Source organism: Plutella xylostella, chromosome 18 (assembly GCF_932276165.1).
Source record: "Plutella xylostella chromosome 18, ilPluXylo3.1, whole genome shotgun sequence".
Taxonomy (NCBI): domain Eukaryota; kingdom Metazoa; phylum Arthropoda; class Insecta; order Lepidoptera; family Plutellidae; genus Plutella; species Plutella xylostella.
This window is the reverse complement of record NC_063998.1, coordinates 7,600,432-7,672,520: the sequence shown is the minus strand read 5'-3', so window position 1 is coordinate 7,672,520 and position 72,089 is coordinate 7,600,432. Positions and strand designations below refer to the sequence as shown.

The following is a 72,089-nucleotide window of genomic DNA, read 5'->3' as shown; positions in this document are numbered from 1 at the left end:
ATTATATTCTGTAAGCGTGTCTACAACTCTACAGTGTTGTTGTATATTGCTATACAGGGTGTTGCAAAAAGGGTATACTAAGCCGAAACCTACATGTGCAGCATGGTATATCTAGGCCCAAAACTCAAATCAGAATTTCAAAATTCGCGAAAACAAATTCGGGCTTAGATATACCATGCTGTACATGTAGGTTTCGGCTTAGTATACACTTTTTGCAACACCCTGTATAGTTCTTTTAAGCTCGTCCAGTCTAGCTTCCATGTTAATTAGACCGGACGGTGCGGGTGTTCCAATAACGGAACCAACCACCTGACTATGAGTCCATCAGTGACTGTGGGTACGACTTTTAGTCACTACTATACCTTGTTTCAACTAAGATGATTCCTGTGACGTTATGGAAACGTTTTTAACCGACTTCAAAAAACATTACCGTCCTCCTTCGGCAGTCGGGTAAAAAAGGAGGAGGTTTTCAATTCGTCGGGATCTTTTTTTTAGGTTTTACGGTTTTACAGATACGCTATAATGAATTTCTTTACATTTTGTCTATCGACTTAGTGTATGGGGTCGTAAAGATTTCTCTATCGACTTGGTGTATCCAATAATATTTAATTAATTGACACAGATTTCGCAATAATATTTTCCCGTAATTCGGAAAATTTTGACCAGTCACAGGAATCATCCTAGCTGAATCGAGGTATACCATCCTGCAGCCTCCTCGCCGGGCAGCCGGCGTGTAGTTAGCCCGGACCGGAGCCCCTACATCGCCGCGTCGTGTGTGAGCGTCGTGACGGACAGGAGGCTCCCACGCCGAGCCAGGGGGTCACTCTATATGACGATAAACTAAGTTTTGGGGCGCTGCTGCGCGAGCCACGACTCTATCTCGTTGTATTAAACGTGCCGATTGCACGACAGCTCTCGTTCGTTCGTTTTTCGTCAGTATAGAGTAACCCTCCTGTGCCGTACACGTCACTATTACTGCATAGAGGAAGAATCGAAAGCTTTCTAATGTGCTGGAAAAGTGTAAAAAAGTATACATTTGGATTGTGGGATGTTTATTGGATTCCTATTAGAATTATGGCTCAATCATCTGACCTCTTGAAAACAAAACACAATCATGTTGGGATAGGTTCATCCGTTTTGAAACAAGGGAGTGACAGTTTTGTTATGGTTCTTAACCTACCGCGACGAAGGCAGGGCGGCAAGCTAACGAGGCAAAGTGATGCAAGAGTGGAGCGTCCCATTGCTCACGCGCAGCCCGCCCCGCCGCCCGCCCCGCGCCCCGCGCCCCGCGCCCCGCGCCCCGCGCCCCGCCCGCCCCGCGCTGAGCATAGACAAATGCCGCTGGTGACGCCTGAGGATGATGTTATGTAAAAAGAAGTAAGTGTTTAAAAATATTTAAGAAGCCCAAGATGGCCTTAGCCTAGCAAAGGGGCAGAATACAGCGCTGTTTTACAGTGGGCCCTAGGGTAAGTAATATGACTCTATTTATTTTACAGATCATGAAAGCTCTTTGTGAAGTACCGGTTTTAACTAACTTAACTACGTTGCCACCCAGCTACTCACAAATATACACCAATACTCAAAAATACGTGTATTTATTGAGTATTGGTGTTTAAAGGTTGTGGCATTTAAATTAATTTTACTCGTAAATGGTATCTCTATATTATATTTTCACCGCTGTTTTTGTCTTATACAAATTCATCAAAAGCTGTCTTAAAAAAATGTTACAGTCCCGAATGATGCCTTCGAGGCCAATCTAGAGCACGACGTTCGAAAGTGATTTGATTGACAGACAGACATGGCAATAAGCGGTAAACAATATTATACCTTTTATTACCTATATTCCGCAACAATGAATATTTAATATAGCGCAAAGGTCAGAAAGTTTCGACTTTGTTTTGATGGCATTGTGCGATATCGTTTTGTGCTCTAAAGTCTTGCGTCATTTTGGTGTCATCGCATCGGCAGTATGGAGATCCTGACTATTCAGAGTCATATACATATAATAATCTAATTAAAATGCACAATTGAGCTTAATGACCGACTACCTGGATATCCAGCGTGCTGTGGCGTTTCTTGAGAGAACCCTAATATCCTTAAGTGAACTTTTTCTTAGGACCATTCAAAATAGTATATGTTTTTGTTGCATATTATACAGTTGGATTTACTTCAGAATCTAAGGCCGAATAATCTTGATTTAACTAACGCCAATACATATAAATTTATGGCTTGAATAGAGATTTCACACTTAATCTAGATTCAAGATTTTGATGCAAGTCGCCCTAAAGTTAATGGGAAAATTACCGCAGTTTACATAATATACTGCATCAGTGACACACAAAAGTTAGCGAGCATCCTTGTGTTCCTATCAACGACATTACAAGCTACATCTAAATACCCTCTTTAGCATTCCGTACCACCAGTGACATACGAGGCAAACTGCCCATAAGTACTGTCGATAACACAACACGATAACAAAACCCGCATCTCCCAGCGGGCATACCACCACGGTCGTTTGCGACATCACCAAATGCCAAAATAAGGTTAAAGGTATCACAACCTTCCACCCACCACCGACCTTATTCGTTAGCGTTAAAGTTTATATTACAAAAGCAAGGGTGAAGGGTTAAAGCGAGTACAATAATTGTTGGATGTTCGTAGCTCGTGGCATTCCCGCGAATGATTTATTTATGCAGAGATGATGATGTTTCGCGATTAACTGTGCAGGTAAGATGTGTTGATTTGTGTACTATCATCATTGTAAGGCGGGCCTGGGTGGTGGTCTAGGTGATTGCGGTTGTTCTACTGATTCCTTATACGGGTTTCCGCTGTGGAGGCTTATAGAGTTGTGTGATTTTGGTAGAGTTATTTTTATACTAACTCATATACTCAGATACTGAAGACTAAGGACCTGTTACACAATGTCTGGATAGTGGCTACCTGTGAGCTAAAAGACTGTCACTGTCTACAACAAATTACAGTGAGTGACAGCATGTATTTTATCCCAAGTTAACAATTATCCAGACATTATGAAACAGGCCCCAAGCTTATTTACCACTACAATCAGTGCGTAAAACCCTTAACACAACCAGTGTAAAATATAGTACTCAAACGTAAATAACAACAAATCATTCAACTTAGCCCAGCTATCGTAAGACTAGAGTGAAAAAAAATACAAAAATAAATGTAGGTAAGCGAGAATGGTTCGTGCTGGGACTGTGGGTCACTGAGCCACGCTCCTACGGGAAAGGGCATCTTCTACACCCATATGTAGCCGTGCTATGTTTGCTGACCGTATAATTTAACTGTGGGGTTACCACCACCGAATATTTGCGTTGCTCGCCTGTAAACGTCTAATCCATACAGTCAGATTTGACTATCGAGTGTCGCTGCTTGGATCATTATGGTTCGATGGTAGTAACCACACTGGTAGAGGTTTTCGAAGCTGTTAAAAAGTTTGACATTCGTCACAAATTGAAGGCTGTGTCTGCCGTTGAAGTTGGCAAGTTCTTAGGTAGGCACCAAGAAAATGCCAAAGAAAAATTTGGAAGCCTTCTGGACGACTGGATAGACCATAGATTACTGTCTGTCCTCGGCCTTCCTCATCCAACCACTACCGGCCACCTGTCTAAGGTCGTCGATCCACTCAGGTTTCTGGAAAGAATATGTATAATAAACCTATATTTATTACACATAATTATGTACATATCTAAAACCTTTCGTCTCAAAAATTTACCCTCTTATAACATCGAAACCACCAACAAGTACCTACCTATACCTACCTGTATAGGTGCTATCAGCACAGCCAATAAATATCGACGAGAAATGCTTTCCCATACAACACTTCTCGAGAAATAAACTTAATTATAGCAGCAACCGCGAGCAAACCAACGCAGTGATAATTTCAACAGATTTACACTTATTAAGACGCGAAACCACGACAAGTGTCACCTCTAACCAAACTACAAAAACGTTCGACGAAACTTAGCCCCTAACACGAACACGTAAGGACCAGAATCTCATATTTTTCTGGCCGGACTGTCCACGCACTGGTCGCTCGTTCATTGAGGCCTTCCCATGACATTATCGGTTCACTCGAATCGTGACAACCCTAAATACCACCAACACCTGAACCTAACTTACGCCGTCTCCCTACAACATAAAGTTGTAAGTCGATTGTCAGTTCAATGCGAGTAGGGTTGTTCCACGCCGGATTAATGAAACGGGCACCGATGCCCCTAAAGATGGACCTAGCATTTTATTTCCAGCGAGGAAGACACGACCAGGGAAATATAGACCCGAGGAGGCCAGCCGTATTTCACGTGGGTCGGCGAGGTCATTCCGCGGACGTTATTAAACTGTTAGTCGGGATTCGTGAGACGTGACTTATGCAAACTTTGACGGATAGGCGCTCGTGTGTGCCGGTTCTTATGTGAATGTGGGCGCCTGGTACCGCACGAGTTGCTATTGGGTAAAGTGGTATGTTTGGACGAAGATTGCTGCTTCGCTTTTCGGTATGGAGGTGTGAGAATATGTGAAATGGTATGATTGTTGAGAAGATTCTATGGTCCACTGTTATAATAGAACTACCTACTTATGAAAAGGTTTAAGAATTTAGTTTCTTGGTTTCTTTACTGATATTAAGCAATATGATATTGTAAGTATAACAACAAATATGACTTTTCTCATCCAACGGTCTAGGATAAGCCATGCGTAAAGGTTATAACGGCAAATAAATTGTAAGAGTGGTCTCAGACCTATCCAATCAAACCTATTATTCACAGCCAACAATTGCCTGAGTTTTCACATAAACACTCAATACCTTTACATCATTGTGGCGCTTCCTGCACCAAGAGAAAGAGGGACAAAAAGTTGCACGAAACCATCAGAAGACGAAGTACCCGGCACTTGGCAATTAATACAGTTTTTGTGGTACAACTAGGAAGCTTCTATAACAGTAACCGCGCAAAATGTGGGAATATTTCGCGCGGTACAATGCGAAAATGCGCGCGTTTTTTCGATCCAAAGAACGCGCGTCGATCGTAATTATCTGCGCGGGTTTATATGAACTGATATGAGCGGGGCCGCTGCCACCGTTCACTGCTAACTCAGGGTTACTGTAACTAAACTAAAGTTAAATACATAAAGTAAAGTTAATTTTAATGAAATGTGATTATTATATATTATACTTTTGGATTTATGTTTATAATGTGTTTTTGATACTACCCAATAGAATATTTTTATACTTAATTAAACTATTTGAAAAGTTCCTCCAATTTATTTAGGCGTAAGTAAAGTTCAAGGATGGCTACGAGCTTTGCTGGTATAATATTTAGAAGAAAGCAAAGGCTTACAGTTTTCCAACAAAAAACATAAAAAAAAACATCTAAGAACCGCTAAAACCTTAGTTAACTCTCACCACCTCACACGGTGCAATTGGCCTCGCCATAAGTTTTTCACGAGGAAAAGCCCACACAATGCTCGCTTGCCACGCACCCAGCCGGGTAGGCAGTGGGAAACCGACCCACCCATTACCATGCACTGGACAGTTATTGTGCACCGATCACACCATTATACTCCTTCCTCATTCCCTGCTAATGAAGATCAAGTTATGATATCTACATGTTGAGAATTATCGTATGGGACTCTAGTTTGAAAGGGCTTTTAATTGTTCGAAGTACGCAGTTCTGTCTGGTAAGTTTTACCGTTATACGTTGTAAGTGTGCAACTTTTTTATTATTTCCGACTAGAACATTTGCAATTCTTACAGATTGCCCGATAAATTTATAAAAAAATGGCCGAAGAGAAAATAATGCAGGAGGTCAGTAATTTAAATATGTATGAATCAAAAGGTTACGACTGTTTGAACTCATCATTACATTAGGACCTTGCAATCACATCCGTCAAATCTGAATACTCGTACCTATCGAATAGAGGTCAAATCAAAAGTACAGTCCGTTCACAACCATTCCATCCATTCCATTGGCCCGTACGGATAATTGCACTTTTGGGTTGGAAATGAGAGTCGATCTTGTATACTGAATATTAAGAGTCATAACCCAATACTGTCTCTTGCCTTTTAAAACACTGGTTATGATTGAAGGTTCTGATTCTTGCTGTGAGTCCTTGACTCCTCGTCAATGCTGTATCACTGTCACATTCAATAAACATTGTGAACACTACAGTTGGAATTTCAATTTGCATGCCATTATTGATAAACATCTGATACGAAGAAGACCTTGCAAGTTGCAAACTGAAGATGTGCAGGTACTCTCTGACGTCATAATGTGCTCAGCTACATAATGTCGCAAAAGAAATATAGTAGGTACCTAATATAGTAAAGGGGGTGACTTGGAGGGTCATTCTGAACCCCTTTTAATCTATGACTTTTGCAAATACCCTTTTTCAACACCCTGTATAAAACTTTTCGACTTTTCTTGCAGTCTTTGTACCTAGCTTTTATTCACGGCCATAGGCTTTAGCCATCAAACAACACTTATTCACAAAAACCTTATTAGCAAGCAGTATACCTTGCACCTCTACTCCCATTAATTATGTTAAAATTGTCTCTTCCATCCAAAGGTTGTCTGATAGAGATTGCTTTAAGCAATAAGACCGCCTTTTTGTACTATTTTATAAATACGCTGTGAAATGATAATGTTTTCTTTACGAGTAATGGTGCAAAATAAATGCTTATTCCCGATCGTAATGTAATTAACTAGTTTCTTCTGGCTAGCTCTTCCCGTCGCCTGGTCCCCTGGTACACGGCGTGAGTAACGGTCGCACGCAACGTGAGTCCCACGGCCTCACGGAGCCTGGGCTGACACTGTTCGTACTAGGACACCAGCACATGGGAAGTTCGGGACTAACTGTGCTACCACAAAAAACTTTAAACACTGTTTAACTAGTGTTTTAAACGAAATTTGACAGACTTTGTAGGCGTTTGACAGCGCCTAACATCTGTTAAATACTGTCTAAGTTTTTGTGGTAAGGCCCTAATAGTCTAAGGTCGAAACTTTTGTAATATGTGACATGCTACCTAATACGTTTTTCAAATTACTATTACTAGGTAGTATAAAGGAAAGTCGCTTTTCGCGTCTATGTGTGACGATGTATATATCTCTGCTTAGACACAACGGATTAAATGCCGTTTTTTATTTAATATGTAGAGAAAAAGGTTTATATGTAGGTACTTATTGATTCCCACGGGTAAAATTTTTAAGTCGTAGGTACTTAGGTACTTACCGATGTTTGCGAAATCTCGAAATAGCTAGTACCTACAGATATTTCAGCATCTACCAATAATCCTATCGAGATAAATAGGTAGCCTCTCAATGTATAACATCAATATCGGCCCAGCTCAACAAAGGAATACGTTTTACATTAGCACTTAACGCCTTAGGCTCATTAGATATTCACGCCAATATCTCACTCCATTTACCCACGCTGTCAAGTCCAATCTTAATAAGCGAAGGGGTTCATAAATAAATCCGATTATTAACACTATTCGTGTCGACAACCAACAAATCAATTGGTGTTAAACGTGTTTATTAATGTCAATTTGCGCTTGGTCGTGCGCCCGCGCACCAATTATTGGCTATTTTTCGCCCGAACACAAACACAGGGACAGGTGTGAATTGTGAAGCGAGATCGACGGACTTTCGATTTGTTGACCAATGTGTGCACAAACTTCCTCAAATTCACAGTGCACTTTAAATGCACTGTGAATTTGAGGAAGCTGTGAAGTAGTTTTTATTTTAAATTTTGTCTTATATTTATACTTAACTGTATTTATTTGAAAAAAAACACAATTAGGTACTTACTTTATTTTATTTCACAGAATCGCACAGCAAAAGAAGTTCTTTCTCTTTTGGCTTTCACTACCACCATGCGACTCCCTGACAAGTAAATTCCAATATACCTATAGATAGATAGATTATACTTTATTTGCACGCAAGAGACACAATCATAGATCTAGGTACAAAAGGCGGTCTTATCACTAAAAGCGGTTTCTGCCAGGCAACCTTTGGGTGGAGGAGGAGGAGATCAGATTATCATCATCAGCCTATAGTAGTCCACTGTCCCGAATAATCGGGAATTGTACCGATTTCGACTCACAGAATAATCAAGATAATTATTCTGAGTGTAGACGAGCCTTAATATTAATATCGGCGAGTGGAGGGTAGACGATAATATCCACGTAAGCGAGCAGCGCGGGAGCGCTTTGCACCTTTTGTGTGAGCAGCCGCGGTGAGTCAGAGTGAGGGAGTGATCAGTATCGTGGGTGCGTGAGGACCCGGCGGAGCGGAGCCGAGGCGCCCAGGCTCGGGGAGCCGAGGCGGGCGTGATGGCCCGGTTCAGACAACAGCCAGTTACTGCAAGTGCGCAGCTAAGTGACCTTTCTACTTACCTTTTATCTCCCGTTTATGATTGATAAGTTATACACTTGATTTCTTTATGTACCAATTGTGTTTATAATGAGTAAGGAAACTAAGGAGGTAATGTAAGGTTTAAAGGAGGTACGAGTACATACCGTACCCGTACCGTGTGATAATAGATAGATAAGACATTCAGTGCGCCAGGGGAAACAATCCCATGTGATCAGTGTAAGAAGCTAGGGAAACAATCCCATGTGATCAGTGTAAGAATCTAGGGAAACAATCCCATGTGATCAGTCCCAGGGAACAACCCTGCTAGCGAGGCACGGGGTGGCTATAGGGGAGGTTGGAGGCCACTGGGGTGAAACCCCTAAGAACATCAGGATTATCCTTGACATTCAGACGATCAGGTTATTAGACTGATCGGTCATCACGTGTGCGTGATATTAAGTAACTAATATGTTTATGATATATCCCATATTCAGTTCGTCACCGTGATTAGTATGTTTGTACTAATCACGGTTATTAACAGTTCAGATATTCGCGTTTAGGCCCGGGTCTCCTATTACGCGCCGTAGATCGCGTCCAGCGTCTCGCCGTAGGCCGCGTCACGATGCTCACTACATCTACGCGAAAACGTCTGCGTGTGAGGGAGACCGCATCAGTACATTTCTATAGTGAGCATCGTGACGCGGCCTACGGCGTGACGCTGGACGCGAACTACGGCGTAAATAGGAGACCCGGGCCTTACTCATAATATATATAAATAGTTTAATGATTCGCGACATCCACTGCTGGTCGTAGGCCTCCAAAGCACGCCACCGAATGCGATCAATCCTCATCCAATTATTACCACCTTTCGCAAGTCACCATCCCATCTAGCCGGTGGGCGTCATACACTACATTAGCCCAGTCGTGATCTCCAAATACATACTCACATAAAGCAAGCAATGAAAAAGTTCCATGCCGTTCATTGCCGTTCCATGTCACTGGATCTTTTTCATTGCTCGTGACCCATGATAACCAAGTTCCCCTGCTAAGACCTGACCCATCATCTGTCACGTCCAGTTGAGCCGTCCGGCGGTGGCGGCGGGTCGCGGGTCGCGTGCTATTTGTTAAAGTCATTAGGTGAGGAGATGCGCCGTTGATATTTAGTCGCCGCCGGTGAGGCAACACTTGCGGATGACACGACCGGCCTGCCTCGGGGGCTGGTTGCACCGAGGTGCTAAACGTGGTTAAAGTAAAAGCTTAGGTTTGTTGCTTGGCACTGACGATGTTTAGTTAAGAGCTATGATGTGATTTTGCATGTAGCACTAAGTATTTTGCGTGGAAAAAAATGTTTAATAGATCACACGCTGTCCGTCCATATACGGTGCTGCAAAACAGGTACGTTCGCATTTTCCGATTTACTATAACATCCAACTATGTCAACCTATTCTGTATAATATCTGTTTTTTTATAATACTACTACTTTTCTGTATTTCGAGAAAGTGCGGACGAACTTTGGATTATTATATTTGGAATTTTGTGTCTGAAATAAACGTATATTCCTTGTATCCGAAAACTTTAAAAAATCCTCTCAGTAATGGTTTTGGTTTAATCCGAGTTCAACTAACCCCACATGGTGCAAGCGGGCTGCGCAGGCGCATCGCGGGCGGCGGGTTCGTGTGGTCGTGCCCGCAGCTAGATTAAACTATTGCACCTCACAGCGCCGACATTTCGGTCTCCATGGCAACCGAAAACACACGACTTTCTGCCTTTCTGCTCATTTAACTCACCGTGACCATTCACCTGCCTTTTAATCCTAACTCCATAAAGTCCAAATTCGGGGCGAAATTGAGTAGCCGTGTGACGTCGTGAGTTTGTGAAATAGGTTGGTTGAAACATTTGGTTGTACGAATGGGAGCTGTCGAATGTTGGCACGAAATTCTGGTAGCAAATCAGTGCTAAGTTGCGTGTCATTGCATGTGGCGGAGAGGCCACTTCAGCCTTATCGTCATCGATTAACTATTAATGATTCGCGAGTTAGGTACCTATCTATTGCCTACGTTGGATCGTCGTTTTGACAGGCATAAGAATAGCAGCTTTGGATTTGGGGATGGTCGTACTAATACTGATACTGCAGTGCTCATACATGGATTCACACGCAGTAACATTCAACTTCAGGACGTGGGCCTCCTCTAAGACAGGTTGGTGATATCTCCCTACACAAATGTGCAAAAATATGTATCACTAATTCCTTTATGTAAATATTTGCTCCAGTTGGCATTCGAACCAGGGACCTTCGTCACAAAAGTCAGAGTTACTAACTGTTGAGCCAGACAAACCAGTATCCAAACTAAAGTACAGGATGTTCCAATGAAACAAATAGCGCGACAGAATACTCCCGATAAAACCGGACCTCTCTCCAGTCAGCGATGAATTAATAGAGCTGCCGTCGCTATCTCTATCGCCGACACGCATTAGCCGCTAACAGTCACGATCTGGACACCCTGTATTACTTAGCAGTGGAATTGGAATAATAATAAATGTTGGAGCAGCTGTGTTTTCGAGCTTAGATGATTTGGTTTCATGTAATTTCGGTGTAAGTTTTTCAAAATTGGTTTTTTCAGTCTAACTTCACGCAGTATAAATTATAGGTACATAGCCTAGAGAGTGTGATAAAAAGGATTCCTTTTGATTTTTTGTTACTTCACTATCGTATAAACGTCACCACATCACGTATCACCAGCGATTGATATTGTTTGACGACATTATACATACGGCGCTGTGATTGGTAGTTTATCGACGTTGATAACGAATCGTGTAGCGGCCGCAGTCCCTGGCCGAATCTATCAGGTGATCAAAATCAGTGGTTGCACTTTACACCTCTCCTCACATCACGACCTGGCGCCTTATTTTCTTGTTACTATTTCTTTATCGCCAACAATTATCATATAATTATTATATACTACATTCACGAACAATTAAAAAAAATCAGTAGCAGTAGAACCAAATTACTCCAAATGGAAAAGTTAATATAAATAAAAAACAATGCTGTATGTATACAATACACAGACAGAAAAATATTGAATGTAACGAAGATTAAAATCAAAAAAAAAACGTGTTCATATTCAAAGCGATAGTGATAAATGTAAACGTGTGATGATAAAACCCGTGGGTCACGATAGCCGAAAGATTTCTCTAATGTGTTGAATTAATTCCTGCTAATGCACACTGGACTTAGATCACTTAGTTCAAGCTTTTGAGATAGATAAAGCTTTGCGGTAGCTTTCTAATGCTTAAGAGACATACATTATGGATAAGAGAATGTCTAGGTACTGAAACATTACAGTTTTAAAAGTGTGAAACATGGAGACATAATTATCATAACAAATACATAAGCATGATCATTCATTCATTATTAGGTACTAAGTGTACAAAAGGTGTTAAGAGGCTTTATAGACGTCATCTGTTTCATCCACACTCTAAAACGGTTTACTTAAACCTTCAGAACATCAAAACTATAATATATCATCGTATCCAAAGAAAATCCCTCTTAGCCTAACCTCTCTTAACCCTTTAGCCGGCCAATAAAATAAAACTGTCTAATCCAACCTATTAAATGATCTCAATACAAAATGAGAAGGCAGCAGTCACGTCTGTAGTACACACATGGTGTATTCAAACGGTCCTTAATTACAATCGCGGGTCGCAACTGGAGCCCGCAATAAATCGTAGGATGCGCCGGCGCAGCGGCTCGCATGTCCGATGGGTTTGCTCCCACGGGCCTTAATTGATTTGACCCTTGGCCTTCCTATGCGAATGTTCAGTTCCGCGACAAGTGGGCCGAACGAAGTGGGCCGTATCGGTAGCGCGATCGATCTGTGGTGTGATGTTTATGGTGGCGATTTCTTGGGAATATTTAGGTGCTAGTGAACTTACGTTCTTAGTTAAAGCCTTAGTTAGCGAAAGATGGATATAAATCGACTGTAGCAATTAACAATGTCGTAAGTGAAAAACCGCTACTTTTCAGTAGAGCCGTTTTAAGTTTTAAATATGACTAAAATAGTTCTAAAATTTACATTACTCTATCTATCTTAACCAAATTCGGCATGGTGACTTAGTTTTAAATGTGCTACAAGGTAGTAAGATAAAAAGTTAGTATTTTTGATAGGAAAGGTGAAAAAAGGCACATGTGACATTATTAACCGTCAAATCCCAGATTAACTTTGTCGGAAGAGTTAGATCCAACAATGTTAACTGGACTTGGTATTATAAATTTTGTTGGTAGTGGGAGATTCAACAATGTTCACTGAACTAAGTACTCAAAATTTTGTCGGAAGTGGGAAATCCTGCTATTTTAAGTGGACTTTATATTCTTTACGATGTCGGATTTATGCTTTCCTGAATAATTTTTTCCATGAAAATTGTAGTTTTCCATTATTTCGTTTCTATTTTCTAAGATAAATTTTAGTTATCAATTATGATAATGCAACGATAATCTGCTTATAGTTCTAGACACAAAACTGAATGTCGCAGTTTCTTAAGGCATGCTAAGAACGGGAAATTCGGGAAACTTCGTCACATATTCTCCTCGGCCATTCTTCAGAGCCTGAAGACAAAATTTTTCAGCCAGTGAGTCCTGCCAGTGAGGACGTATGTTGCAGAGACCTGGACACTGACGGTAGGACTGGTCCACCGATTTCAAATCGCTCAGCGTGCTATGGAGAGAGCTATGCTTGAGGTTTCTTTGATAGATCGTATCAGAAATTAGGTTATCCGTCAGAGGACTACGGTTACCGACATAGCTGTCAAAATATGCAAGCTGAAGTGGCAGTGGGCTGGTCATATCTGCCGAAGAATCGATAACAGTTGGGGTAGACGAGTTCTCGAGTGGAGACCACGAACACACAGACGCAGGGTGGGGCGCCCTCCTGCCCGCTGGACCGTAGGCGGGTAGCCGGTTGGAGGAGGAAGTCCGAGAACCGAGTGTTGTGGCGCTCATTGGGAGAGGCTGCAACTGAGATTTACCAACTCCTCAATGAGTGCTGGTGTTGCGGTACAGTGCCAGGTAACTGGAACGGAGCGGTCATAGTTCCTTTGCATAAAGACAAAGGCTCTCTCCAGGTCCGCAACATTCACCGTGGCATCAGCCTCTTAAGTATCGTTGATTCTGTATGCAAAAATATTGATTGAAAGGGTATATAGGGAGACAGAGAATAAAAAATCTTGGATGTGTTGGCATGGTATTTGAAGAAAGGGAATGGGATTTGTGGATTACGATCTTATCACTACGTATAATGTCACAGATAGGTCCTGGTTTAACAGAGTTCTGTGCCTTCTTAGATTTAGGAAATGCTTTTATAGTAAGGAGGAATGATTTGTGGGACACAATGTCCGTTTATGGAGTGGACAGCCAATTGACGCGACCACTGGGATCCCTTTAGGGACTTTGGCTTGCGTTAGGATAAATAGAGCCTACACTGACTGGTTTAGCATCCACAGGGGTGTTAAGCCCTGCTTAATGTGTGCTTCGCCTTGGGTGTTTCATTTATTTAAAGAAAGTTATGTTAGGGATATAAAAGATGATAAAAAGGATTGCGAATCGAAAATTTACTTCTTAAGTGCATGCTGTACGCTGACAATTAAGTCTTACTATCATCGTCGGTAGAACAGCTGCAAAAATAAGTAACTTTCCGGTATGATGTTTAAAAATGAAGGGAATGAAAGGCGAAAGTAATGATGTTTGAAAGAGATGAAACGGTGACTGAGTGTAAGATCACGATAGAGAATTAAAGATTACAGCAAGAGAATGAGTTTGTATTGTTTGGGTATCCTGTTAACGAGAGATGTAAGGGTTATTGAAAGTGAAAGTGGGAAATCAGATAAATTTATTGGAGCCTGGAACTCTGTAATGAGGAGTCAGAAAGTGTCTCAAAAAGCTCGTTTGGATGTTCATGAGAGTGTTGTTCCCTACGCTGATGTCATTTATTATTGTTATCACTAAAGATCTAGCATACTCGTATCCTTGCAGCTGTACAGTAAGAGGCCGAGAAACCTGCAGGTTACAGTGCACGTGACTGCACTAGTTCATCTTCAAATCCAATAGGAATTTTACTGACAGTTGTTATCCAAAAAACAACAAATAAATAATAAAATATCGGTACCTATAAACATACAGAATGTAAAAGCAATGCTCCTGAAATCATGAACCACGTGCTCCTTCAGTCCAACTAAAATATATAAATACCTACGCAAATTATCATTTTTTTCAGTTTACCATACAGAATTACCTACTCTGGAATATTACGAGTATGTATGGGATTTCTAAAGATGTGAGTGTTAAATTAAAGTAAACTATTTTTGTAGATACCAGAGCTTTTAACTGTTTTTGAAAATTCTGCCCTTAATAAATTTACAGTAAGAGGCCTTCCTTACTAGGCCATGGTCACATCAGCAACTACGTATCCAAGCAGTAGGTATATTGAAATGTATGGTATTAGCGACGATGCCACACCGTCGTCGTCGCCAAGTGAGTTAGGTACCATAAATTTCAATACTTACAGCTTGGACACGTTGCTGGTAACGCGGTCAATGAGGTTCTAGTGAGGCTGGGCTCTAACTTTTATAGAGAGCCGGTCGAGATTTTACAACGTTTACAGAAAATAATGGTACATTGTACCACATCCAACTCAATAGTTTAACATTATGTACAAATAACAAGGTCGGTTCTTCCATATCCGACAATCACAAGGGAAAGAAGAACAAAAAATAAAGTCGGTAATACCATATACAACAGTAGTACTTGAAACGCAAGCAAGTAACAATGTGGGATGTGGTACATCCGACTCAAAATTAAAATAATGCGCAGTTAATACTGTTGGATGTGCCGTTTGCTACAATGTTACCTGTTCAGTACTGTTTATACAACTTCCATACGAAAATTTAATAAAATATTAATTGTTAAAAAAAAATACATTGTATTGGGCAAGCATGTTAATGTGAGATGCTATAAAAATATATATTTGTTTAATTGTATCCGTTTTAATGGAACATGTTTGTACACAAATCTTCAAATTCTGTCATACATTGTCTTGAGATCTTTACCCGTTCCTTGATACACTAAGTCTACCATTATTTAGAGCAAGACATTATAGTTTCATTATTTTTATAAATTAATTGATCTTAAAGACCACATAATAAAATTGTATAACGCAACTTGGGCTCCTCCCGCTAACATGGCGGGAAGTGGTAGATACGACCGGCCGCCCCGCTCGCCCGTCCCGGGAACAGTGTCGCAACATACTTACCGACAGTGTTAAGCGGTCGCCATGAACAGATCCGACTTTTTTCCACAAGAAAAATCGGGAAATATTCATAATTAAGAGCTGAAACTTTCCTAACACCTTCCTTATTGATATTATGACCTTCTAGTGCAATAAACTGAAAAATGGCCAAAAGTCAGTTACGACATTGTTAATTGCTACAGTCGAAATGACGTCACTATTATTCACACATAAAAATCTTGTGGACACTATACCTATAAGTAAGCAGTTAAGCACCTAATTATTGTCAGACAACATTATCATTACATAATAGTGTAGGTAATATCCATGTAAATAGGATTAAGTACCTAATTCAAAATGAATAGCCCACTTACAACTGCAGTCTGAATATCACGGCAATATTTAAAGCTTAAAGCTCAAGTCACGTCACAACAACTCATAAAACCGATCAGCGAGAGAACATAATTTACTGTAACGTAGATGAAATCCCGCGCGCAAATACCACCCTTATTAAAAGGGAATAAAACTGTTGAGATTATGATGTGCGTGTCAGAGGGAACGCTATATCGAGGCGGTAATTTTCAATAAACACTTCGTTTATTGAATTACTCATCTTTGGCAGACTCTCGCGGGATGAACATACGGGTTAATTCTTTGATATAATGGTATGGAAAACACTTTTTAATAAGTTTCCTTCACTTTGATCACTACTTTATACGTCTTCACGGTGTCGAACCTTACAAAAGTTCTGTTTTTTTTCTCTATGCTAAGAGTAAACTACTCATTTACTTCGATTACTGATTTTGACAATAACCTTCATAATTCTGCTTCTAATATCTGCGTGCTCCCAAGGGGCACATCCAACACTACAACTACTAAATTATTTATTCCTAACGACTAACGACTAAATCAAGGCTCCCATGCTACGTTTTCCTACCCACTGTCTTCACGCGAGAGCTATCGTCACTTGCACAGATTAGCAGATACGATGAAACGTAAGGTAGGTAGCGTTTACCTTTCATTGGCATTGCCGACGGTGCGGCGGCAGCGTTTCCGTTAAAAATCCGTTCGGCCCGATACGTACGATACCAAGGTGGACACTAACCTTTATTGTTTGGCCCGATACGTACGATCCCAATAGGTGGAAGTTTACCTTAAATTGTATTTTAAAGAAGCCTTCTCCACACTGTCGTGCCGTAGAGCGGAACTGCTCGCACAAGACGGATGGCCGGCACGGCGGACCGTCCACTCACGCGCAGCGCCGACTATCAATTATGTATTTGCGCAATATTTACACCGATTAGATGGATGTATATTTGAGGATTATTATATTTACTCGGTGAATTACAAACATTTATTAGGTTTATCAAAAATTGTAATGATGTCAGTGAAAAAATAATAATTAGGTTACGAGGAATAATGCACTGCAGGAAGGCGTAGGGCGTAGTGGAATAGACAACCATTAAAGGTGTAGCTTGAATTGCTAATGAATATACCTACTTCACTTAGTTTACATAACTCGAGTATCTGTAGTTATATCTACGACAACATAAAAATATGGATACCTTCCAATTCCTATGCCAATTGAATGTCTCCAAAACGTATAACCCCACTATGATCCCACTGCACCCATCCGTCGATGAAGATAGGGCGTTGCAACAAATACTTATCCTGGAGCAGCGCCGACCCTGTCGCCTCCCACTCGTTACAAGTTAATCATTTGCTAATGAATTCTGGAGCGTGGGCCGGAGAATAGCCGGCCGAAGCTGGGCTGTACGAGCTCTCGATGCTTTATACCTGGAATAAAATACATACGTGGTGTACAGTTGTACACCTTTGAGAGGTGTCTAAGGAGAAATAGAGCCATAACGGATAGAACGATTTAAATTTGTATTTGGATCGTGGTGATATTCGTGAAATGGACTCATTATTTTATTATGTGGTACACATGGCAGTTACTGTCTATAGATAACATAAATACAGCATGTCGTTTATTCCACAGGTAGCCATTATCCAGACATAAAACAACAGCCTATTGCCCTTATTGACCTCGAATGTCAAGATAGACAGCTTATAAAAACCCCTAGTTTACAAAATTTCAGTTCAAATCCCAGTCTAGTATAGTCTATTTAGTCTATGTCCCGCGGGCTGGCCCAGTCCGATCATTTGTCCATGCTAATTGCTATGCACAAATTGCACATAATTTATACAGCACCGCTGTGCAACAAGACCCCACCACGGCATGTTGTGTGAAGGATGAATAATGGTGTCCATGCTGGGATTGTTGTGTAAACAGAACATAACATGAACACTCATCTTTTATTAGTTGGCTAAAGTAGGCAGTGCATTGTTTTATCCACTTTCTGCCGGTGTAGATACTGTACTTATTGACTATTACGTTTTTTGGCAAATTTAAATTAAGTTTTTTTTTGTTCTTGATTGTAGAAATAATTAAATGTGTGTCTCAAAAAAAAAGTTTGTCGATTTTTAACCATGGGGCTTCCCAAACCCAATCATGGATCATACAAATTTGCCTACTCTCCTTATAGGCACCAAAAAGAACCAATGCTATTTTTTCCGATTCAAATTACGTCTATCGATTTTAATTTGGTTTTCTATCAAGTACCCGTTACGGACATCGAACAAATGAAGATTTTAAAACTACATACATATGTCGCAGGCATCTGGTTTAATCTCCTGTTTGATTGAACCGCTAGCCCGTTCATTGGATGACGCTACTCAGTTGAATGACTAAAGAACAACTCGTCAAGTGGTTGACTGTAACGTCCAACGTCTTGACTGAACGTTATTCAGCGAAGTCGTTAAATGTGATAGTATAGCAACTTTGTAATGTCTGGTTGGGATGAACATGACCAGACAAGAGTCAACAAAAATACTATGTTTCAAAGCTCTCATCTCACAAATTAACTAAACAATAACAATAAACGTACCTATTGTTGTTCATAATTATCCAGTTTAAGCACATTTTTTTCTTTGAAACTATCCGCCGGGTGTAATAATAGGTAAATCCATGTTGTCACACTATTTTAACATAAATAACGCACTTTAAAGCTATTTGCAAAAAATAACAATACAAGTGCTTTTTGTGTCAGCTGTTCGCTGTTAGACGCCATATTTGTTTTATTCACCACCTGACTGATCTTAAGTCCGCTAACTAGTTGGACGTTTTGTGACGCTTGTACAATCAACGTTCGGCCTAGTCATACAACTGAATAGCGTCATCCAATGAACGGGCTAGCGGTTCAATCAAACAGGAGATTAAACCAGATGCCTGCGACACATACATTACTTTAGTCAGTATTTTTACAACAAAATGGTAATGTGGCAATGGCCGCCCACGCCCCATTGTGTCGGTCTATCGGTGCTGTTGCCAATTCTACATCTCCCGTTGAACTCTCACGCAATTTGGTGAGTTTTGTAACTCACTGACTCACACTTTTTGAGGTGTGCAGGGCACGTTCGGTAATATTTTTTGATGATTTGAATATGTATTCAATTTATGTATCATTCAAATATTATTACAGTTGGACCTATGTCCAGTGTTAGAATCAATGGTGTAGCAAAATGTTTGTTAATGAATTTCCTAAAAATGTAGAACAAAATTTGTTTAGATTGACCCCATAAGTCGGCTTTCGGTCCTGTGTTCTCTATCTAATCGAGATCATTCATCAATTTGTTAATGCTGATCTGTTCTTTATGAAAATATAGCATGAAAGAACCTACGTAGTAGGAAAAACTTACAGGTTTTAAAATGCATCCAAGTAGCAACCTTTATTTTTTCCTCTAAGTACTTATATTAACTGTAGGTAAAAAAAAAACAACTAATTTTTTATCATTTCGTTACTAACGTAATATCAGGTCAATTTTAAGGAAAATATAGTGGTTTATCGAACGCGCCTCGTGTAGTAGGTAGTGAGTTGCGACCGCTATAATCAGTGTAATCATAGAATTTATCACTTCACGCTGAAATTGAATAATACTTCATTCATATTTGCAGGGAATTATACTATGGGACTATACTATTTACTAGCTTCTAACACTTATTCATCAAACTAGCTTATTCCCGATTTGCTTCGCACTAAAACTCGAATCGCTCCCTGAGCTTTGGCACAATAGCCAGATTTTATGACAGTTGGCGAGATTAATACTAAAAGCAATTTCCGCCAAGATATTTTAACGAATTAGATTTAAATTACACTAGGTACTTGCTTTCAATCTGAAATAGACTACTGGTAGTCACAGATAGTCTGTCCTGTAATATAAGTTAGGAAACAGTTTCTGTCATCCAGCGTTATCATAATGCTTGGTCATTATGATGACGCTGGATGCGACGCAAATCTATAATAATATATTAAGTAGTATAATAATAACGCTGTTTATTAACGTTATTAGGTACCTTAACGCTTTATTTGTTTACGTAAAATATCAAAACCTATCCGAATCTGTCGCAGTTTGTTCCGTGCCGCGTCCTACAATGAGGAGTTACTCTACACTGACGAAAAACTAACTAACGTGAGCTATCGTGCAATCATCACGTTTAATACAACAAGATAGAGTCTTGCGCAGCAGCTCTCCGAAACTTAGTTTTTCGTCATATAGAGTGGCCCCCCTGACGATGATATCTCTTCTCCGGTCACCATCGCGGACCGGGGTCACTCCACGTCGCCTGGGAACCGCGCGATAGCTCATCTCACGTGCCTCCATTTATACACTCGTGATCCACAAACTGAGGCAAACTGGGGATTCTGCAGGCCAGTTCAATGCTGAGTTGTACTAAAAGTGTGACAAATAAGGAAACATGTTAGGCTTAGAACTTATTTTATTTATGCATGTAATTATTTTAGTTATGGTTTATATTATATTTTTTTACATAATTTATATTGTTTTGAAATAAATAAATATTAATCTAACAGCTTACAAAATAACAGCGTTAAAATTAGTCTAAAAATCACAACAGTCTTGAAATAGTGGTCTGTTTTGGATCTCTATTTCGTTTAGAGAAAAGGGATGGTGAGACGAAATGTAATAGGATCTGGTTAAGCAGTTCAATTCAATTCGGTAGGTATACGCAGGTTTGAGACCGATAGTTTATGATAGACATACTATTGTGATAGCTAGTTAATTATTAAAACTCTTTTTTTTGCAATAGTATGGAGTCTTCTCAGTGACAAATTAATAACCCAAACAAAAAAAACCTTCACTGTACTACTTCTGCTTTCCACTTTTATCTCGTTAGTGGCAAGGGTCAAAATCCACGGCAAGTGTAACAGCTCGCATCCACCGTCCCTGTGAACCGATGCTATCGCCACGCACGCCGAGATTCCTACATGAGATTGCAGCTGTATGACTTACTTAGCCACTAGCTTACTTGCTGACCAGCCATGTTGTCCTGGTACTTTAGCTGTTGTCGCCGGTAATACATGAGGCTTAGGCCACGTTCAGATGACAAGCGCTCAACGCGCGTTTTGGTAACGCGCGTTTACAACTACATACATTTTATTCCGCGCGACGCACGTTAGCATGTGTACAGCCTGAATAAAATGTACGAGTATGTAGTTGTAAACGCGCGTTACCAAAACGCGCGTTGAGCGCTTGTCATCTGAACGTGGCCTTATGGCCCAGAAGGTGTAGAGGGGGGTAACTGTAGAGGGGGGTAACTGTGGATACAAATTATAACTTCTGAACGGCTGGAAAATGAACACATAGAGGTATTATTTTAAATACTTAAGTAATGGAATATAATAATTTCAATACACATATTTTTAAAGAGAAAATTGTATTTACATCGATTAGTCCACCGCTTTGCAACTAACCACAAAATCCGCCCTTTGGATCCGTCGCGGATAAAGAAATCTGCGATTGAATACTACGCTAACCATTTAGGCTATTTAACAGTAAAACGTTATAACCAGGGAAACCTACCAGTAACCTCACGCATTTTTTAATTTAGCCATCATCACGACGTCTACCACAATCGGAAGTTTTAATACAATCGCAGCAATTTACAGCCGCGAACACAGTGATTTGCTTGTAGCGTGGACTGGCAGACAATCGACTTTCTACCTTCCTCTCAGCCCACAACTCGCCGCGTCTTCATGTCACATACACTTTTGTACCCGATTGTCTGGTATAACTTGTGCACTTAAAGAATGGAAAACTTGACGTTAGCTTACATAAATTCGGTGTAAGTATCATTCAGTCTTGGGTAGATTTGTGAAATAACAAATAGGTACCTAAGGATAAGTCCAAAATTACCGTAACCCGTACCGAGAATGAGAAATTGATGAATAGAAATATGAATAAGCCATGAAACATGATGTTGGGGCATATAAGACCATCCCCATTGGACCGAGTTATACTTCGGTCGGACGTGTCTTATTGTCATCTTTACGTTTTCTAGAATAAGAGGTAGACCCTCGTTTGCTATCGTATTAAAGTATCATAAGGAAGAAAGAAATTGTTTGTAATTGTGCAGAATGCAGTTCGCGACTTGTTTTATCTGATTATTTACAAGAACACAGATTATGTTGTAGGTAGGTATACCTACCTACGGTAGAAATAAATTGTACTCTTATTTTCTTACAATATTGTACATAAAATCACTTACTAGATATTTGACTCCCTTTACGTAGTTTTGTTTTAATTTACTGCGAATCACCTACTTGTCTGAGAAGACAGACATTATTCTAGTTAATTAAAAAAAAATGATACTTACTGATTCATTTTGCTGAATAAATTCCATACTTATTAAATAGAATAAAAAATCACAATAACACGGCCAGTCAAAACTACTCGCCAAGCTAAGTAACGATAGACACTCACGAGTCTAAATATACTCCCAACAAAGCTACAATCTTCGAATCTTATCTCAAACAAAACGTTACATCTTTTGACGTCACAACAAACTTGAATGCTATTCATGAATATGTTTCATTTTGACCCCAAGTCAGTGCGAATTTACACGACAATGTCTCAGAACTGACCCTTGACTCCAGTTGACCCGCACTGACCTTCGACTTGTCGATCTTCGGTAAGTTCCTGACTGATCGTAGTATCGGTTGGGATCTAGTGTTGTGAGGTAATGTCATTCGATGGTGCGGCAATGGCGAGTGTTGATGATAATACGATTTGATGGAAGCGATGTCTGTGGGTGTGGATCCTTTTGATAGCGCAAATTATTATTAGACTTTAGACTTCCATGTGTAGTAAGTAAAGTGTACTGGCCACAGAGTAAGTAATGTGATACTTGTTTAGTTATATTCTTTTAACATAGAAGCACCCAGTGGTTGGTCTAATTTTAGCTAACCTAGGTATAGCTAGAGCGCTGGAAAAGTTTTCCTAGAAATATTTTTATAGAGTTGCTAACTCATTTACCTACGCTGAAAAGTCGAGGTTGGCGTTCAGAAGTCCAACAAGTTTGTTTTCACAGCAATTGTCGAAAAGGGGCATAGTTTTCGAGTTATCAGCTTTATTAAACAGGGCACAGTAGTTATACTTAGCAATAACGTAGCTATTCCTTCAAGATTTACAAGTAAACAATAACATATGCCATAATATCCCTTCATAAACAAAACAATATGACCATGAAACATCTAAGTGACGCATTATATCCGCTTCAAACAACTGGTTAAACCCCAAGAGTTATAGGTTTTGTTTGACTTCTAACCCCAGTTTAGCGTCAGTCCAGAATAATACCGTATGTCACATCGGATTGACCTTTATTCATGAATGTTTTACAACGTCGTAGATCCTGATCGTATTCGCGTCTCTTTCCTTCAGTAAACACATGATAGAGAGGGAATATCTAAACTAAGACCTTCTATTTGGTCGGAGGTATAGATTCGGGATGTTTCTCATTAGTAAAGATCGTAAGATCTGTAGAGAAATTAATGTTTTAGGTACAGTTATTCGAACACACACGCTCGGTCGTACGCTCGGGGTCTCTATATCTGACTCTGAGATCCTACGTGCCAAATGTATGGAGGGCTCATTATTATTGTGTGAATATTCTACTTTCAGATATTAAAACTTCTATTTAATTTACAGTCCGAAAACGATATCTCTGCAACGAGTAAAGCATGGAAGATAGCCCTAAATCAATGAAGAAGAGTAAGACGCACACACACACACACACACTCACGCCTTGTACTAATGTACTCCCTTGCGGGGTAGGCAGAGGTGCATTGCTGCACCCACTTTTCGCCAGAGTGTTATGTTAGTCCCAATGTAATAGGGGGCGGGCCTATTGAGAGTAAGACGCATTGTCGAAAATTACAAAGATCCATATTTTCGGCCTAGTAAACTTTTGTTAGCCATTGTTTCTATTACAAAGTTAGCGAAGTCGCACTCTAGAGTGCTACAGTGAAATACTCTGCACCATTGTACCTTCTTCTATTGTAAGTAACAAAATAAATATTATGTGATTGTTGAGGCCCGATTCGATCGCCATCTTAACTGCAGATCAAGGGTTAACCCAAGATCAGTGGTCAACTGGTCAATGCACTGATGGTATACAAGTTTCCACGAGGTATCACATTCATAACTATAAACATAGCTACTATAAAAAGTTTATTGAAGCTAAATAATAAAGGGTTCGTTATACTATTTAATTATATTTTTCCATAATCCCTATAATTCTGTGTACTTACCTATATTTTATGATCCCTAACAGAATTATAATTTAATTACAATATTCAGTTACGTTTATAATCATTCATGAAATAATTTATTTATCAATACATGCTCAAGTTAGTATACCAGTAAATCTTAACGGATCGTTTTAAACCCGATTAGTGGTCTGGAGCATCAGGCTCCAGGCGTCGATTTGAACCACAAAATGTTTATGTATGAAGACGTCAAATCGGTGCAGCACAAATTGCAGGCCGGACCTCTTTGGGCATGCATTTGAATACTATGTGTACCATCGGACCATTTGGACATTCGTACAATGGTGTGGGACCCAAGAGCAAGCCCTGTGGAGGCCCGGAATAATCACACACTTTGTAGCAAGTAGATGGGACACTGCGAACCCGGTGTCAAAGTATTAATGGTTATAGGCACCGAGGAATGAGGAAGACTGTTTTATTCAGTGTTTTGTGTTTTGGTCTTTGCCAAGTAACGAGTAAAAGAAACGAGTGTTTTTGTTATATCTAAATAGGAAGGTATATTTTTGTAATAGGCATAATAAATTGATCAAAATTAGAACTTGTTGGCCAGACTGTATTGCGTTCGGCTAAATTTTAGCACAATGAATGCCCTTTCCAAAATTAAGGGATGGACATTATAATACGTTATATCGTTTACAAAATACAAAAAAGTAGGGAACTTGATTATTACACACCACAAGTAAAAACTTAACCATATTTTATTACTATTATTACTTGTATATGTAGGTAGCAATTTATTGCAAGGATGTCTTCAGAAATGAGTCCCATCTACATACAAGTTGGGCTTACTCTACACAGGTCTCAGGCAAATAGTGGATCAGATAGTTCCTGGTTAGATAGCCTTCTATTAGAATTTATTACTAAGAGTCCTCTTATTGAATTTTAATACTTATTATTCGCAAAATCCTATTGTCCTTTAAGGAACGAGTTCGGATATTCGGCTTATTTTCATAGCTTTATAGGAAACATTGAAAGTTCAAACATGTTTTGCAATATTCGTAATATTTTCTCATTTTAAGCTCAACCTTTGAGCTATTTGCAGCCATTAAAGTAATGGTCGCAGGATATAAATCTAGTTTTAGTTGAAATGTCGAAGCAACTAGAATAATTGCGGTGATTTGTTTTGAGTCATTCGCGCGATCAACTTGTTTAATCTTACATACATACATACATATACTCACGCCTGTCTCCCAGAGGGGTAGGCAGAGACTATGGATCTCCACGTGCCACGATCCTGACATACTTCTTTCGCTTCCTCAACATTCATTAGTCTCTTCATACACGCACGTCGGTTTCGGAAACTCCTAATTTGGCTCTTCTTGAGTATGTCGCCTATCTGGTCGACATAATTTCGCCTAGGACGTCCTCTACCGACACAACCATTCAGCTCTGCACAGTAAATTTCTTTCGTCAGTCTTCTTTCATCCATCCTTTCAATGTGACCAAACCATCTCAACATTCCTTTTTCAATTTTGGTCACTACGTCTTCTTTTACTCCAACTCGCTCTCTTATATAATTGTTTAATCTTATTTTTCTAATTACACTGGCAACCAATGAAAAAGTTTCACTTACAAATTCCGACACTAAATTTTAATGTCCTGATATTATATCAGGCAGACATTTGCTAAAGTATAGGTAAATTGCTTCTCCAGTTCAATTTGTATTATATTTTTCTTCAGCATGTTATAGTTATGTCATGAACATTATTGGCCTTTCATTTCATTATTCTACTAACAATACTTACATAATTGACGACCGAATGGCGTAGTGGTTAGTGACCCTGACTACTGAGCCGAAGGTCCCGGGTTCGATTCCCGGCTGGGGCAGATATTTGTTTAAAGACAGATATTTGTACTCGGGTCTTGGGTGTTGATATTTATATTTAGTATCTATCTATCTATGTATTTGTGTAGATATATCAGCTGTCCGACACCCATAACACAGGTTCTGCCTAGCTTGGGGTCGGATGGCCGTGTGTGAGATGTCCCCACATATTTATTTATTTATTTATCTTAATTGGTAAATATGTTATAAATAGTTGGTATTTATCTACGTAAAACACAAAAATCGATGCCGGCCAATTTGAAGTCCGAACAGCTCAAATCCAGCAACCCAGGCCAGACACAACACACCGCAAAAACCCATTTCCCAGCCATAACTTAGCACTATTAGCCGTTCCCATAGTAACCCTAAAGTGCATAGTGCATGGTGCAATTTGACCCGCGCCTACATTGGGAAGGCCGACGTCGTTATCGGTCAAACGGCGACCTTTCCACGCGAAGACGACTCGCGGCCGCTAAAAGCCAACCGCATTGACGGGTTATCTGTTTGAATTTTGATTTTGGAATCGTACGTTCGAAATCTGTTGGGGTTCATAGCTATATTTATTTTATAGCGGCAGGATCTCTGTTATTATTAAGGCGATCTAGATAATCAATATTTATTAAGGCTGTTGTGAAATAATATGAGCTAGCTAATTTTTTTTAATTTATCTCCAGCTTTAAAACACAATAAGGTAATTATGATATATAAACCAAACCATTCAAACAAACTTTTATCATGACCTGTCCTTTGAAACTTTCTTTCCAACAAATCTTTAACACTATCTACCCCCTGACCCAGTGACCGTGCCACACGTCTCACGAGTCATCAATAACAAACCGTGGTGGACCAGCACAGGTGAGTCGCCGCGCGCGGGGGCTAGTCGCAGCCTGGGACAGTGACATTTACCTCACCCCACTTACTGCCCGCTTGACCTATAGTGGTACGCGGTGCACTAAGCTCGCGCGACAACGGTGCGGGATAAGAACCTGTTTAAAAAAACTATCTTAACTGTACTGTCCACAGACTGCTTTCGATCATTATCATTAAAATTTTCATCATAATCCAATAATGGTTCACGTTCAATGCTAGAAGAAAGGCGAGATAGACCTGCGAAGCCACCTATGCAAAGAAATACTGAAATACTGAAATACTTACTCATTTATTTGTAATTAATTATTACATGTCGGTTGCAGAAGATATTTGTTAAATAAATTGAATTAATTAATTAATCAATCAATGAACAATATTTTGTTAAATAATTATATGTGAGCATACACAATTACACATTCAGTAGAGTCAAGAAATAAGTGAGTACTTATAAAATAATTATAATAATACAATATTGTATAGATAAAATACAAGGTAAGTAAGAAAATATATAATAATAATATAATAATAAAATTTTAACAGTCAATTTAAATGTCATATCAATAATTATCATGCTATTCGAGTACAGTACTTTCATACATTTTGATTTGATAAATCAAATTCATTAGTTTTAATATTCTGGAAGAATTCGTTAGTTGTATAGCATCCCATACCAACCAATAACTTCCTTAAGCCCGAAACAAATATTTCCTCACTAGGTGCATTTCTAATAAGATCAGGGAGAGAGTTATATACCTTGGGAACCATTGGGAACCTTCTAAGAAGAGGGCCTTTCCGTCCATCCGCTTTTTCAATTAAGAATCTAAAATCAGTAGGCCCAGCAACCCGAAGATCGCCAACGCTGTAAAATACTAATTTTCATATTTTAAAAGAACATTACCAATCTTACCCAATCCCATCAACCGTTCTCAACACAAATGAGTAACATTTTGAGGTTAGGAATACGGATGTAGTAAGTGAAAATCGTTTCGGGCGCCATACTGGGCTCGCCCCGGGCGCCGCGCTCCCATACGGGATTACTAATATGCCGAGTGTTGCGCAGAGATCTCTGTTGCTTATACAGACTGATCTTTCATCATCTTTTACTGGTTGCAAATGAAAAAATGTTTATTTAACCAAAAAATTTACACAGATTATCTTAATAAATATTATGAATATAAAACAGTTATAAATTATTTGGACCAGATTAAAAAAACTATGGTAGCTAGGGTTCTCACACTAGGCTAAGCCTGTGCCGTGAGTAACCAGTAGGCAGACTGTAACATTTGAGAACAGGTGGCTTGTTGTCAACATTTTGAGTAAGTATAAAATCATAGTTTTAGCAGTTGGTGGCAAGACAAAAATAACAAAAGCTAAACGTCATATCATAGATGATCATAATTAAATACTAAACTAATATCACCATGCAGAAGACATCGTGCCCTCTCGTAGTTAAACACTATCCCTGACCGGCAATACAATAGCGGCCATATTAAAACATTATTCAAGCCGGCCATTACCATAATAAATGCTAATAAAATCACCGCACATGCACATTACTGGGCCGTAAATCTTGCGAGCTTGTGCTATTGGTTTTTAGCGGCCTGTATCAATTATGGTACTCGGACGGTAAGTGCTAGCCGAATGGCAGGATGCTCTACATTGATATACTTTAAAAAAAATTACTATTGGATGGCGCAGCTGCAGTGTCATGCCTGCTGTGGCTGGTGACTACGAGTTTAATCCGCAGCTAACACATATATACTATTTTATAGAGAGAGTATTGTGTTTTAATATTGTTTGTACTTGTACTTGTATAATATCTGTACAACCTGGAGATTATGGCAGTAACCCTTCAATCTTGGAGGAGGTTCATGTCCCGCTACATGGGAGTACTTTTTTGTTACTTGCTCAATTTTGCGTATTTTGAGGTGGAGGAAAAAACTGACCTGGAAAAACTACACAGCTAATATATATTTTTTTATGTTCTTTTGTACAGGAATACCTACTAAGATATAATTTGAATAAGTAAGTATATTTTTTATAGGTTGATAGTAGATAGTTTATACCTAACTACTAATGCAAAAACTTCTAAATATTAAGTACTAACATTTCCTATACCTACATTCAAATAAAGTTTTTATTTGAACGTAGAGCATCCTTCCATCCGCGTCGCCCGCTAGGCGTACATAATCGCAAGGACTGAAGCCTCGCGCCCACACTCATTGTCCTGGACCACTCACACCGAATGTTCCATACATTCATACACTATTTTCATACACTCTAAAAAAATATGTGAATGAAACTTCTCAAACTGTGATGTGTATGGGTGTGAAAAATGGAGGAGAAGATTTGCAACTTTAGGTCTGCCTAGTATGTCTGAAGGAGTAAAATAAGACCTATGCAAAGTAAATAAAACACAAAGTATAACATATCTAAAGCAAGAAATACAGTATTGTCATTTTTCGAATCTCTATAATTTGGGAGTTTTTTTTTTGCATTTCATTTTATCGACCACAACATGTAATTCTCATCTACCCGCTATCTTTGCTTCTTTGTGGTCTCTACGACAAAACTTTATGACAGGTCAACAAACTGCCTAGATTTAAAATTGAGTATGTACTTGGTTATGATTGTAAAGTGACCAATCCCTATAAATAAACGGTAAATGTAATGTCTCGTTCAATCAAATCCTAAGGTTATAGCCGTCATAAGCTGGATTCCACATTGGCATGCATAAGGTTTCTACCAGGAGGTAGGAATAAAGCAGTAAATTTGCTTTCAGGTGCAGAGCTTATGGTTTAAATAAATAACAAGCGAATGGAAACTACATGATGTCTAGACAAACTTTCCCGAAGAAAATACCTCCTCACAAAAAATCCACAACACCAAAGGTCAATGGGAAAATAATGCTATAAACATTAAGTTCGCTTATGTATACTTACTGTAAATTGATATGCAATAAAATTTAAATGAGGAAACATAAACAGGAAACATTTACACGCAAAATACAGAACGTGAACATTTTTTTATTTTTATTGTATGTTTCCTGAAAGATGTTTTTCAGTTTGTCCAGTAGCTCGTGTGGTTTACTTTCCCCGGATCATTTATGCCATACCTACCTATATGATTATGCGTTAATTTTAATTCTCACAAAATAATCATATAAGAGCCTCTTAGTAGCTCGGTGTAGCTGAAATGTATTCATTATGCTAACACATTCGCGCGGCATTGTCCTGCGCGCGCAACCCACAATTAGTATATCGTTGTCCCGTGACAGATGTTGTTGCGAGTTATAGCTAGCGGTAGGTTAGCTTTAGGATATTGCTATTGTCTATATTTTTGAGAAAAAAATATAAGTATAGTGCCACAAACTTATCTGTTCCGGTGAGAGCGAATTAAATTGGTCCATATAATCTATGTCAATATGAAATTCATTTAGTAAGTAATGAGGTATGGACCAATTTAGTTCGCTCTCACCGGAACAGATAAGTTTGTGGCACTATATGTATTTGGTTTTGGAGACATTTGTTCTTCGGTCTTAGATATGGCTGTGGATACGACACAACAACAACAACACACACTCACGCCTTGTACTAATGTTCTCCCTTGCGGGGTAGGCAGAGGTGCATTGCTGCACCCACTTTTCGCCAGATACGACACACGTTAAATTAACACTTATTACTATACATAAAATCGCATATATATGTCGCAGGCATTTTGTAAGATCTCGCCGTTTACATACGGCGTCGTCAGTTTACAAACGCTCGCTGTTTTGTAATATGCCGAAGGCAAAATGTATATTGCCGTGTCATTTTATAGTATGCCACAACATTTCATTGACAATCCATACACCGTTTACATAATGCCGCGGCAAATTGAAGAATTCAGTTCTGGTTCTTACCACGCGCGGCGCTGTTGATCACAACAACAAAAATGGCGTCAAGTAGTGGTTCTGTGACTCAACAAATACTCAAAACAGTGCAAATATTACGAGTGTAGAAGGATTTTCACCAAATAATTGTGAATTCTAAGTCATTTATTATAGTGCAGGAGCAGTAAAAAGGCCGTAGACAAACGACAAAGTTTTTGAGGTTATCCCGCACCTATAAACTACTACGTTGTCCATAGATCCCGGTATACGGAGGACACATGCAGGATATTAATTTATACCTTCATAAATTATTTAGTAAAGGGTTTAGCGTTTTCCTAAGTTTAGTGTATTCGGGCACCAGTGTTTGTTTTTATCTCGAAATGCCTCGTTTTATTGTTCTGTATAAATGACTACGTTTTTTATTTAAATGTATATTTCTTTTAATATTTAATCTTATTTAGTACCTACTTAGGTACCTACTTTAGACAAAAGTAAAAAGTCTTACTTGAAATCCTGAAATAAAGTCAGATTTTCCATTTGTTCAAAGTTCAAACTGTGTTTTATCATGGTCACCCTAAAACTGCAATGAACGTTGAAATCAGGACGATTGAACTAGTTATCAATATGCCTTCGGCAAATTACAAAACAGCGAGCGTTTGTAAACTGACAACGCCGTATGTAAACGGCGAGATCTTACAAAATGCCTGCGACATATACACATAGACTTACATAGTAGGTAGTAAGAACCCAATTCCCCATTTTCCTACTTCCTACTACACAGAAAAAACTACTCCTTCATAAAACAAGAAGACAAGACAAAGACCCGAAGCTACCTGCGCCATTAAAACAGGGATTTAACGAGAATTGGATAAAGTTTAAAGTTGTGTGAAGTGGAACTTTTCAATCAAGGACCAGCGGCGGCGGCGGCGGCGGCGGCGTGCGTCGGGAACCAACGACTACCAACTTGGGCAGTAGTCACCAAGAGGGCTACGGTAGTATGGAAACAGCTTTTTTTATAAATTTACTCTGATTTTAATGGTGTAAACAGGCAAATATAGCCATCAGCTGAACCGATCGAGATTGTAGAGGTATGGTTTTTGACAGAGTTCTGTGAATCTTTTCATTTGAGAAATACTCGTAAAAGTCCTCTTAATTTGAGCTAAGTATCCAGTATAACATTGATCTTAAAATATAGACGGTGGTACGATAGCTGATGATAAAAATTGCACGGAACTGACGGATAGGTATGCCCAATATGTAAGTAGAAAAAAACCTTTTGGCCTACTTTTGACCTTAGACAGATACCTAGCCGGTAATGTTTGGATGAGGCGGTCCTTTGGATTGGAGAGTGACTTCTTGAGCCTGAAGAAGACTAATTTAATAATATTATTATTATGTAGAGTGAAGCTGTTCAAATCCTTAAAAATATTCCATCTCCACACTTTCTAACTTCTTCGCAAAACAGGGTAGTAAGTCCAAAAACTTACTCCCCGACCTCTACAGCAAGATAAGTGAATTTATTATCTTCACAGCACTGCCCTTACTGTCTGTTCAGTACACTGTGCCCTGCCACTAGCAACTGCCAAACGAAAACAACCCTTTTTACAAAGCAGTAAGAGTCACTTGACTAGTGATACTGAGGTATTTAGGGGCCAAGCTAAAACTACGAGTTGCTTTTCAAAAGTTTTGGACAAATGTGAACCCGCATTACACTTTTGAGTTTTGAAAGTTGAAGTGTTTTTGGGATGGCTTTAAAGATCGATTTAGTTCCAGTGCGGTTTTTAATGTACGAGATAATTATAAAGAGAATGAAAAAAAATATATGCACTCGGCACTTACACATCTAATGTTATAGGTACGTGGGATTGAAACCAAACTTATTAGTGAGCAAAAGTATACCTATAGATCATTTGATTCGTTACAAAATATTACAGTTTTTATTAAATAAGCCAACATTTAGACAGAACTAGACTATTATAAATAACTACATCTATGGTTAAGAATTAAGATGACGCCTACTTTGTTTGATCGATATAAAAGTAGTTATGGCTTTGAAACTGGACATTATCTGTCGTCCAAGACAGACATGGGAGCAACAGGACTGAAAGAAGAAGAAGAAAAACACAATTTGAATTGAATCCAAATAAACATCAATAAAGTTCATTAGTACAAGCGTATTTATGCAAATTCTTTTCTTAACTGCAGTTTATTTATTTTCTCTGCATCGCACATGCAGCGGTCATCTGGCGATCCGCCAGACAAAAAACTGGGTACGCAAATAAGTATATATTTCATGTTTGTTTATTTGTCTGTCCGCCGGTCACTGCGGCCAAGGAACGGCCGGGAATGCTGCTTACTCACTCTCTTTGTCTCAAATGTGTTTGGCGAACGAAAATAATGACCTGTGAAACTGTTTGTTTGGTTTTGGTCAACATTTCGACGGCGCGACCACGGTGGCGATTAAAATACTTACTGATCAGATGGCCGCCATTTCAAGGTATCTATAGCTATTTTACTGTGGCGTATATAAGTAGATTTTAAGATCATCATCGTCAAGGATGATTAGCAGCGCGAGGTCACTTCAGCATGCAGATTTTAAAAGTTATGTCGGTGACTGATGGCGATGAATTCATTGTTGCTAAATAATATGATTCACCAGAGAAACTATAAGCATAACTCTCTGTTTATAAAATAAACGGTAACATTGCAGATTTGTACAAAAAACTGTCCCATTCTGTGATTGCCACCCCTCTAGAAAAAATACAATAACTGATTCATCACTTATTCGGACATCTCGTTCTATAGCAGGGTCCGCCAAACGGTATTCTTGCGCAACAATCGTCGATGATTTTGCATATTTTTATTGATCCTAATACGCATAGATCATTGATCATCGCTTCGATTATCTAATGCCAGGCGAAGACTTCTGTTGAGCGATGGTGCGTGAAAAATGCTGCCATAGAACATTTGTAAGCGATGTTTTTTTCTGTTTTGTTACTTAGAGATCATACCTACTACAACACCTGGTTACACAGTAACCTACATTTCTCAAAAACTATTTCAACATAAGAAAGTATGGTCAGTCGTCATGGACTCTTCCATTTTGTCTTTTACAAACACTAAATCACGGATATCTTAAAAATCTACAGTTTGTTACATTCAAAATATTAGTCTGAAAAAATGCGGGAAATCCCATAAAGAGTGAATTTAGTCGCGAGAAATTCCAATAAAGTCAATATTTCCCCTCGTCCGAACCACCCTCCATTTGGGGAGTCCGAGATGTTAAGTGGCCAGTTCACTTGTCTTTCTTAACATATGGGGTTAAATTGCCCGAAAGGGGACCATGGAAGTTTTTCTCTACGTTTTTCCGCTTCTATTGTGAAGTAATAAGATTCAGAATTGACTGGCTAAAGTGAAGCTGAGATGTTGTTGAGAAAATATCTCAGGGTGTGAACATTCTTGATGTTTTCCGACCGGACTTTGGGTGTTAGTGGTTTTTATTGGATCTAAACAGGGTTGGTGTAAAGTTGCGGAGATTTGGCATTGTTTGAGCGATTGTTGGTCAGGGGTCGGCGGTTGGCAGGGGTCGTATATTCACAGCTGATTGATAAGTTTGCATTGGTTTGTGTGGCGGAAAATTTGTTGAAAAGCCAGGGATGCAAAAAATATAGTATTTAGTATAATGATTACAGTTGATTGTTTGACTTTGTATTCACTTTACTAATCAATGTTTTAAAACTCTTACTTCAAACCATAATCTGTAACTCTTTTACTGTGGATCTATCGCTATTTTCAAAATATATGGTAGAAATATAGGTTATTTTCATTAAAAAAGAAACATTTGTTATAAGGTTATGAAATAGTTTTCCAAAAAAGAACTTTTGTGTTTGCTATGCAAAGACTATGATCCACCCGCTGCTTACCCAAATCCTACAGGAGGGAGAACGGAAAACTACCAAACCGATGCCACATTAAAATATGTTCGACTTTTTTATCGTTTCCAATATCTTTTAAACGTGACCCTTTTCAGTGATAAGCCTTCTCGAGTTCGCCCCATACGGGCCCTGAATTATTCATTCTATTCGCACTTCCGGCGCGCACCCTATTCTACCGGAAGTGGCGTCAATTGGCCGGAAGAAGCTTGACCGCGGCCGTCTAAAGTGACCCTTTGCCATTCATGATAAAAAAACGAGCGTTGAAGAGTCTAACCACTAAAAGAAAATCAATGAAAATACAATTCATACATATTTAAAATGATTTGCTGTATTTTACAAAGAAAACTGCATCGGTTTGCGCAATTTTTCACTTTGTATACTCGTCACTTTACCGCGATCACAAAAAATTTACACTTCACAGACCAAATAACTAATAATTTACACTTACCACTACCTACACAATGACCCGGGCAACAGTTTGCAGAAGAAGTAGGATCGTGACAAAGAACCAAACAGTTGGATGCAGGTTATTCGCTTTGCCTTTTGCCTTTTGAGGTGTTTCCATCATTTCAGGTGGCTCTATATCGGCCATGGAGATTATCTTCTCTCTCTCTCTATCCGCTCGTCTGCTGACCTCTGACCTCTGCAAGTTGTCCTGTTCTCTTTCCCTCTCGTAGACTATTTGTGGTTTCTGCAGCGATGGCAGTGGCATCGAGAACGCTTGGTTGTTGCAGCGGTCAAACTGTAAGTTAAAAGAACTATGATTATGTCAGTGATATTCATGGATTATGAAGGCCGAGGAACGAGTATTGTGACCTTCTTTGGGAGGACTATGTAACAGCAGTGGATGTTTATGGACTGATGATGATGATGGTATTCTCGAAAGCAGCAATCGTGGATGATACAAAAGGAGGACGGGCGATGGGTTGCATACCCACCGATCAATAACGACCAGACATAATAATATTATGTCTTTCGAAAGGTCTTTTCAAAGCCATCATTTGTTATTATGGGGGCTAGTCTTGGAAAATGGTACAGTTACACACAGCCGGAGCGACAGCCGCGCACCACCGCCTCGTAGGCACTATCGACTCTATCTCCATGTGCATACGGTGGGTGTTACCTCGCAGCAGGTGGTGTCCGGGGAGCCCTCGCAGCCGGAGCGACACACCACCGCCTAGTAGGCGCTATCGACTCTATCTGCATGTGCATACGGTGGGTGTTACCTCGCAGCAGGTGGTGTCCGGGGAGCCCACACAGCCGGAGCGACACCCGCGCACCACGGCCTCGTAGGCCGACGCGTGCGCGATCACCGACGTGAAGCAGCGGTCCTCCACGCTGTGGCAGGTTATTGTGTGCACTCTGAGTGGAAAATTTAGTAATTAGTTTCAGGGATTTAAAACAAATTTAATGTAAGGATTTACATCTTTCAATCTCATAGTACGTCTTAACATGGAACCTCAAGTTTGTCCAGCATACGTAGCCTGAGGTGCAAGTAGGGCACTTACATCGCGCGGCCTCGAGAGCGAGCGTGACGGAAACTTTTATCACGTTTAGACGTGCGCGTCTTGCGCTCCATGCTACGCTAGCTGGTGACATTGCCATAACCTCCTTGCCCTCCGTGAGTACCTAGATTTGAAAATTTGTAGCTACATTTTCTACCTTTAAAAAGTCACTCTCACCGAAACTTGTTGGGGTCCAAGCAAGCCCGCATCGGCGTCTCCGCCTTGTAGGCGCACACGAAGCACTCCAGCGGCTTGCGCTTGGGGCTGCGACTTATACCGATGGGCAGACGGGTCCTCTTGTCCGGCACCTGGTGAAGATACTGTGTGAGTCTTTGGGGGTCACTCTATAAAACGAACCAACCTTCTACCTATACATACATTAATTATTATGTATACGAACATTCTTAGCTTGTTAAGTTGCTGGTTGTAAGCAGATTGTATACGGTGAGAACAATAATTTTCCTATAGTATTTAATGGTTTACCATGGCAATATCACGCATCACAAACCCAGTAATTTCAAAATAGTAACTTATTTAAATTTCAGGAGACAAAAATATAATTACTTCATCATCTTCCGGATCTATATCGTTGCCGTCGTCCTTAGAGTCCCTGAAATTATAATTATTTTTACCAGACCTGATTTTTTTGCTTACTTACACGCACAATTCATAATTTATCATCACTTCTGCGAAGAAAAACATTGCTACAGAACCTCTACATCCAGATATTTACTATTTACTACATATAGATGGACCGCCGCTGACCAGACAGGTGGGTAACTAACAGTCCAAGCTTAGATAAGGAAACCTTAATTGCTGGCTATCCACAAAGGTTCTGTTTGAGTGAACCAGGTGCAGGGTCTATTACCGTCATAGATGATAAAATACAATGTTAGAAATACTATTTTAAATACGCACTCATCATCATCATCATCGTTATTGCTTAAGCTTGGTTGTATCAACAGTAGGCCTAATAACATTACACACGTCAATTTCTTCATGCTGAAGATCTGAAGATCTTACTTATAAAGTTCTATAGAATAAAATCGTCAAAAAAATTACAACACTACGAATTTGTCATGATTTGCGTGAAATTTATAAACGTGATTTTTGGTGAAACATCAAATTGTGTTGACATTTGACGTGTTTTCATTTTAAATTTTCTTCTTCTTTTTCTTGGTTGCCAGTCATATTGAAAACTGTGACAAAAAGTTAAGAGGTTGATCATAGAATAAGGAGCCCATGAACTGTATGACCGACATTATTATTTTTCATACACATTAAATGAAATCTATCTATCCCCCGCGATTCACTTTTTCACATTTTTTTTACTTTCATTCTTATCTTGATAGACAATTTCAGCAGAATGTTTAGAACTAAGTAAATACATAAATCAAGTACATTTTATTATTGTACCTTCATACTTGCATAATTATTATTATTATAACAGGCAAATAATACTATTTTAATTACAAAAATATAGTAAGTTATTCTATTCTATTCTCTGTGGGGGTGTAAGTACCTGCACCTGGCACTCTCGAGTGGAACCTTTGTGCATATCCCCAAGGTCTAAACTGCCTTCCTAAGCTTGAACCATTTCCCACCACGCTGGTCCACTGCGGGTTGGTGGGTTCACATATCTAGATGTGCTAAATCTAGATATGCAGGTTTCCTCACGATGTTTTCCTTCACCTTAAGAGCAATGGTATACATTGTACTTAAGTTAAAAGAACTCATTGGTACATGTCAGCGCCGGGATTTGAACCCGCATCTCTGGCGTGAGAAGCGGGCGCTTACCCGACTGAGCTACCACCGCTCCATTTTTTACGGCTAATTTAATTTCACTATAGTAAGTTAATAATGAAATTAAATTAGCCGTAAAAAATGTAGAGCTTTTTTCATAATCTCTACAGGTATTAAGGCGACATCTACATGCGAAAATGTGAACTAGCTACTCGCGGCTAGATGGCGTTGCCGTCTGAAGCATTTATTGTAAAAATGGTATCATCGATATAGAATCATATAGAATCTATCTTGATGCTTAATTAGTATCGGTTACCGTAGATAATGAAAATATACGACTTACCATGTTGTAACTATGGATATATTTAGTGCTGAACCTACATTCCAATAAGAAATGATTCTCATTTTTGAATGGGTATCAAATTTAAGTAAAGATTGAGTTGAGGAGATATTTATATTGTTTCACTACAAGAAAATTATAAATATGTTTGTTATGTAGACCGTGCTAAGTAGGTATGTAAGTAGGTACATAATTAATTAATTTTAGATAAAACTGGCACCTTTCTTTTATAAGTATTGCTTTACCTACCTAGCTTATCGGTTTATCCATTAGGAAAGAACACTCGACTTATATATCGACGAATAATTGTTTTGCAAAAACTTACAAGACCATACCAGAGCCCTTAGCACGAACTTTCGTCGAGGACGTGAAGTAAATCTGACACGATGAATTTTGTAGGGAAATATGAACAGCGCCCCTGGCGGGCAGTAGCAGAACTAAAATCGGCAGCAGGAACTTTTCGTCGTGTAGTAACGTGTATGGTAACGTGAAGTATTTTGCGGTTTGTATAGGAAATGGTAGCATGAATTTGATTTTGACATATCGTATCGTGAGTTTACTCGAAGATTTTCTCACTGCAAATTATTCAGTGACAACTATTTAAAATGGAAGTTAGAGCATTTATTTCTTTTGGTTTTCGTATTTTTTATTCATTACCAATATGCTACGACCACGTAGATACCCTACTAAACTAAACTAGTATTTATTACACGCAGCAAGAGACGTAGATGAGGAGGGTAGCCCAGAGGCAAAATTTACAAAAATTCATGGGAAATGTAGGGTTGTGATGTGTGTGATTGAAAATCGATGGCGCTGTTTGGAGCAAGACCATTATACAACTGTTCAGTGTGCAAAATCTATTAAGTACAGCGTGCCGTATGTTGCATTACGTGGCCCTCGATTTTGGCGTGTCTGACTGTGATGACGTGGTGATTGAAGCTCATGATGAATACCTACTAGACTGGAAGTGCCGAGAATCCATCGTGACGGATGAGATCCATGGCATCCATGGCACCAATAATCATCAACTTTCTGGGCCCACTTACTAATGGGTATAAAGTTCTGGATAAATGAAATTACCACAAAATAAATAAAATATTTACATTCGGTTTAACAGTTTTTTATTCTTTATTTTACAAAAAAACATATTTATCTTAGTAGGTAGTATCATGTAACATTTGCAAACATCAGCATAGTATAACAAAATGTATGATTTATCTTTTCTCCTAAATGTATTCTTCACCGAGCAATCAAAATGCACACTTATAATTTATGCCTTCACGGGGGTGCACTTGCAGGCAGTGGCCTGGTCCGTGATGCTGGGTACAGGATACGCTGGTATAGCTGGATTGGGCTGGCTCCTCGTACCAGGCACATGTTCCATGCTGATTCTATATCTCATCACATCAATTATATAGCATTCACCGGCAGCTTTCAATCTGACATATCCATTTTAGGGCTGAACCATCAACCATTCACTGTGCCCCCTTAGGCAATTTGGGAGCATTTTCTCCTTGTATTATTCTTATAATCACTCCATACCTGCAAAACAAATGTTAATTGCATCATTAAGAATAAGAATATAACTACTAACTATTTCAAAGAAACATGAGTACTGCCGATGCTTTATCTCAAGGTAACTAGTTAATGCTTTTTAAAGAGTACCTAGGTATTAGGAAATCATTGAGAGACGAGGGGATAATCTGTCATGACAACCTTTTATGTTTAATGTTTAATGTTATGTTTCATGTTTAATTTTCTCCTTTGCTTATCACTCCTTGTCCCGTCCCTTCGCTATTGAGCTTGGCTAGTTCCTTCCACTTATTAAGGCACCACTGGCGACCTCTCCATCCGTGGGCCTTGGCGTTGGTATCCGTTGGCAAATATCACTGCGTTGAATTCAATAAAACAATAAACAAATTTAACAAATAATTATGAAAGCCGACCTGTCAGTGTGTCAATAGATTGATAATTTGACAGATGACAGATGACAAATGTCAAAAAAAAAAGTTAGGATGTGCGTTCAAATCATAGTTATCATCCATAGACAATTGTTAAAGTGCGTTTATAAGGAATCGCTGCTTACTTTGAAATTATTATGAAGGTTTTGAACTTAACAATATCAGTGTGGTACAACCTTATTTTAACTCTGGTAACGTTGTAACGACCGGCACACGACGAAGGCTTATACTGCCATTTCAATACGTTCAAAGTTAACGTGTAGTAATGAAATACGGAAACGATGAAATGTTCCTGCTAAGGGTACAGACTGTGATATCATGTTGTGTTTGCATCTTAGATAATATTATCATCGGGGAAAGAAAAGGTGCATAGCTAAGTACCTAATTAGGTACTGAAAGACTTTTCACCAATATAAAATATAGTTTTTTTTCGGAAAAGTATGATTTGATTTCATAAAAGGTACCTGTATTTTTTCAAAACTGATTCCGCTTCCTAGCCCTGGTGCTATGTATGTTCCATAACTAGCAGATAACATCCTCAAAAAGCCGCCCGCTGTAAAGAACCTTTTCTAACTCAAAGCGAACCTTTAATCCTCTTTTCATGCACGCACGAAATAATCTCTATACTCTTTGCGTGGGGCTAACTAGGCCCTGCTCGGAGGCTTATCGCCAGCATAAAGCCAGCAAAGCGGTCGCAATCCTCGACCTCATTAAAAAATGAAAATCAAACATACCTTCCGCGGAACACAAAACCTCAACGTCAAAGCGAAAGCGGTACCTAGCGGTGAGTAGCGGAACTACACTCGCGGAGCCAAGCGCTGTACTTTTTTAATTAGCCTCATAGTGTATGAATACATCGAATATGTGTGATTTTTTCTCGGTTAGTTTGTCCGCTTTGAGTCGAGTATGTTAATTGTGAGTAGCTGCCTCCGCCACTCAGCGGCTTTTGAACTTTCCGCGCTTATTTTTCTGTTACGTGAAAGGACTTGCTGGCAATCGTAGGTAATTATAAATTTTAGTGATGAGTTTTTTCTTCATTTATACCTGCTATAAGTATATTATTATGACGTTAACATTATATGTAAGTTATATATTTTTAATGAGTTGTCTTCACAAATAATATGAAACTTCTCGTCCTTTTATTACATCGACCTTGCGTACAATCAATGCTGAAAATTATACAATGCCTATAAATATTTTGACATTTATGTACCTCATCATCGGTATTGGTTCTTTATATTGGTGAAAACATCCCTCAAGGCGGTGGAAGGCCATTCCGAGTAAAAGTAATGTGAATTTTTCCTGTAAACTCTATGTTAAGACTGAAATGTCTTAGCTATAGAGAGGAGTATTTAAGAGAATAAGAATCAATATAAATTTTATGTACTTGTCACTCTTCACCCATTTAAAACTATATTGAAAAAAATATCAAACTGCTAGGAAAACCTGTTTGTAATTAGTGTTTTATCTTCCATTCTTTCATGCAAATTCAACCTTGTAGTACCTACCTGGAATCTAGAAGTTAATTTAATATCCGCTGGTAAAAAAAACTTATAGACTCAATAAGAGCATCAATATTTCCATATTTATAGTGTACCAAGGTCTTATTCGTGTGGCAATATCCTAAAGACAGTAGTTTTCTACCGCAGTTTTTGTTCATTTTACATCCCAAATTTGAACAAACTAATTTTGATGACATCATGACACTGGCTATGAAGAATGTGATGGTGTGATGTAGAGTAATGTATTATTGGATTGACGTATAGCAACCAAAACCACCCAAAACCAATAATTTTGAATTTAGTCGCAAAATAGAATAACGTTAACTTACGTGGTTGTGTCTTTGTATTATCCTATTTAGGTATATTTTATTAGTTGATAAGTTTTTTTGTTCCCATTTGTATTAATGTTGTTGGGTTAAGTGATCCCTGTGTAATAAAATTTAATATCTAGGTATATTTTATAAGTTGATAAGTTTTTTTGTTCCCATTTGTATTAATGTTGTTGGGTTAAGTGATCCCTGTGTGATAAATTTGTTCGTCTATCTTCAATAGTTTGATCTCCTTTCAACTTTACGCACAAAATAAGCAACCCACTTTCCTCACCCAGATGTTTCCGTCAGACGGGAAGTTTGCAAGTTCTTTTATCTCAGTCTAGGTTGGCTCAAAAACTGCCAAGTCGCGAGTTCGCCGCCTCTGAACTAATTTTTCAGGAGTCAAGTTCACGGCTGGGGGAGGCTGGGTGAAGCGGTCGGACTAAAATATTCATTATTATTTTGCGCGCTTCCGCGGTTTTTCTTACAACGCTAATTATTAATAATATAATAATAAGTAAAGGCGTTTGCGTTGGCGTTTCTTGTTGTGGCTTTTCTTGGCACAGTAAATGGATCCGTGTATGTTTTTTTGTGTTTGAATGTGAAATCGTATATAGAAGTTAGAAGTCTCTATGTGTAACACGTTAAAGTTAAGCTTTTGTGTACTTTCAGGAATACAAATAACGTCTAATTTAAATAGTTTTACTTTTATAATTTTACCCTATTTGTTAGGTTGTGTGTTTGCCATCCATAAGAAAACGAAACCTAGTCAACAGCAACCTTACATCGGCCAAAAAAGACAATTTACTCATTTATTTACACGCTCTTCACAGCCTAAATGTAATTTGACTAAAAAAAAAACTTCGCAAAGACGTAAAAATGTCCCGGACCTGCCTCAACCCGCGGATCGAGTCCGATACCCCCCGCCCCCCTCCCCTCTCGGCGAGACACCAGACTTTAACTGGTATTTTTTTCCCTCTCCTCCCCTAATTAGTCTTTTAATCGATGCTTCAAAAACGGAAGGGAATCCCCTAATTTTTTATTCATTACGCCTTTGAGCTCTTTCGGGAAATTTTCGTAATTAAATAGGCGACTTTTGTCGGCGACAATTTGAAAAGATGAATTGGATTCGTCTGTTCGTGTTTCCTCTTTGGGGCCTCTTCTGGATTTGTTAAATAGGTTTATGTTCATTTACATTTTAGAGTTCTTCAGACTTTAGGTGTTTCACTCATAGAACAACGCAGATGCGACTATAGTATAGTTAATTTAAACTAATCCGAATCAACTCAAGACTGAAAGTACTTTTTTAAGTATTCCATTCTTACTCACACTTATTCATTCTTTGACTGTTATGATTTCTTACGTATTAAAAATATTAAAAATTTAAATTCATAACTCATAACATGACTGTAACTGCCTATAAGGAAAATACCTATAATGACTATTACAGTGTGTGTATTATAATTTAATTTAGTAGACATTTTGAAAACATGTGCTTCAATGCAGAGCACAGTTTTTTCTATGCTCGTCACGCTGGTTTTGACGTCTTTGAAAATATAGGCTAAATGACAATGGGCAGATTGGGACCACCCTCCAATAGCATTAAGACTAACATCGTTGGATAGGTCTTGTCAATAGGAATAACTTTTGCTATGACAGCTTTGTTGTCACAGTTGTCCGTTCAGAGATATTTGACTTCTAAGTTCCGATACTCGTCAGTTCATCTTACTGCTATTGGAGGCTGGACCACCCTCCAATAGCATTAAGACTAACATATTTGATAGGTCTTGTCAATAGGAATAACTTTTGCTTTGACAGCTTTGTTGTCATAGTTGTCCGTTCAGAGATATTATATGACTTATAAGTTCCGATACTCGCCAGTTCATCTAACTGCTATTGGAGGATGGACCACCCTCCAATAGCAGTAAGATGAACTGACGAGTATCGGAACTTATAAGTCAAATATCTCTGAACCGACAACTGTGACAACAAAGCTGTCAAAGCAAAAGTTATTCCTATTGACAAGACCTATCCAACGACATTAGTCTTACTGCTATTGGAGGGTGGTCCAGCCTCCAATAGCAGTAAGATGAACTGACGAGTATCGGAACTTATAAGTCAAATATCTCTGAACCGACAACTGTGACAACAAAGCTGTCAAAGCAAAAGTTATTCCTATTGACAAGACCTATCCAACGACATTAGTCTTACTGCTATTGGAGGGTGGTCCATCCTCCAATAGCAGTTAGATGAACTGGCGAGTATCGGAACTTATAAGTCATATAATATCTCTGAACGGACAACTGTGACAACAAAGCTGTCAAAGCAAAAGTTATTCCTATTGACAAGACCTATCCAACGACATTAGTCTTACTGCTATTGGAGGGTGGTCCATCCTCCAATAGCAGTAAGATGAACTGACGAGTATCGGAACTTATAAGTCATATATCTCCGAACGGACAACTGTGACAACAAAGCTGTCAAAGCAAAAGTTATTCCTATTGACAAGACCTATCCAACGATATTAGTCTTATTGCTATTGGAGGGTGGTCCCAGCTCCCATATATTTTTGCCCATCCTCTTTTAATATTTTCTATCAGTTTTAAAGCAGCAAAATTAAATATTTTAAAACCTACTGCATTACACTACCGGACAAGGCTGGTTTCCCTACGCTGTAGTGTAGTGTAGTGTACTTATGCTTTTAACCTCAGATTTAACGTAAGTATATACGTAGGTCTAGTATAGGTTTGTTAGATTGTCGAAAACTGTAAAAGTTTACCTTTTCTCGTATACAAAGTGGCGCCTCTAGCGGAAACTATCATGCGACTTTTGACTGATAATGTATGCAGATGACAGAAGAAAACTTAAACTTTTATAGTTTTCAAAAATTGCAAAACCTGTACTAAACGGGGTGATACTCATATGTATAATAATAATATTATGTTGTATCCACATTGAAATCTGCATAGAACATCAGAAACAAAAAGCATGTAGCCGACAGGAGAGCTCCGGAGGCCCTTGTGGCACACCCACAACATAGTTCTCAAACTTACCCCTTCGCAGGCAGGGTCTAACTAAACATTTCCTAATTTCAAACCTCGAGTAACTAGCAACGGAAAATGAGCTCGCACACATCCTTAACTTAAATTCGACCAGTCCCACCTGACCCCTCACTTGCTTTACCAGTTCCCCTCAGCACCCGGTTTTGCTGTTAGTTGCAGCGGGGTGGTAGTTCATCGTATCCTGGCGACACACATAGGTTTGATGTACACGTCTTGAGAGGGTTTACATCCAACTTATTAGACGTTTCGGAAATTCGGTTTGGTAGCAAGCCCCTCGGGTTCGTTAGTGATGACGTGACAGCTAATTGGGGCTGATGTATCGATACGTCGATAGTGCAAGGTACAGCACTAAGCTAGAGTACAGGCTTGGGAAGCTATATGTAGGTAATGTAGTTTACTTGGCCAATATACATATTTCAGGTTCGATGGATACGAGTAAGATGAAAGGGATATGCCGCTAGACATGAATAAAATCATTCTAATTTATTTTTGGTGTTCTTTGGAGGCCTTTTTTATTGTTTATCCTTACTTATTAATGAATTGATTATTTTAAATTAATTCAATATTTTAAACCAGAATATCTCAGATACTACATATTACCAACCTCCTTATTCTATCAGTATTTTTAAAACAAAAACTGTTCAAAATCCTATTTCGACATCCGGCTCCACCCATCCCTAGCATCACATCGACAGAGTAATACGAACGTTTGTAACCGCCGTCCGGGCTCAACTTGGCCCCGGGCAAACAATCCGGGTAAATACGTCCCGGGCAAACATGCCCGCAGTGAATACGACCCATGTAGAGAACATACGGAGCGTAACTAGGTACCGAATGTTTATGTACCTGTCTGCGGAATGCCAAGTGAATTCTGTACAAGTTTCAGCCGGAGTTTGTCCATATATATGTAAAGGTACATAAAGGTAGTCGTAGTATGTAATTAATCTGTTTGTTCCGTTTGTTTGAAAGAAAAATATTTAGGCTGTGTTGGTGCTTGGAGTTACCTGAATCAAATACCTATTTGTAAGCAAATTATATCGTTGGATCCTTTTTATACTCTTGATTACACATAATACACTTACCTATATCTCAAATTGTTGCGTTCTGATTTGGTGGTCTAGTTAGAATATGCTACACAAATACATTGTAGCCTAGATACTTACATCTTTAGCTTCAAATCTGCTCAGAATCAAATGCTACACAACTAAATTCCCATAGAAATTCCAACTAGACTTCCAAGAGTGCGACCGCAGCGCCGCCGTACCTTCGAGATCTAAGCATTCGAAATTCGAAATTTAACAAATTACGGACCATTTGAGAAGTTTCTGGAACTCTCGGAATAATCCATTGCTGCGCCAGCGCTCATAAGTGGAGAAGTTTTAAATGTACGCGTGAGGCGACGACGCGCGCCATTGATATTCACTTTGTGTTTCAGTAATCGCTGAATTGTTCATGCTGTTTTAGGTGTCTGCTAATAGTATGAGTCATTTTGGTTTCTTGGTACCTTAGTAGTGCTTGGTAAGATTTATATGCTATTTTCTATAAACGTGCCTTAGTAGAACACAATTTTCTTTTGCTAAATTATAAAGGCTTATAAAAAGCACGGTGTTATCATGAGCAGCGCAACTTTACTAAGACGAGTTGAACTCGTCACAGTGACGCGTTCGAGGTCTCCCAACCTCCAAATCCCAATATCTACCTACAATAACGTAAGTATATTTGACCTAAGTCACCATAACAAAAAACAATATTCTCGACGCATGAATCAATTCGCCAAACACAATCCAATTAACCCTCCAACGTCCAAAATTCATTAAGCGCCAAATCTAATATAGAACCTATCAAAACTTCCAAATGGCATGCATGGGTTACGCAACGCACATGTAGCCGTCGAAATTGGGCTCACGTAGGACAGGGGGGGTGAGGCAGGCCCCGCAGGGGTGGCGGGAGGGGTTTAGAACAACACCCTGCCTTAGATAATGTGCATATATTAAACTGAGACCGAACTAGGTTCGTATCTTGATGAGGCAAGTTGGAATACGCTCCGGGCTAAGTTGGGGGATTAGGCAAAAATAGCAAGTTGCTTCGTTCTACGTAGTAGGTAATTAGTGGTAGTTGGGGTCTCTTGGAAACTATATAGGGTTTACGGAAATACATATCTAGTTAGCAAGGTTATAGATACACCTACATATACTTTTCAGATTTTGCTCATTTACGAAACTACATTTCGCTTTATATAAAATGATAGTGAAATTAAAGATGACTTACTTGCTTACCGAAATTTAAACGAAGTTCAAGTTAAAGACACATTTCTACATAATAATTCGTAACTCGCATAATATATGTCTTCTAGGGCACGTGGCGCAAATCTTTTCCAAAGTGTAACTTTTGACTAGTCCTCCTTCTACCAACAGTGCTGGCGGGATAGCTGACGTCAATACATGGGTAAACCGGCTTACCGGATGAAGACCGGATAATCCGGAGTAAGTCAGCAGACCTTGCATCCTCAAAGGTGGTAGCTATAGACGGGATAAAGTTGAGATGTATGGAAGTCAAACCGATGTCAAACGCATAGGTAGCATTTTACCTACATCTTATCTAATGCTAGTAAGAGACAGTAGGACCCGTGTCATTATAATGTGTATAATCAATGCTAAAATTATCTTTACCTGAAAACAAGAAACGCTTTTAGATAATTTAGATAGGTACATTTACTCACAGTAAATAAATATTTATTAATAAGTACTTATTGTTTTATTATGACTATTATGAGATCTTGAAGATCCCACACATGTATATAATGTATGTGTTAATTAAGTTTCTCAAATATGATGGTCATGGTCACCCTAATGTAAAATATAATTCTGATTGACGTCATGTTTATGAGGCAATTTTCCAATAAGATTATCACGAAAATCCAATAACTTCACTAACGCCATCTTCTGACAAGTAGTCATATTAATACGTGTGGGTTAGTTCACAAAGCTTCCACCGCAACTTCCGGCACTAGTTTCAAATATTGATTTCTAATGGGAAAAATTAACTTCTAATCCGTTTTTGCAACTTAAAATTATTTGCAGTTTTGCTAAATTTGTGAGTAATTACCTATAATGTAAATAAGGTATAGGCAACTTATTTACTTAAGCAGCAATCTCGCTTGCTTATTATTTAATTATTATCATTTTATTTTCCACATTTCTCTTCTAAAACCAAGAAAACATCCCAAACTATGCATTAAAAAGCGAAATCCGTATAAAACATTAGTTAGTCGAGATAACAAATCTAAAGTCTCTCCTCTAAGGCTCACCTCCTAACATTATTGATGACTAAAACAACCCTCCCCTCGCGACCAAAATTACGAGAGTGGGGTCAAATAGAACCTTCTTGCACAGACCGTAAAACCTTACATTTAAGGCTCAGTTTGCTCTAGCTTAAGTTTAAGTTGTCGTGGCAAGAAACGGGGTGTAGCCCCCCAGGTGGTTAAGCCATTTTACCACGTTAGGCTGTGACGGCCTGTAATTTTGGGCCTAATGCGCCTATTCGTACGACTCGCTACCCCAAGGGTTAAGTATGGGTTGGAGAGATAAGGACCTCAGATAGTTAGGAGTGTGCTGCGAGGGTACGCACAATTATTGGGAAAACTTCGCTTTGTATGTGCTCGCTATCTCTAGTTTTATGTGAGGGGCTTTTGAAATTGAAGTTTTGATGGCTGTGTGGTTACTGGTTATGGGATGGAGACTGTATGCATTAGTTTATGATACGAAAAGCCAATATATTGGCAGACTTGCTGAGCATAGTATTGAATGAAATACTTAATGTAATTTGTAAGTCCTCTACAGTTGGGATTTAATATTGTGTATATGGGACCTAATGTTGTAGGTACTTTTATGTTAAATGGCTGTGTACGAAAAAAGGTTGGTCCCTACAGTTGAGTCCTTTAGCTGGGATTTCCCCGGGCCCGCATCAATCACTTAGTGAGACCCTAGGGATGTATATATTTTATCTATTGATATAAGTACACATACACTATTGTATGTATACTTATATTAACTCTGCGTAGTTTTGGGAGGCCAAAACTTGGGATTTTCGGAATGTGTGTTGAAAATTAGTTTTAGTATTGTTTTTAAATCCATCCAATTTGGAAACCGTTGGACGGAATGAAATAAATTCTAAACTTACCTTTTTAAAACATGAGGTAATGACATAATACTATATGTAGGTATATTATTATCCAATATTATTATTTTGTCACCAACAATGTTTTACTACGAATTACTACGCTGCCGTCGTAGCATTTTCGTAGCACACCTCTTCTTATCGGCGTTGGCTTGTAGCAATAGTACAAAACGAGAGAAATACAAAAAAACAAGAGTGAGATTTATGAACTTAACTTTGTATTTGTTACCTTTTATAGAGTTATTAATACATATCTGCTCTACAAAATAGTAGGTATCTTGCCACACGTTTATTTTTGCCACCTTTTCGCTAACATAATAACCCTCAATTTTTTTCTAAAATTTTCACAACATAAAGGGCTTGTTACACTAAGTATTTCTCCGTGAATATATCAATCACGGCGCGTTGATGGAAGCCGCCAGACCGTGTGGCTTTATGCTTCGTATCGATATCCTCCAGGCGTGGCGTGCGTGGAACCGGGAATTAAGCACCAAGTTATTATGTTGTGAGAGCTACGTTTATTTCTATAAAAGCTAGAGCTATGCTTAATGTAGCCTACCTGACACCGGGCCATGTTATAAGCAGAACTCGATGTTTTGCTTACATAGCCCGAATTTTTAATAATATTTTGTCTGCAATAGAAATTTCAGCACGTAGTTTATGAAATAAATGAAAGTAGCCGAACTGAAACAAGGTTGAAAGTCACAATGACACCCGTAACTGAATCACAGCAAATCCAAATACTCATTCAAAGTCCAACTAAAACAACGTTTACCTAAAAGCTAGCGCATTCAAAACAACTCAATTAAATTCTATAACCTTTGAACAGTCCGAGCCACACGGCATCGCCGCTATGGCTAAACAAAAACCAAAAATTAAACAACGCTCTTTGTTAGAGAAAACGGTAAATTGAGGAAATTTCCATCCATTCTCAGCCAGGCGTCATCCTCGCCTAAACCCAGCTTCAATTTCAATAGCCACCCTCCACACACCCTTTAGGACGCCCCCACCTTCGCTGTCCCTCTCTACAATAACGCATCGCACGTGTGGAAGCGAGCCAGCGATACCTACAACAGGGCCGGTCCGAAAGTTAGACATATATTATTGTATACGTGAGCGGGTGGGGTAGAGTGACGGCCAGGGAGCAACCCTACGAATGGCGAACGTAACAAAATTTAAGCCCACGCATGTGTGTGTGGGACCTCATATTTCACGAGCGGGGAAATTACGAAATTAATTTTCCAAGTTTTCAATATTACATGAGTAGACAGCAGGGATTGGCGATGCGGCCGGCTTCCTGACAAATTAGTCGGAGTAAGGTTTCGGTTGATGATTAATTTCGCTTTTGTGTAGGATGTGTGACGCGGTAGGCCTCGGGGCGTATTTGCGTGGCACACATGGGAGAGACAAAGGAAATTGGATTGGAATTTAATTAATTGTTTATAGATGCGCTAGAATAAATATTTATACATATAATAAATAGTACATCATGTGGTTAGTATTAATATTTTCAAATGTATTGTATAAATAACTTGTGTAACATAGTAACATAATGGTGGCGAACGGATAAGTTCTGTCGTGGTAACGTAACGGATAAAGCTCGGCTCTAATTCGAGAGGACGTTGGTCTTACCAATACTTTAAGGTATGTTTTATATTTAAAATATAAATAACATATACATACTACATTTACATATTTGATGATTAATTTGACTCATTACGAGTAAAGTCATAAATGATAATGTATTTGACTCTGTAGAGTACCTAACTACTATCTTACAATCTAATTTACTAACCCGCGCAACTAACAAATCGGTGCAACTAGCAAAACAACGTCGCCAGCCAGAGTCAACCGGCTAGAGAAAGAAAAAACAAAAAGGTCCTTCAAAAGAAGTTCGATATTCAAAAGTTCAAAGTCAAGGGAACTCCATTGTGCTAATTACGCGGCAGACGGCGCGCTTTCACTCTCGGCGCGCGTTTTAATTATTTTTTTCACCGTCTCGACGGCGGCGGGCGGGCGCGGGAAAAATAGACGAAAGGATAGCATTGATGAGGCGGTGGCAGCCATTTTGGTATTCCATGAATATTATGGGAGACGTTTGATGATATTTTGGTACGGTAATGATGAATAGGCATGTTTCCAAAATTTTAATTTTAATTTCATCTGTAACCTGATTGGTGAAAGATTCTATAGACGAAATGTTCGTAGTTGAAAGGTTTTGCTAGTGAAAAACTCTCAAACGAAACATTCTCTCGGCTACACATTCGGCAGTGAACAGTCTGTCACAGAACAGTTTCAGAATAAAGTGATAAGAAAAGTGAATAATTGTGTTTATTCCTTCATTAGATATTTATTACAAGGTTTGGAAATCATGGCAAATAAACTGCACTAACTTAAAGTTTCAAACAGTCTAGAGGGCGTGTCCACGCTTCGCCCCGGACGCCTGAAGAGAAGTTCGCGCTCGCTCAATCTTTGATACTTTCTTCGTGCATTTTTTTAGCTCTCCTTATTAATGAAAAGTAGGTTACTAACTTCGTTCGCTTTAAGAATGAAAGTTACTGGCACGTTGGCGTAGGTCGATGAACTTGCCAGCTGTCTTTTGTTTATGTTTACGTTCGCGCCGCGCCGCGTTTTAAAAGTATTCGAATTTTAAAAAGTAAGGCAAAGAGTTTGTCTAGGTTGTTGGTAGAGGTCACGTTCATAGTCTATGGTCACGTTATAGTACTTGGGAGTAAGCTTAAGCACAGATGTGTCTTTGCTAGCTTGTTCTACATGTACATTGAACATTTAAAAAATCATATAGGTGACTAGCCCATGTAAAATGGCTAGCATGTGCCACCTAAAATTAAGTATTTAAGAAACGCAAGCTGTGTCTGCTACTAGTAGAGTATAATCTTAAGTTCTTTTAATTGTCTAAAGATACATTTATCGTAGATTATGTTCAGTTTTGTAGACCAAATATTTTTAAAAAAATGGTTTGATTCTGATAGCCGATGTGCCTGTGATAGAGAGATGAGCTGATGATGAAGTATTGTTTAGCTCAGATTATTAATAAGTGTTTACTTATCTATCACCTGGGAATCTTAGGATTAACCTAGTTAAAATTCAGCATTTTACCAAAATATCCAAAATCTTTAAAAGCAAAATTAGCAACATCAAGTTTGATTGAAATGCGAGTAATCAACTAATTAACCATTATATATTTGGTGCGATTTTTTCAGTAATCCACTAAGGATGTTATTGCTGTATATTTTACCAGGAACAATAATTCTTATTTAATTATTAAGGGTGAATTCGTCCAAACATCACGTTACACGAGAATAACTATACCGGAATTAAAATTATACGCGAGTAAATATCTAGGATAAGTACATTTGCATTCTACCAAGTTATACCATGATTAAATTGAATGAACGAGGAACGAAACTGTAATGCAACTAAAATAAAAATAGCTGCGTTTCAAAGCATGCAATAGAAATGACATACCAACTTAGTTTGAATGGATTATAAAAGTATGAAATTGTTTATGTTTTAATATTTTATTCGCTGTTGTTATTCTGAGACTTTGCCTTTTAACGTACTTTTGTTTATGTTTTGACAGATGTGTTTATATGTCATTATGACGGTTTTCTAATCAGCTGATGTGCTGCCGCCATTACAAAATTACTCTCGGATAAGCTCGTTACACGGTCAATTTTGGCGGTATAACATTTTATTCTTGGGATAAGCTAGTTATCTTGGTTTCAGGTTTGGTAGAATGCAAAATCTGCTTACTCGCGAGTAACTGGTACTTTACTCGTGAGTAAAAAGTTACTCGACGTTGGCCGAATCCGCCCTAAGGGTGAATTCGTCCAAACATCACGTTACACGAGAATAACTATACCGGAATTAAAATTATACGCGAGTAAATATCTAGGATAAGTACATTTGCATTCTACCAAGTTATACCATGATTAAATTGAATGAACGAGGAACGAAACTGTAATGCAACTAAAATAAAAATAGCTGCGTTTCAAAGCATGCAATAGAAATGACATGCCAACTTAGTTTGAATGGATTATAAAAGTATGAAATTGTTTATGTTTTAATATTTTATTCGCTGTTGTTATTCTGAGACTTTGCCTTTTAACGTACTTTTGTTTATGTTTTGACAGATGTGTTTATATGTCATTATGACGGTTTTCTAATCAGCTGATGTGCTGCCGCCATTACAAAATTACTCTCGGATAAGCTCGTTACACGGTCAATTTTGGCGGTATAACATTTTATTCTTGGGATAAGCTAGTTATATTGGTTTCAGGTTTGGTAGAATGCAAAATCTGCTTACTCGCGAGTAACTGGTACTTTACTCGTGAGTAAAAAGTTACTCGACGTTTGTCGAATCCGCCCTAAGACGGCTATATACTAATAATAGATGTCATTAACAGTTTCAAATAACTTTTTTGAAGTTGGATTTACTTAAATAATAATAAATAAAAAAGTTTTTGAACGCAAATTTGATGTATTAAAATTTGTGTGTCAATTTTTTTTAACATTAAAACAAATAAAAACTTTAAATTCTATTGCTAACAACCAAACCGTAACATTTGACAAAACATCATTAATTATCTATTAAAAAATAATCCTTTTTGTGTCACAACCCATTCAACATTGTGTGAGAGTACACGAGATTACCTGGACTAAAACCCATAAAAAATAACCAAACAAATCAGACAATACAACAAAAGCTATCTCAGTGACGATGACGGTAAGGTGCGTATATTTTATATTTATAGTTAGATCCAGTCTAAAAAAAAATACTACAGAGTTTTGTTTTATATTTACTCAGGTCACTCAGGTTTATTTTTTTTGTCATAAAAAAAAACAAAGGAACGAATGAATTCGTGTAAAGAAATTCAAAAATAGAATTCAGCTACTACAGATACTGCACAGTACGGCAATAACTGCAAGCCTTTCCGTTAACCCTCAAACACACACTCGCGGTACTTCAGGCCCAAGGAAGTACTTTCCCAACATCTCGACGTAAGCCTCGGGCTAAATACGATGATTAAATCTTCCTGAGAACGCATGCATAATCACAAGGTCTCCGACACCACTGCTCTCGGATTACCCTTGCCTTTGAAAAAAACCCTTAGGGTCACATCTACCTGAGGGTGACATTTTTTATTCACACTTCCGTCAAAAACGTAATATGCAAAAAGGGTGCTATTTTCTTTGAGAGTATCGGAAATAATAATTATATGCATAATGGAACGGATTAAGGGTTACGCGTTCTGTGTGACGGTTTTTTATGTTCCTGTCACCTTGCCCGTGTCAGATGTTTTTGAACTTTTTACTTTGTAATGTTTTGAATGAGTTTTTTAATAATATGCATTTTCAATGAAAGCTGAACTGCTCCGATATTTGGCTAATTGATAAGTTCGGATTTGAATATTTTGTTACTATTCGTTTTCATAGGGTTGGATGTTGCAGCTGGCTTTACCGTAATCAATATTATTTGCATTTTAATGAATCGATACTTCCTAGGTGTAATTTAAAACGTATATAATATTGGTGAAATATGAAATTCACGCAACATATGCATAACGACTCCTCGACGGTTAACCCTTGAACGCCGTAGGTGTAAAATCGGCACGTCGAGGCACATTCTAACAATACAGCACTTGAATTACGGGAGAGAGATGCTAACCCAAGGCGCGGGAACAACAATGCTCCCGGCCGGGCCCTGGCATGCGGCCTCTTGACTCCAATCAAATAATTACTGCCCCACGGCCGAATATAGCTCGCTGCAACCACTCTAAATATTCAAAATGGCCGCCGTTCTTAATTTATGCGTGCGATAAAATCTTTCGGCATTTCGGGACATGCGAATCAATATAGCTCTAAAATGGCAAAGCTATTTTATTATTATTAGCTACTGCGAGGCAATAACGAACACTGTTCCGTAAAAACATTACACCCTTGACACACCGCATATCCCGAATAACAATAGGATGCAGATTCGGGATCTCTAAAGATAAATAATACATTTTGATTTATAATGGACGTAAAAAAATACTCTTCATTTATCGAGAATGCATAAATAGACCCTATTATTCGACATCGGGAAGTGCAAAATATGGGTGTAACTTTTTTTCAATCGGCTCAATACGTGTCAGTGAACGGGTTAGCTTTCGGGGTCGTTATTTTTTTATACATCGGACGCATTCAAAATAGCTCAAAAATATTTTACGGATGCATTCAATAGTGATTTGATTTATGCCAGTGACATGCAAAGAAGTGTCCTCGTTAGATTTATTTGACTGCTGTTTTTGCATTGATTCCTCGTTACGCTTGATCGGTCATGTCGATTGGCAGTTAGCGACTTTTATTTCATATTTCCAAACTTATGAGGGTGAACTGATTTGGACATTTAAATTTTATACGCACCCGCATGTCACTTAAAAGGAGGATAAAACCAAATATCGCAGATAGAGCAAATATAATACACACACACGCTCAAACACATCCTACTAAAATGGTTATATGCAAATTTTATATCAAATGTTATCTAAACCCCGGGTGATAGATATAAAGGTCCTAATCTACATAATAAAAAGACGAGGCCGGAAACGCGAATGCACTGATAATGTAACAATGGCAGGAGAGGCCGCGGCGGCACGGAAGGGTTGGATTCTTTGTCTGAAGTTACAACTCCAAATTAATGAGTCGACGAGAAAAAAAGTTGCACAATCGCGACACCCGATCTGTTTTTGTGGTGCTCAAACTGTTGCGTTTTGTCTAATAGGCAAGGATTGGGGTTTTAGGTAAGACTGCCTATTATTAATTTGTACGTATTAAATATTTAAATACAGATTTTTACGATGTCAATTTATGTTTAGGCCACTAATATACAAAGTGTTTTAATGTTCGCTAAACTCAATTCGAGACATAGGCCTCTTCCAAGAAGCACCGTAGGACGTGAAAACTTACTTGATTTATTTACACTTACGGAAATAAATGAATTTTATTTTAATTTTTTTTTTAAGTCGTACCTCCCCAATAATTACACAAGACATTACAATAAAATCACCTACTACAATATAAGTTTGAGAGCCAGCCGTGGCCGTAGCTACCTACTGATCTAATTTCCATGCGAGCTCATACCGAGGCACGAAGGGGTTAACTTTTTATTCCGCGCCTCAATAGAATCTGTTGCATTTATTAACTTTGAATTTCGAACACCGATTAGTGTGTTTTTGAAGTTTGATAAGTGTAGTTCGTTTAAGAAATACGGAAGTGTAAAATGTGGTGTAAAAATAAGTACTTTAGGCAAATGAGTTTAAGTGTAGGTAGTGATTTATGAGTGAGGCCAGTATAAGATGTTAACTCTTATTTATGAACAATTGAATCTCAATGTTAGTTTCATGTATACCGTATACCTACCATAAGTGTCATTGTTAGTTACTATTGTTCATGAGTAGGTAAGTATGTTATAATCACAATAAAACGTCACATCTAATTAAACGTTTTTATTCTGCAAACAAAACTCCATTGCATAGAATGCATTGTCTTCTTATAGGCATTATGGACATCAAGGTCTAGGTTTCCTACTCAATCTAAGCCTAAGTATAAGATTAGTCTTTTTAGTTCATCTAAATATTCAAGATACTTCAAAATCTGAAAATATTATATGGTATGGCGAGCGAGACTATTGATACCGGGCAGATATTTTTAAAACTTTTATTTTTGCATTTTTCAATCCAGCCCCATTTAGATGATGTGACGTCTCCCACCACCCCGTGTGTCCCCGAAGGCTATCACATATCATTTTCTTTGAACTGTAAGTCACCCCACGCATTAAGGAGATCCAGTCGAGTCATAAAACACAATCGAATATTTCTCCATACTGGGGTGAAGACGTCTAATGGTTTTAGGAGTTAAGGAAAAGTGTGCATTGGAAATGGTAATAAGTAAGTATCATCGAAACTGAATTTTCCGCGTTTCATCAGCCAACTTACGATAGTAAAATAGCTAGTTTTAAAACTATTGCCTGACTGTCTGTCTACGAGTATGTTTCGTAAAGCAGATTTACCCATCTCATTGCATTTTCGGGCATACAAATGGACATAGTCAAGCTAGATTCGAATAAAAATTGGTCGAGCGGCTGAAGCTGTCGGTTCATTTGTTTTCAATAAGTAAGTAGTTTAATCCAGAGACTTTCGGTAATATAGCCTCAGAAATCACATCTTCCTCGCATTGAAAAATTGACAAATAAAAATATTTATTGATTATTAGTATTATTAGTTGGTAGTTATGGATATAATTGAATTTATTGTAGCTAATTTCCAACTCGCACATTCTGAAACCTAAAACTAACTAAATGAGCCCTCGCAAATTCACAAGTGAACTTTGAGCAATAATACACCTAGTGAAAGTAGTTTAATCTTGGATGAAACTTCAGTAGGTTTCCTCAACATAAAACCTTAATACTCAACACACCATACACCAAGTTTACCTGTTCCAAAGAGGTTTCAATTCTAAACTTCCACCCTCATTTCTCATACGGCCTCACATCTTCCATCTATATACATATGTATGTATGTATATAAGACTGTAGGTATAATGTATCGTACATAGCGTCTATCTGAAGGCTTAGGACGCCATTTCGCCAGGGCACTTCCTGTGAACATAAATCCACCCCTATTTTGTAGGGAGGCTGGATAGAAACCAGGAGTGGAGTGGAGAAGATGAATTGCATTGTTATTTATTTTATTTTCTTACACACTGAATTGACTAGATTTCAGTACACATAATACACTTGTTTTCAAACATATATTTGATTTACGGTGTTATACCTATATATTCTACCATTTGGTAATGTCGCCAGCATTGCATTGCAGCCTTATCAATTGACGACAAAAATACTATGAAGAAGTAGGAAATAAATCGAAATTAAACCACCATCCAAATTGTATCGAATATAGCTGCTGCGCCTACTATTGGCATGTTTTTTTTGTTTATATACTCCAACCATTTCTTTGCTCCAATCGCCAATCGCATAAACCAAACAAGTGCGTCCGAGATAACGCGGGGAACCCCAATATCCATAGTTTCAGTCCCTCCCGAGCCGATCAATACTCCTTCGCCGTGCTGGCAGGCTAGAAAGGAAATTTTAGAAAAAAGTATAAAATATTTAAGTGACACAAAATTTTATGCAGTTCGATTTTTAAACCTTCTTCTAAGTTTGCATGTTATTTAAGAAAAAATACTGCCGTTGTTGCATGCTTTTAGTGTCTATGTTCAATTTTTATGGAAGCGATATAGGTACTTACCTACTTTTTGTTTCATGATACTGTTTCAGACCATTTCATATGGTAAACAATAAAAGTAAGTCGTTTAGGACTTACTTACTTTTATTGTTATTATTTTTATAAACGCGTCCTTTCCTTGTCTTAATAATTAGTTAATTGTTGCATTTATTTTAGTAATTTCTACTTAATTGACTTCTTCTTACTTATAAGCATTGTAAAAGGCGAAAAAAAAACCTCAAAGATATTTCCGTACTCCCCAAAAACGTAACTTTAAATTGAAAACGCCCTTACCACCCAAGAATGCTTAGATGCTTACCTACAGAAAATCGTATACAAAAACTTTTCTCCGCATCCAATTCCGTACATGGCACAAACGGATGACCCTCCGTATATTTTTCCCTCAGAACAAGTTTACCCCGGACCCCCGCTAAGTAACCTCCAGGGAGGTCGATACCATGAAGGTTTTAAGATGGATGTCCCTTCGAGGGCGAGTCAGGATAGATTTACTTTCTTTCTTTATTTATTGGATTTTTGGCACGCCACCTTTGCCACCGCAGCTTCGATTTTGTTTCGCTTTTTGTTCAGTTTAGAGCATATTTCTTTGCAAAGTGTAAATTGCCTTGCTCTTTTGAAGTTCAAAAACGCAAAAGAGGTTACTTCTTGTCTGCGAGTCTGTTTTTTAGTTTCAATTGCTTTAAGGTACTAAATATAAAATTACCTATGTTTGCATTTGATTCAAATGTTTTGCATTATCAAGTATTTTCATAATAACACGTACGGTTTCCTTCAATCTAAAAAGCAACCAAAGAGGCAGAATTTCCTCAAAATTTCAACGGCCATAGAGGCCGAAAGTACACACATAGCCGTCGCCCGCCTACATAACCGTGTTAGTACGGGGGCCACCTCCCTCAGATGTTAGATACATGGTGATTTAGGAGGGCGAGGTCCCTTATCGGAGTCGTTATGACCATGTGAGAGGGGGGAAGGGGGGAAATGTTACCTCTTTGAAGAATTCCTCCTTGAGTGCTTTGAAGGGACGTAATATGTTATTATTTTTAGCGACGCGTGTGCCCGCCCCGTATCGGGTCTAAGCGTTGTTTTGTTTGCATGTTTGAATTTGAGAATGGAACGGTTGTTTGAATTTCGAATTGAGTTTAGATGTTGCGGTGAAATTTGCAGTTCGTTGTTGTTTTTATTATTGAGGTTATACAAGTAATTTTCATATTTCCTACTAAGTAACTATACACGTAGATATAAGTTAAATGTTAGCATATTTTTTTTGCGGAAATTGCTTAAAACTACCACCAACCATCCGTCCCAAATTAAATTAACTCGATGATATTTTTATTCACTAACAGGTTTTGGAACGACGCGACAAATGCCTTAACAAAGTTTCTTCTTTGAAACTTATTTCTTTTCGCCCCCAAAAATCTTTGAACCCATAACCCTACATTAACCTTTTAACAGAAAGCGCGTGCTTCACAATTTTACAAATTAATCGTAAAATTTTCTACACAACCGGTTCTAAACGGGTTTGGGCTCGGCGCAACTGCAAAAATATTGTGTACATATGGTGTACATAGTGTAAAGTTCCCTATTCCGAAGGGTCAGCGTTACCCCCGATATTGTATCAACGAATGACCAGCGCGCGAGTGACCCCAGCTCGCGTCGGTCAAAGAATAATGAAATTTGAAAAAGGAACCTACAGGCCCGCCAATAAACAAACCGTATATCATTCTAAATTCAAATAGATTTTGTGGACGGTGACCCGTGAGCCCACGCGACCGTTTATGGTTAAAATATTTTCAGTGGGCTGGCTGGCCGCTTGTGATTTATCGCTTCAAGGAATTAGTTCGGTATTGTTGTGTTTTCAGCGCGTATGTTCGGTTGGTTTGTTGTTTTCTGTGTGAATTGATAGTGAATAAGTTATAATAGGTACCTACGTTGTGAAATATATTTTTATAGTCGATTTTAATTTCATGTTAATAAAACTGAACCTAGCTGTATACATTATGTAGGATGCCATATCTATTTAATGATTGCTACGTCATTTTAGATTTTTTACCTTTGTACTTAACCCTTTTTCCAGAAATAAATAATCAGTTCAGTAATTAAGTAGCAACTTTATCAATAAACTTATCATTACAAAATACTCTCATTAAGCGTTATCAGCTTAAAGCACTCTCTTATTAATAAACCGACGCACGTAATTAGCTGGGGGAGAAAAAAAGCGGGAAATTTTATTACATTACTGAACGTTTAACATCAGTTTTATGGAGTGTCTTACAGTTTCACAAATGATAATTTCACTGTATTAATTGTTAAATTTATTTGAGCGTAATGAAATAATAAAATTGCGTGAGTATAATAATAGCAAAATTCTCTACCTATAGATAGTACATATATATAGTGATAGACTAATCTAATGGCTACCAATTGAAGTACGCCTAATAAGTCTAATAATATCAGTGTTATGACTTTACACAAAACAAAAACAAAGATCCGACATAAAATCATTTCAACATAAATGCGAAAATGTCCGCCATTTTGCAAGCCATTGGTCTCCGCCATAAAATTATATACGCCTACGAAATAACGTCCCGCATCCCTACGTCGGGCAGTAGGGGCGCATGCAAAATTTAATTTTGGAATCCTCGCCCGTTTCAATATAGGTAATATTCGAAATTTATGTTCCATGTTTGAATTCTAATGTCGTCCCTTCTGTCATAAATTGTTTTGTGCCAGCCCGTTTGTCATTTGTTTGATATTGTTTTGTCTGTGTTGTTGTTTGTGTTCTAGTCTGATTTTGGGCGGCAGAGATTTATTTGGTCTGAATCGTATTCGTATTTTGCTGTGGAGTTTAAACACAGTATAGTTTTACAAACATACAAAAACTTCAATAATCATTGATAACTAATAAGTTTATTATTGTCACATGATTGTCACATAAACTTTCCGGAACTTGAAAAAATCTCAGATCATCTTCATCTTTATAAATATAAAAAGAAGGTTACTTTCACATAAAAATCCACCTACCCCTGTCCAAAAAAAAACAATCGATTTCTCCCCAGGCTTGGTTACGTGAGAAATCCCTATTATAACCGAAGCCGTCACTCCGTATCTCAGTGAGTGACGTGCGTATTTCCCGCGTTTCCCTACAACGGATAAACTCTCAGAGGTAGGGAGAGTATTTGAATTTTGAATATAGAATGTTAGTTACATTCTATTTAAACGTAAGATGTGTTACTGGCCAGTCTTGATTTATTGACTATACAACGAAGTGCTTTACAGACCACACTCTCAGTGACCATGGTCAGTAATTATTGTCAGCATCCCTCAGATTGTTGAATCTAACCATATTCTAACCATGTTGAAATCCATGGAAAAAACTGTTGTATACCATTGAAACTTATCGATGAATCTTCGAAGATATAACTCTTATATGACAGAATCACCTACTTCTCTGATCTTTCTCTCTCTGTTCTTTTATAATCGGACAGTAATAATTTATACAAACTTACAATTCATCATAATGTAAATAAGATATTTACAAAAACGGAAATATATAGATCTAAAGTATGTTCCTACATACATAGCTCTAAAAGCATAACAAAAAATATATTCACACATAAGAAGCAAAATTGCTGACGCAAGGCTGTGTAGCCCATAACCTATAGCTGTCATGACGTGACAAAAAAAGCTACAGGGTGTTACAGAAATGAAAGGGAAAGTTTCCCGGTTTCCCCGCAGGGGGAGCGTAGTTCAAATTTCCGACAAAATAATAGATTTTTGGGTAGCGCCCGCTGAATCGCAACTTTTAACTGAATTACATGGGTATATTTGTTTAGGTACCTACGTGTGGCGTGTCTAATATTATGTATGTATACGTTTTGTGTTTTTCATTTGAAGCAAATTATGATGTGATACTTAGGCCCTGTTTCACAATGTCTGGTTAGTGGCTAACTGTGCGATAAAAAACATGCTGTCACTATCAAAAAAAAAAATAACAGAGAGTGACAGCATGTTTTAATGATTTTTTGTAATTAATTATGGACCTTTTTGTTTGAAATAAAAAAAATATTATTAATATAACAGCCATTGCCGACCATTAGCCACAAAGCCCAGTTAGGGGCTATGTTTTAACATTTTTCTTTCAAAGAAAAGATAGTTTATCCATAATTTTATCCATTCTACCTATAAAATAAGTGATATTTATTCAGAGTTAGACTTAGCTATTCATTCAGAGTCAAATTTAGCTATTCAATACACAGGTGCCTGCGCGGTTAGGGTACCTAGGTTTAGCTACGAACACGTACTTTAGTGACGTACCTAAGTGTACTCAGCACTTTGAAACACGGAGGCATCCAATTAACCAGGGACGTATTAGGGCTAATCACCTATTCAGTGTAAGGGGCCGCCATATTAGTATTCAGTTACAATATTTGGTCTTTAGATAAACAATGTACAAGCAAGATGGAGTTTCAGTGCGAAAGAAACGTCTCGACAAATAACACTCCGCTTCTACCACTGAGCTCTTATTTTGAATTAGATCGGTTTAAGTATTTTTTTTATTTATAGACACTTTATTGTATACCTAAAAAACATACACAGACAAAATACAATAATTAAGAAGAAGTTAGTACACAAAGGCGGACTTATTGCCAAAAAGCAATTTCTTCCAGCCAACCCTTGCATGGTTGAGAACTAAGGTAAATTTACGATAACTCTTTTGTACAATAATAAAAAAGTAAGTACTTAAATGCAGACAGAAAGTAACTAGATTTGTGGCCTTATTCGTTGGTACAAGTACTTATTCATTAGGTTGAACTTAAAACGGCTTGACAATAAACAAAATGCAGACAGTTTTTTGCTTTGCAATCGACAGACCATCTTGTCGTGTATTGTAAATCTAAGATTCGGTCCGTATTTAGTATGCTGCGGCTACACTCGTGCAGTTTAGTATGCTGCGATCATATTTCGCAATTAAAGCACACGTCGACTCGTGTGTGGGTAACTCTGATGGAGGATGGAGATGTCGTCATCATCATCATCAGTTGTAATATTCCGCGGATGGAAATCCTTTGTTCAGGTTGCATGTAAGTATTTTGGAAAAAATATCCTCTCTGTGAAATCTTTCTGGGAATATTATCTGAGCTCCAGACAATGTAGACGGATTCCCTAGCATTAAAATTTAGTTTTTCTATTATGAATAATAAAGCTTAACGTATAAATAAATACTATTAAAAATTGTAACATATCTGCTAAGAAGACATACTTATTTTGTATTGTGAGGGTATCTACAATTCTACATATATCTAATCTACCTGATAAACCTTCAAAATGCCCTCAATGTCAATTCCAACGAATCACAGCTAGCAATAAAGGTAAATTCGTAGCTATTTAACAACCAAATATGAGAATTCAGACTATATTAAAATTCTCAGACACACATTTCGGGTAAAGCGATCTCGAAAACAATTATATCAAACTCGAACACATGTAAACGTGACCTCTGTTAAATTATCAGCATCCATATACGGAGGACACGCACACATACACAAATAAACGCCCGAAACGAAAAGCACGCGTCACGAAAATGTATCCTCACCCACACAAGCTCACAGTATACAGTCAAGCTACACATATAGACGTCACATATGTACTCATGTGCGCTGGCTGAAGTGAGAGAGGGACGGCTGAGCCACCGTTCCCGTGGGTTAGAGAAGGACGGGTGTTGCAGGACGAGCGATACAACAAATCAATACGGATGGTGACCGGTAGCCTGTGTCACTACCCTGCCCCCCGCGCCCCCGCCCCCTGCAGACCGCACGCCTCCACCTACATTGTCAACTGGCGTAGAGTATTCAATTGGACTGGGGTTTCAGCTGGGATGAATAAGTAGGTGGGTACTGACTGCTTAAGCTAACTGTTTGAATCGTTATTAGCAAATGGTTACTGAACTACTACTACTCTGAACTTTCTTTGCAAAGGATATAGGATTTACAAAAAGTTAGTCAGACTTAAACCAGAGGTACTGAAATGTTTCTAAATAAAATCTAGCTTAACTGCCTGACTAAGCATTCTTGCTTTACAAATCGACGACGTTATCGTCATAATCTGAAATTTTTCCGATTGTTTTCACCACCCTTAACTTAAAATTGTGTCTAAAAAATAAAAAAGTAAAAACTGAAAAATCAACAAAACCTTAATCCTACATTTTTAGTTATGTTATGACATGTCGAAGTACGGTTATGTCAGAGTTCAGTCGTATCGGAATTTTAAGACTTGTTTCATAAAAAAAATAAGCAATCTATGTAAGTAACTATTTATTACATTACTGACTGAAAATAAAATCCCGTAGCACACTGGCCGAAAAGAAACAAAATTAAAAAGTATCCGAATGCTCTATAATGTAGCGTAGTCTGTGGCGCACCCTCCCCCGCCGTCCGCACAATCCGCTTGACCGCGCTACGTATGGAAGGTACAGCTGTAGCGCGACGGAGAAGTCTTGATATTTGCAAGTTTTTTTTTATAAAAATAATCTTTTTTTTGTGAGACATGTTTTTTTTAGTTGAAATATTTAGTGTTTTTTGGGTTGAACACATACAATTCATTAAGTTATTTTATTTTGTACCTAGGATAAACTGTAAACGATATGACAACGAGATAGGTATTACTACAAATATTAAATAATATCTACAACTATAATAATACCAACGAGTTATATTAATCAAAAACTTCTCAATAAGTAATTCATCACACACACGTCTACTCTAATCAACCTCCAAATTCAAACGCAAACAGCACAAACATCAAGAAACAAAACACTGCAACATTATTCCGAGAGCGTTTTTGAACGCGTCGCGTAATACAGTCCCTTCACAACGCCCTCATACAGGCTAAAGGGACGATAAACTCGGCAACCGCGGGGGCCCCCACCCTGAGTGCCTCCCTGATAAACAGGGCCAGTAATTTATGACACCTAGAGGAACCCTTCCCCGGGCCAGGCTAAATTTTGGGATGTATTTTAGTGTTAGATTTTTGGACGGAACGAAATTCTGCGGATGATATTGTAGTTTTGGCGTGAGTGTTTTGTAAGGATATGTTTTTGGGTTTGTGGTCATTTGTGTTTTAAAAGTTAGTTTGAATTAAATGTTTTATATTAAAGTAAGGACTTATTAGACATATCAAAGGGATAAAAACTGTTACGACGTGAAAATTCCTTCAGTTTTCAAATAATCGTTTATCTTTCGTTAACTGTAATCTAGAGTCTTTGAAACTAATAAAATTAATCTTAAGTGAGAAGATAACTAGTAAGAGATTATAAAAGCCCACATTTGTAACCTCTACAAACTATAAGTCAAACCTAAATATATTTATAGCATAGGAGCTGACTTCTACATACCTCCTCCCTTTATTAGCCAATAGAAATCTAAGATAATCCTTTACCACATTCCCTCTCAAGTACGACTCGCCGTCTCAGAAAATCAATAGCAAACGTAGCCGCCTGACCAATACATAAATACAAGTAGTACATGAATATAACTATATACATTCCTATTTTACCCTTATGGCGAGTGTGCCGGCCCGTTCGGCCATCTTGCTTTCCCCTCCCGCCTCCACCCTCTGCCACCCCCGATCTCGGCTCTTTGAAAGGCCGAAACCCACTAACACTTCTAATGTGCTACGTATGAGCCTGCGTCTGTGTGGGTGCATTAGATGTGCACACAACCGCACCTTTGAATTTGGAATTTGGAATTTTCACTCAATTAGTGTTGGGCTCTTTGTTTGTTTGATAGGGTTGTTTTATTGGGGATGTGATTTGTTTGCCGCGCAAGGTGTGGCATGGACTTAATTTCTATAACGGACTTAAAAGTTTTTGACCATATGGTATGTTTAAAATATGCAGATAGGTGCAAAACAGAAATAAATCTCCTGTAAGTTTATCACTTATGCAAATATTTATTATATAATTATCCAGTTATATGACTTATGGCATATTTTACGAGCACGTTTATAGCGCAAGTTTATGACATGTTACGCGTGTATAAAAGTCGAGATTCCTCATAAAGGATTCGCCTTTGAATAACTTAGTAGGTCACGTAAACCATAGCATCTACGTATATTTAGACAAAGACCCCATGGAGACTGCGGCCAATAAATCAAAGTTCATTCGCACGTTGTAGATAAATAAACTTGTATCCTTCTTAAAAGCCACAGCATTCAATCAGCCACCTCAAAGAGCATTTCAGACATAATTGGCGAGAGCTGAAAGCCGCGCCGCGAGCGACGCATTACGCAAATAAAAAATTCACGCCAATTTTCGAAAGAGATTTCCATCGGCGCCCCTCACGTGAAACATTCACTCGCCACTCCAATACATCATTCAGGCGTCCGACGTGATCGCTTCGACACCAATCTTCCATTTGCGAGGAAAATCGATACACGCCCTGGCCATATAAGCATCGGGGGGGCGGGGGGTTACTTGGGGAGTTAAGGTTTAGTCCCGAATATTGAATTTCCCTTGGGACAAACCCGTTTCGCTTTGTCCCTTTAGCTGGGGTCGTGTGGGTCGAGGATGCCCGGGCGACCCACCTATATATACCTACTGTGTGTAGGTGTAGCTATGTTCTACGTGTGTGTAGGTACGTGTACGGGACGTGCGTAAGTGTGGGATAATAATATTGCTCGTTGGCTAGGCACGCGTGACTTTCAGTCGTTTGTCGGCCCCCGGGCTATGTACGCAACGTATAATATATGTACCTATACATACGAAGGTATTTATGAGTAGGCGTTGTACTCTATACTTGATATACGGAGTGTTCTACATCTGAGCCTTTGAAATTAGCTGCTCTTATAAAACGTGGAGAGCTATTTTGTTACGCCAGAGTTGAACAGTTTATTGGAGGCGTAATGGCGATGGCTGGCGCATGCAACGCCACTTTCACACAAGTTAGCCACATTTGCACCGTAGTGGAACTTTGTGCAGCGAATTGTAAAATATTTAATTTTCTTCTTGGAGTGTTGATGGATTATTTTGTAACCTATGCTTGTGACGGCGATAAAACAGCCACCGAGGTTAAGATAAGATAGATAAGTATAGGTAACTCTTTATTGCACACACACATAGAAATGCCAAATAGGAGATATACCTACCGATATTTAACACAAGAACAAAAAAAAACTATACTTATATAAAATTTTCCCCTTACCTTCATTCAACGTAACAACGCGCTTGAGTTTGTTTACTCAAGTGACTTTTTATATTTTGCAATAACTAAATTATGCAATAAAAGTCTCTATTTGTCTTTTAAACAACTTGGAGCATCTTTGGGGGACCATAAAGTTTCAGTATTTGCATACTTAAGTAATAATTGATTTATTGATATTGAAAAATATCTGCCCAGTCTGGTATTCGAACGCACGGCCTGTATCCTTCAATAATAAAGTGAGGTTAATTAACAAATCCAGATGCTACAAGTTTGAATAGGCGGAAGGGTGATCTTTATATTGAATACCTGATACCATGAAACTGTGTGTCTCAAAAAAAGCAATAATACCTATCAGGTTTTACTTAGAAAACAAACATGAGCCGTACTATACATTGTAGACCAAGTGTAGCAATGGTTTCTCCATACGGATACCGGAAAAAACATACATACCTACTTACAGACGAATTCTCCTTTTATCGAAGTCGGTTAGTAAATGTAGAAGACAAACTAAATAGAATCAACATGCTTTAGAGTACTTTAGACCAAAATGTATACAATAGATGTGAAATTCTGTTTTTAATTTGAGGACGTAAGCCTAAGGTTATATTAAGGAGAAGACACAAACTTCCGGAAATTAAGACGTTTAGATTTTAACAAAAGTTTACGATGCATGTTTTACCCACAACCAAACTACCAGCCGAACATTACGAAAACACAGTTCCTTTTCAACTATAAGTAAGTATGTATACAGAAAACAGAATGTCCTAACATCATGTTCAACCGTACATCCTAATTCCACGTCTAAACAACACACACACAAACACAAACGGTACGTACATAGAACAGTATGTACTATGTACAGTCCGCAACGAAGGAGCGGCCAATATATCTCTGCCACAATGAGATGGAGACAAATTCTGTGGAGCCAGCTCACGAAGCTCACTGCGATGTAGCGTTAGCAGAAAAAGTGGATGGCAATAAAGGGTTGTTATATTGGTAAGTAAGCATGTAAACTTTTGTGTATGATTCAGTAGGTAGATTAGAGGTATTCATTATAAATTTTATCGCAATTTATCTCTCGAGGCAAGTAAGAAACAACATAAGTAGAGATAATTTTTAGCTGAATTTTATAGTGTATGGACTGTGGAGTAGTGTGGAGTAACTCAGAAAATATCTAGGGATGCTTGAATGGTGTCATCAGATTATGTTATTATTACACTTAGATTAACCTACACGAAGGTATTTTTACTATTAAGTTCGGTTTAGAAAGGTTAGGTTATTTACGTGCCAGTCTTGCATGCATACACAGTTTTGCCAACGGTACTTTGTAAGCCGTGTGGCGGGTGGTTACGTGAAGCTTTAAGCACAGGCACTGGAGCTTATTTAATAAATAAATAATATAGAACCCGTCTAATGTAGACAAATTTTCGGCTGTAATTAATTGATTAATTCCCCAAATGAGCTAAGGTCTTAGTGCCTTGCTCACGCTACTTATGGTAAGGTTACAAGTTTGCTATGTCTCGATGGGTAAATATTTTTTAAGAATTTGGAAGAGTAGAGGTATATACTTAGGTAAATATTTTGTTTTTTTATTTTGTATAGGTACATATTGTCCTTTTCAATGGGTATCGAATAGAACTGATTATTAGTATTAATATCTGCATTATCTAACTTAAGGTATAATAATTGGTACAACTGCTACTAACTTATTAATACATAATTACGTAATCAATTACTACACACAATAGCTACCTCCACTATATTACAATAATGTCAAATATCACTCCAAAACAAACATAATTTACCTTCTAAGAAGGTACATAACAAAGGCATCCTTATTCGCAGGCGGATACAGGGCATAATCCCGGGATTGTTGCAACAAAGGTAGGAAGAGCGGCTTTCAATCACCGACCACGAGACTCCCTAGCCTCGCAACTAAAAGGAGCAGGGATGCATCGACGGTGTTAGCTGTGGGGGCGCTCACTTAAATTTTGAAGTTCTTTAATAGATAAATAGGTACTAATAGAACCACATATACTGTGGGGCTACCACCACGGAACATTAGCAACCAACAATCCCTAAGCTGCATCGCTCGATTGTCAAATCTGACGAAACTTGTAGGTACGTATGAATCTGACAGACGTTTGACAGGCGAGCCACGCTGCTTATGGATTGATAATTGGTAATGTGTCCGTGGCGGTAAGGTAGGTAGCAGTACAGTTCATTGGGAATACTTACATGGTTTTCACAAGATAACCACTCCATAAGCAGACTCTTCATAAAATATATTCGTGGTCTCCTAGTTTATCCTTACAATTGGAATTAAAAAAAATCTTTTCACATATTATATTATTATTTAATTATATCATTCAGGGATGCATTATACATTATATATAAGTAACCTGTGTAGAGTTGAACATAATATTTTCTAATCATCATATTAAGATTTACCTATAACACATAAATACCAAAATATTTTGGGGGCGGTCTGGAGCATTTAGCGTAGTGTTGCCCAAATTCAGTCTTGGTCTTGCAGTCTTGGTCTTGTTCTTGCGTTTTTGCAAGACCAAGACCAAGAACAAGACCGCGTATTTTTAGCAAGACCAAGACCAAGACTGACCGTGCAAGACTTGAGCAAGAACAAGACATAGCCTGCAAGACTCTTGCGTCTTGCAGAGCGCTATTTCACTGAGTAGTTAGGTGTAACAGTTCGGTGTATAGGTAAGTACGCTTAGGAATTCTATGAGATGCAAAAAACTGTAACAAAGAAAATGAAAAACTGGACCTATGCGCATTACGACTAATACCATAAACATAGCGAATAAAAAAATATCTATTAAAATCAAAAAGTAAACTTTAATAAATAGTAATAGACTAATAGGTAATTGCAAGACTTGCAAGACTCTTGCTGCAAGACCAAGACCAAGACCAAGACTGGGAGCGCAAGACCAAGACCAAGACCAAGACCAGGTGTATTGGCGCAAGACCAAGACCAAGACCAAGACCAGGTGTATTGGCGCAAGACCAAGACCAAGACTGGCTAAGTCTCGTCTTGTTCTTGCATTTGGGCAACACTAATTTAGCGCCCCCCTAGCTCCGTCCCTGTGCAGGGGAGGCGCGGGTGGGATGGCGGCTATAAACTATCCGCGCGCAATACCCAGCATGTGACAGACAGTCGTATGTGACATGTTTCCCATTCAGATCACCGCTTTAATCCCGAATGGAGGAATCGAAACTGTGGTTACGAATTGTTGCTGAGTCGAATGGGGGGCAAGATGGAGCATGGATATGTTGAATAGACGGGGAGTTGTTAGTCGTAGGTGTTTTCGTATACAGGGTGTTGCAAAAGTGGTATTGCTAGTTGAAAAAAAGGTGATGAGTTGGATTATTTTAAGCAACTTTTGTTCTACGATAGTTAAAGTCAAGTGACCAACAAAGTTTCTATGGAGAAGCAAAATTAATTGTGGGAGTTTTCCAAAGTCGTAGAACAAAAGTTATTTATAAATACATATAATAACCCCCTGCCTGAAACACCTCCCTTCGGCTACTTAACATACTTATTTTGATAGATAGAAATGATAACTAATGACAAAATATTAATGCAAGTGTTTAATCGAGTCATAAACAAATATCTAAATTAAACCTAACCAATTTATACATACCATAATTGTGTTTTAACTAATTACAATTTAACATGACATGATAGTTAAAAATAAAACCCTTGTTTGAAATACAGTTGCACGGGCGTCTATATAAAATGAGAAATTTTCCACGTCACCCATTTACCCCGCCCTCCCGGCGGAATTGTTCGAGCATCGGTCTAGAATCACGTTCGCTTTGAAGAATGTGCTTTGATACACCCTCCTTGTTACTGCTCCAACTAGCGCACTAGAACAGAACTAGGCACCACCTTTAATACAAACTCCTCGCTTTAAAACTTTTTTCCAGCCTGACCACAGAAGACTGGCTGGAAATAATTGAGTAAAAAGAAAAAATAAGAAAAAGAACGACCGACACAAAAGTGCTTATTTGCCGCAAGCAACGATTAAAATAAATTGTGGTAGGCGGCACCTATAGTTCATTAACTTTTTCTATTTCGCTGATTTCAATCATCTTAATTTTACTATAAATTACCTACATCCTATAATAT

The 72,089-nt window shown here is 38.4% G+C and overlaps 1 protein-coding gene and 1 long non-coding RNA gene across 2 annotated transcripts; both read right to left on the bottom strand.

Moving 5' to 3' along the window:
* Positions 1–35,221: 35,221 nt before the first annotated feature.
* On the bottom strand, positions 35,222–37,472 carry LOC105381417. The gene is made up of 5 exons (XM_048627320.1): positions 37,258–37,472; positions 36,904–36,949; positions 36,517–36,647; positions 36,061–36,196; positions 35,222–35,576 (listed from the first exon to the last, which is right to left on the bottom strand). The coding sequence occupies exons 1-5, from the start codon at positions 37,338–37,340 to the stop codon at positions 35,289–35,291; spliced, it is 684 nt and encodes a 227-aa protein (XP_048483277.1). The 5' UTR covers positions 37,341–37,472; the 3' UTR covers positions 35,222–35,288.
* A 2,058-nt stretch (positions 37,473–39,530) lies between these two features.
* Positions 39,531–40,654, bottom strand: LOC125489895. Its single transcript, XR_007267331.1, has 2 exons — positions 40,139–40,654; positions 39,531–39,964 (listed from the first exon to the last, which is right to left on the bottom strand). It is a non-coding gene; the product is annotated as an uncharacterized LOC125489895 (long non-coding RNA).
* Positions 40,655–72,089: the final 31,435 nt, after the last annotated feature.

Excerpts from the sequence above, each read along its gene's own strand:
- LOC105381417 (XM_048627320.1), bottom strand. The coding sequence starts at position 37,340 with ATGAAGAAATTGACGTGTGTAATGTTATTAGGCCTACTGTTGATACAA. Across the intron at positions 36,648-36,903 it reads TAGATCCGGAAGATGATGAA|GTGCCGGACAAGAGGACCCG; the intron begins GTAATTATATTT and ends TATCTTCACCAG. Across the intron at positions 35,577-36,060 it reads CGGACACCACCTGCTGCGAG|TTTGACCGCTGCAACAACCA; the intron begins GTAACACCCACC and ends TTTAACTTACAG.